The following is a 72,089-nucleotide window of genomic DNA, read 5'->3' as shown; positions in this document are numbered from 1 at the left end:
GGGCTTTATAAGTGACGACTAGTGCCTTGAAGCGTATCTGAAGACCAATAGGCAGCCAGTGCAGCTCGCGGAGGATAGGTGTTACGTGGGTGAACCGAGGTGCACCCACGATCGCTTGCACGGCTGCATTCTGGACAAGCTGAAGTCTCCGAATGCTCTTCAAGGGCTGCCCCATGTAGAGCACATTGCAGTAGTCCAGTCTAGAGGTCACAAGGGCACAAGTGATGGATACGAGGGCCTCCCCGTTCAGGTAGGGACACAACTGGTGAACCAGGCAAACCTGGGCAAATGCCCCCCTGGTCACAGCCGACAAGTGGTGTTCGAAAGTCAGCTATGGGTCCAGGAGGACTCCCAAATTGCGGACCCTGTCTGAGAGGCGTACTGTTTGATCCCCCAGCCTGAGAAATGGAAAACTTGGCCAATTAGTAGGAGGGAAACACACTAGCCACTCGGTCTTATCCGGGTTGAGTACAACCTTGTTAACCCCCATCCAGACCCTAACAGCCTTGAGGCACTGGCACATCACATCAACCGCTTCACTGAGTTGGCACGGGGCGGACAGATACAACTGTCCAACTGAAAAATTTCAAATAAGATCGGTATGTTAACAACTTCTCTGATTTTGTTGTTTTTGGGATGGACTTGAAATATTAGCCACAGTGTCATTACAAACAAACAAGAGACCATCCAAACAGAAACTCAATATTTTTACTGTTGCCTTTTACATATGTGTTGTATTTGTGCTGATAAATAAATAAAGGGAGACTAGTATAGATCTATTTCAAGCTATTTAGCTCTCTCTAGCCATACCCTTATTGGGATTCGAACCTGGTCTCTTGTGATGAGCCGATGGACAGAGAATGGAAGTAATGACCTTCCTCTCATATTTGGGCATACCGGGGGTTGTAACTCTAAATAGATACCTTTCACCCTGGCTTAGCTGATAAGGAGTCGAACTCTGTGGCTTAGTGGTTAACACATCTGCCTAAGATGCAATACAGCACAGGTTCAAATCCCAATAAGGGTATAGCTAGCTCATAAGAGCTAAATAGCTTGAAATAGATCTATACCAGTCTCCCTTTATTTATTTATCAGCACAAATATAACACAAATATAACAAAGGCAACAGTAAAAATATTGGGTTTCTGTTGTGATGGACTCTTGTGACGAGCCGATTGACAGATAATGGAAGCTGTTAGCTTCCTCCCATAATTGGGGCATACCAGGGGTTGTGACACTAAATATATACTTTCCTCCCTGGCTTCAGCTTATAAGGAGGAGGACCTGTGGCTTAATGGCTAAGACCTCTGCCTAAGATATATTATAGGTTCGAATCCCAGTAAGGGTATGGCTAGCTGATGAGAGCTAAATAGCTTGAAATAGATCTATACCAGTCTCCCTTTATTTATTTATCAGCACAAATATAACACACACACACACACACACACACACACACACATTTTTAGCCCCTGAAACATCCTATTTTTTTGCAAAAATGGACACGCAGAGGGTTTGGGAGGCCTGCAAAATGCTCCTGGGGGCTGGATAGGGCAAAAACAAGCTAAAATCAGTCCACTTTTTGCTCATTTTTATCCTCCTCAGCCTCCAGGAGCAGTCTACAAGACTCCCAAAGCCTATGCATAGCCTGTTCTTTCTTTTTTTTTTTTTTTGGAAAAATGGAGCATGCAGAGGGTTTGGGAGGCCTGCAGAGTGCTCCTGGGGGCCGGGGATGGCAATTTTTTAAATTTACTGGAGTATAAGACCCATCAGAATATAAGACCCACCAAGGTTTTAAAGAGGCTTTTAAAAAAAAAGTAGGTAGGTAGATAGAGGGAGAGGGAGAGGGAGAGGGAGAGAGAGAGAGAGAGAGAGAGAGAGAGAGAGAGAGAGAGAGAGAGAGATACAGTAGTAGGTAGGGAGAGAGAGAGAGAGACAGTAGTTAGGTAGGTAAGTAGATAAAGGGATAGAGAGAGAGATAGAAAGAGATAGAGAGAGGGAAATACAGTAGATAGGTAGGGAGAGAGAGAGAGAAGGTAGATAGGTAGATAAATGGATAGAGAGAGAGAAATAGAAATAGAGATAAAGAAATACAGTAGGTAGGTAGGAAGAGAGAGAGTGTATGTGTAGGTAGGTAGGTTGCTAGAGGGATAGAAAGAGAGAAATAGAGAGAGAGATAAATATAGTAGATAGGTAGGGAGAGAGTAGGTAACTAGGTAGCTAAAGGGGTAGAGTCAGAGAAATAGAAATAGAGTTAGAGAAATATAGTAGGTAGGTAGTGAGAGAGAGAGAGAGAAAGAGTGTAGGTAGGTAGAGAGAGGGATAGAGAGAGAATTGAGAGAGAGAAATACAGTAGATAGGTAGGGAGAAAGAGAGAGTAGATAGGTAAGTAGATAAAGGGATAGAGAGAGAGAGAAATAGAGAGAGATAGAGAGATAGAGAAATAAGTAGGGAGGGAGGGAGAGAGAGAGAGAGTGAGTGTGTAGGTAGGTAGGTAGGTAGGTAGGTAGGTAGGTAGGTAGGTAAATAGGTAGGTAGGTAGAGGGATAGAAAGAGAGAAATATATATATAGAGAAATACAGTAGATAGGTAGGTGTTTCTGCTGGCACAGCACTTGATCAATGTAATTCTCATCAATCAGTTAAAGAGGTTTGCAAACCTCCCCAAAACGGCACGTTTTTCACGTACACTGGCATGGTTTTTTTTTTCAAAAAAGAGGCAGGAATAGCCTTGGGGAGGCTTGCTTGCAGAGTGCTCCTGGGAGGTGTGGAGGGGCCACAAATGAGCAAAAAAGGCACATTTTTTTGTGAAAACGGGCCTGTTTTTTGTCAAAAAAATGCATGCATAGCCTTATGGAGTCTTATAGAGTGCTGCTGGGGACTGGAGGACAAAAAACGGCCTGTTTTTTGCTCATTTCTGCCCTCCCCAGCCCCCAGGACCTCTCTGAAAGCCTCCATAAGGGTATGTAAGGCTATTTTGATGAAGGGGCGGGGCTTCAGGAGGCAAAAATGCTGTATCAGGTGTATAAGACGCATTGAGATTTTCAGCTCTTTTTAAAGAAAAAAAAGGTGCATCTTATAGTCTGAAAAATACTACATAGGGAAATGTTCAAAGGTATTTTCACTCTCTGCCTTGTATATTTTGTAACAAATCATCATTGGCAATAGCAATAGCACTTAGACTTATATACTGCTTTACAGTGCTTTAAAGCCCTCTCTAAGCATGTCAGCATAGTGCCCCCAACAACAGTCTGGGTCCTCATATTACCTCCTTCGGAAGGATAGAAATCTGAGTCAACCTTAGGGTAAAGTTAACTGTGAAAATAGTGAATTAACTTTCTCATGAGTCCATTTTGAGATAAAGGTTTTTATTTTTAGACACTCTTGTCTGCTTTCAATGTTCTAGTGATCTATAAGCAAACTATAACAAAGATAGGTGCATCATGAGAACAATTGGCTAATTGCCTGATGAATAACTTTTAGGAATCAGTTTAGCCATTGTTGCTACTCTACCTTTACTCACTAAAACATGGCTGGATATTTTTTTTTTCCAATTTCAGATATGGTAGCTTGCTTCCAATGTCCAGAAGATCAATATGCAAACCAAGAAAGAAATGGATGTCTCTTGAACATTTCTGTCTTATGAAGAACATTTAGGGTATAGTTTAACTTGTCTTGTTGTTGTGTTCTCCTTCATTACAACATGGGTGCTGGGAACTTTTATTAAGCACAAAGACAGCCCTATTGTGAAAGCCAACAACCGGGATCTCACCTATACTCTCATCTCTCTTCTGTTCTGCTTCCTCTAAGCTTTCCTCTTTCTTGGATAACCTGGGAGAGTCACCTGTCTCCTCAGACAGTCTGCATTTGGTCTAATTTTCTCATTGCCATCTCTTGTATGTTGGCCAAAACAATTATTGTTTCTCTTGCCTTCAAGGCCACCAAAACAGGATCTCGAATGAGGACATGGGTGGGAAAAGACTGGGTGTTTCTATTGCCCTTTCCTGCTCTCTATTCCAAGCAAGCATCTGGATTGCGTGGTTGTCAACTTGTCCCACATTCACAGAATTAGACATGCACTCAATCACTGAAGAAATGGTTCTACAATGCAATGAAGGGTCAGTTTTTATGTTTTATTGTGTCCTGAGCTATAGGGCCATCCTTTCGTTTGCTAGTTTCATTGTGGCTTTCCAGGCTCATAAACTGCCTGACAGATTTAATGAAGCCGAGTTCATCATCTTCAGCATGTTGACTTTCTGCAGTATGTGGGTTTCCTTTGTCCCAACCTATCTGAGCACCAGAGGAAAGTCCATGGTGGCTGTGGAGATCTTCTCTATCTTGTGCTCAAGTGCTGCGCTCCTAGGATGCATCTTTTCCCCCAAGTGTTACTGTTAGGCCTGCAATTATATTCCTGTTAGGATCTTTGGCCTGCCACACTTTCTCTTATTTCATTATGCTGTTTCATTTGTATAGTTGATGGGAGGGGGAATAGAAAGGAGTAGGATTGTGGAATGTGTTGTTGTCATTCTTTTCTAGAAGACCAAGGTCATCTTTTGCACCTGACTGGAAGCAGCTGGATGTAGATGCCAGCGTGGAAGAAGAAGATTGGACGATGTGATGGATTGTGGGTATGGGGACAAGTTCATGAACTTTTAACTGGGTGGGATTCTGATGTAATTTCCAGAATTGGGATTACACAGATGTGCTAAAATGTCTGATTTATTAAATTGGAACTTTAAGGATCGTTTTGCCTTGGACTCTGATTGAATTCTATATGATACTTGGAACGCTGACATTATCCCAATTCTCTCTACAAAATAAATTTCCAGCACCCCACCACCACGGGCGGAAGTGGCTGGTGAGGCTTGCTGTTTCCCAACACTGACTGACTCGGTCAGCATAAAATATCAGCGAACAACTATGAGAAAGCCTTTTGAGATAAGAAGCTGAGATGAGACGTTTCTCTTCAAATCTTCAAAAGTGAAGGAATTTCTCTTTTAAAATTTATTTCCGCTGGCAAGAAACCTAGCCTGTGGGGGATAGAAAGGAGAGGAATGGAAAAGCTTATTCTCCACGAGACTAGGGGATGGCCAGAAGATCTGATGAATGGAGATCCCAGCCGCCCTGACACAGTCATATTTGATGGACTTCCCAGACCATTTTGGACAACTAAACGTGAGTGCATGCTCCCCCTCCTTCCCCCCAGCCAAGGCTTGGAAAAAACCCTGGAGTGGAGATTTTGACTCCTTCTAAACGGGGATAAATGAAATGAGCCAATACCCTGCAACTGAGTTGAAGACAGAATCTCTATCAAAATGGGAAATTCAACCCAGCCAGCAAGAAGGGATTTGGCCAGCATCTTTCATTTGCCAGCCACCAGAAATTGGGCTGCAGCTGATGAATGAAGCACCACTAAATTGGGCTTTCTTCCCAGAGTATGGATGGATAAGATACCACTAGGCACCTCCTGGGCCATCAACATGGGAAAGTCCTCCAAGCCAGGTTTATGGCACATAAACCTCCCTAACCAGCAATCTGTGGTTGAACTGCAACCTGTGAATCAGGCAACCTTGGGATGGGTCTTAATCCCAGGTCATGGATGGAAGGGATTCAAATTGGTACCTGCCCTTCCTCAGCAGATGGCACCATGGCAGATAACTGGACAGTGGCCAACCGAGGAATTGGCCTCCCCACCAGTTCCAGTCTCCCCTGCAGTGCCCCAACAGTTTCTTACCCAACCTTCCTACAGAGAAAGGTTCTCAACAATGGAAGAAGGGATTACTAAGGGGCTAGCTACAGAATGGATGGTGTAAAAATGTGATGAGGCGGTTCCTAAGTTTAGAGATGTAACTAGGTCCCTTTCCTCAGGGGGAGGGCAATAAAATGCCACCTTTGCTGTCAACTTGGCCACAAAGTGTCAGAGTGTTTGGCTCCAGCCCCATTGCCACAAACGTGTGCACCAACCGCCACGGCGGTAAAGAGAAGGCCCCAGATGCCACCAGAAAAGAGTAATCTGGGCCAACAACCTCTAGAAGAGGATCCCAATTTAAGGTGATGAAGAGTCCTACCAAGGGGGAGGCCTCGGAAGAGGAAAAAAGTCAGCAACCTCTGGAAGAGGATCCCAATTTAAGGTGATGAATAGTCCTATTAAGGGGGAGGCCTCGGAGGAGGAAAATGCTGAAGATGGCCCAATGGTGAATGCACCCATCTGCCCCTTCGCCTTCCAAGCCAACCTCCAAGTGCCTAAGATGGGGTTGGAGGAGGAAGTTGAAGCAGTTGTGAGCACAGGTGCGCTCAATGCTTAATCAGCATGTCAATTGTCAAACAACTAGGCATAATAACAAGACCTCTAGCCTGTCCCATTTGGGTTGAGCAGGTAGATGGAACGCTAATTGGAGGAGCCCAAGCCATGCTAGTAACTGAACTGGTGAAGTTACAAGTGGCCACCACTGCAAGCTTCTCAGATTCATTGTGGCTCCAAAGATGCCAGAAAAAATAATCTTGGGGCTTGCATGGCTTGACAAGTGGAAGCCTATGATAAAGTGGGAAGACGGTGGTAGGAAATTGATGATTGTGGTTGAGCCGCTACCACCGGTGGAGGAAAAGGACCAGCTAGGGATGGTTGAATCCAAGAGCCCAGAATCTGCAGCAGAGACAAAAAACGCAGCTGTCCAACAAGTACCCAAAAACTTGTTGGGGGATGTTTTTTTGAGAAAACCGCAGCATGATAGTAATGGAAGCCAGGATAAGCTGATGACAGCTATGAAATTGACGCTCCCAACAGACCAGTGGCTCAACAACAACCAGGAAATCCTAATGATGGAAAATGGATTAGCCTGGAAGGGGTCCAAACTGTACATCCCTGCAGGTTTGAGGCTGGAAGTTCTACAGCAAAGCCATGTAGAGGCGGAACTAGGAGGCCACTTTGGATTCCTAAAAATGCTCCACCTCGCCAGGCGTCAATTTTGGTGACCAAAGATGGAATCAGAGGTGGAAGATTACATAAAAAGCTGTGCTACTTGCGCAACGATGAAACCACTGCTAGAGAAGTCTCCTGGACTGCTACAATGAGTGGCCTGCCCTAACCGACCATGGGAAGAGGTTGCAAGGGCCTTCATCATGGAACTCCCAGACAGCAGTGGGAATAGAGTAATCTGGACAGTTATTGACTTGGTTTCCAAGCAGGCGCATTTCATTGCTTGCTCAGGGTTGCCGTCCGCAAAGAAATTAGCAAAAATGTTTATGGAACACATTTATCGCCTGCACGGATTGCCCAAGAGGATCATTTCAGACCGCGGAGTCCAGTTTACAGCCAAGTTCTGGAGAAAGACCCTGAGATCCATTGGGTCCACACAAGAAACTGAGCTCAGAGGTTGATCCCAGCACGAACTGCGCAGCAGAGAGAGCCAATGCAGTAGTGGATCAATACATCTGGTGTTTTGTGGACTATCAGCAAGACAACTGGTCACACTTGCTATCCTTCGCCAAAGTGGCGTACAACAATGCTGTTCACAGCAGCACTGGATTTGCTCCTTCCAGATTACTAGTGGCATGGAATTTGTTCCCATGCCTGAGCTGCCTAGAGAACCTCCCTCCTCCTTGTCTTTGAATGAATGGATGGACATGCTAAAGAAAGGATGGGAGAATACAAAGAAGGCTCTAGCACATGTGGCAGAAGCCTATCAGAAGCAAGCTGATAAACACAGTTCGTTCCAAAACCTCTTCCTGGGGGTGGGGGACAAAGTTTTTGTGTCTATCAAATACTTAAGATTAGGAATTTCTAGGTCCATTCCAAATAGTGAAGATAGTTAGCCCAGTTACAGTTCAACTCAGTCTACCCAGAAGTCTAGGGAAATTTGACCAAAATTTCATTGTAGCTTGTTGAAAGCAGTAATTGGGTCCAGGATAAGAGCATCCACCCAAGCTTTCTCTCCTCCTATAGTGATAGAAGGGGTAAAACCATCTATAGTGATAGAAGGGGAAACACAATCTGAGGTGGAAAAGATTGTAGACTCTAGGCTGAATAGGGGTCGCTTACAGTATTTAGTGCAATGGAAGGGTTACCCTTTGTCTGAAGCCACTTGGCTGGAACTTAAAAGTGGAGAAGTTAGTAGAACAATTCCACGAGAAGTTTCCCAATAAGCCAAAGGGTCCCCTATGGGGGGAAATAGGTGGTTAATTTTTTTTATGTTAACTTTATGTTATTCCCTTTTCAGGAAACGCTTTTCTTCTGAGGAGAGGCTGCTTGTCAGGCTTGCAATTATATTCCTTTTAGAATTTTGGCCTGCCACAGTTTTTCTTATTTCATTATGCTGTTTCATTAGTATAGTTGATGGGAGAGGGGAATAGACAGACGTAGGATTGTGGAATGTGTTGTTGTCATTCTTTTCTAGAAGACCAAGGTCATCTTTTGTCTCTGCACTTTTACACATGACTGGAAGCAGCTGGGTGGAGATGACAGCGTGGAAGAGGAAGATTGGACCATGTGATGGATTTGTGGGTGTGGGGACAAGATCATGAACTTTTAACTGGGTGGAATCCCAGGAAGCTCTTTAGAATTGGTATTCACAGATGTGCTAATATGTCTGATTTATTAAATTGAAACTTTAAAGATGATTTTGCCTTGGACTCTGATTTAATTCTACATGATACTTGGAATGCTGATACTGTGTTTGATAAGGGTATTTATCAATCACTAATTGGTAGTTTATCATATCTGAGTAATTGGTCAAGGCCCGACATAGCATATGGTTTAAATCAATTAGCCATGTTTAATGCTGAACCTTCTGAAAGGAACTGGCAAGCTGCTAAGAGGATATTAAGATATCTTAAGCAAACGATGCATTATGAATTGTATTTAGAACCTAAGGATGATGTGAGCTTAATAGCATATGCTGATGCAACTTTTGCTACAGATGTGTCTACACAGAAATCAACATCAGGGTTTTTTGTATTCCTGGGAAAGGCACTAATTGGATGGTGGTCTATTAGACAAAAACATCTATTGACTATGGAGGCTGAGTTCTCATATCTGTCATTATTATGTACAGATTTGATTTGTTATAAACAACTGCTACTGGATATGGGAATTGACATACAAAAGCCTATTGTTGTTTATGAAGACAATCAAGCAGCAATTCAGATGGCATCCAATCTTGCTGTAAAAACTAGGTCAAAACACACTGATATAACATATCTGAATGTAAAGCAAAGTGTCAATAGTAAACTAGTTTCACTGGAGTATTGTATGTCTGAAGATAACATCGCAGATCATTTTACTAAGGCCCAAGGTAATATAAAGCATAAACGTTGTTGCGAGGAATACGAATTAAGATTGTAAAATTTATATATTGTCCTACCCAAAGACGAGAATGTTAGGAATATAATCTAACGGCTGGGTTGGCAATATAAAAATCATGTAACGATGCTATACCTGTTTCTTTAAATCATACTGTAAAATGTGATTGGTTACTGTTTTCCTCAATTGGCCATAAGAGGGAGCCAAAATGACTGTTAGCTCTCTGTTTGTTATATGTTGGGCTGATCTGATCTGAGTGCTGTGAGCTATTGTAAGTTTTGCAACTCCTAGCAAACTTTGAATTCTGAACTGATTATATGATACTGGACTATGTTATTTGGATTATCCCTTAACTGAAAGGCATTGATGACTGACTGTCTTATCCGTATATGACTTGACTGTTTGATGGACTCTGATACCTCTATTTCCATGAAAGTAAAAGACTATTTAAACTGCAGTGTCTCTGTTTGCTGGTTTGTGTGTTCTCCAATACAACTCTAACAACGCTTCTCTGAATGTTCTCGCTCTCCCAACATGGAGCATACCTAACAGACCCCTTCTTCTTTGTGGCAGTTCCATTATACCAGAACACTGCTATCATGTCACAAGTAGTCCTTTTTTCATTAGATTAGATATAACTCATATCTGTAACCGTTCTTTATATGTTTTAGCCTCCAGTCTCCTAATCATCTTTCTTGCTCTTCCCCGCACTCTTTCTAGAGTAAATGTAAAACCTTACTTTTTTCACCATTGAATTTCATTTTGTTAGACAGTGCCCACTGTTCAAGTCTGTCAAGATCCTTCTCTATCTTCAGCCTATCTTCTGTGCTATATGTAATGTTTGAACAAGACTTGCACAAATATAGTGAAATTGATTTTTTGCATAGCAATCATTTTGGCATGAAATAATAGGACACATGACAATGTTCACCCATTGTTTTCGAAGAGGACTTTGACATCTAGCGGTTAGTGGGATGTCCACATTATATCCACAAGTGGCTGATAATGCCTATATGGGTATAGAATTTTCTGCCACATGTTGAGCAGACATGTGTGGGCATTTGCAGCATTTGCAGCTCTGGCTTCATGGAGAGCACACTTCCCTTGTGTGTTGTGTGTTGGACACATACAGGTATTAGCAATGCAGTACCAGAGTTCCATTCCATTTAGGTTTACAAGATCCAGCTATTTGCAGATGCTCCAATGTATGAGGAGGTCTTGCTAAATATTTGCCACTTTTAGTCTATGGAAGCTGTTTTTCTGCTTTTTCCTATTTTTGAATACTGCATGCAAATAGTCTGACTTTTGACCACAACTGAACAAAACATTTTTGCTGTTAAGTGAAATAGTGTCAAGTGCAGGGGAAATCAGGAGATTCAGGCAGTTCAACCAAATTTAAAGATTGATTTCAAGCTTAAGCTCTCTACAAGAATCTCTGCAAAATGAGCAAAAGATAAGAGAGGGATTCAAAGTGGACTGGACTTAGATTTCTTGTTGGGTGCACAGGAACTCATGTCTTAAGACATATTTGACTTCTCCATTGGGCTCAACCTGGTCATCTCCAACAGACCATTGTTAAGTGTGTTTTGCTCCATTTATAACCTTTCTTGCCACAATTGTTAAGTGAATCACTGTGGTTGTTAAGTTAGTAACACTGTTGTTAAGTGAATCTGGCTTCCCCATTGTCTTTACTTTTCAGAAGGTTGCAAAAGATGATCACATGACCCTTGGCCACTGTTAACTAGGGTGTCAAACTCGCTGCCCATGGGCCAGATGCGTCATGTGCTGTCCATACCCCCTTAGCAAAGGGGGGAAAAGTTGTAATACATCATGTGACGACAACATCTAATCACAAGTTTGCCACCCCTACTGATTTATGATCACAACCATCATAAATATGAGTCACTTGCCAAACATCTGAATTGGGATCATATGACTGTTATACTTGAATGGTCAGTAAACAAAGCGTTGTTAAGTGAAGGACTACCTGTTCAAATTTCCTATATTTTCTGGTCGCATTTTAATAAGAGGACAGAGCCATAATTATATATGGCTATTATACCATTTCTACAACAATAAATCTAAGCTTCAGACTTTTGCACAGTGCTGTATGTGCCCTTCCTCAAGAAATCATTGCTCAGTCTAGTTGTTTTTGATAATTATAGAAGAGTCCCCAACTTTCTTTTTCTGGGGAAAGTTATGGATCAGCAGTTATGAAAGGCCGTGGAACACATAGATTATCAGAATTAGTTTCAATTCTGGGGTCAAGCAAGGATATTAAACAAAGACCAAATTGATGGCCTGTGCTAAAGCCAGATTAAAGAGCATGCAAACCAGGGGTGAAATCCAGCAGGTCCTGACAGGTTCTGGAGAAGCGGTAGCAGAAATTTTGAGTAGTTCAGAGAACCGGCAAATGCCACATCTGGCTGGCCCCAGAGTGGGGAAGGAATGGGGATTTTGCAGTATCCTTCCCCTGGAATGGGGAGGAAATTGAGATTTTGCAATATCCTTCCCCTGCCCTACCCACCAAGTCTTGTCCACCAAGCCATGCCCACAGAACTGGTAGTTAAAAAAATGAATTTCATCACTAATGCAGACCTCCTGAATCTAAGCGATCTCTCAACTGTCTTTTGGACCACCTTCAGGAGTTAGGTATGGGTGAACTATTTGGCTGTACTTGTCACCATTCTTCAGGGGCAAGTTTCGGAAAACCTTTCTCCTTAGGAACAGGTTTCCATTAGATCCATGGTTCCATCATATTCAGGATGAACTCTGCTGGCCCTTAGGAAAGCCACTAACCTCTGGCTATTTCAGGAAACCTGTGGGGGCTGATAAAATAATGGAAAGTGCATTGAAAGTGTGCATGTCTTTCCTCACAATGTTGCTGAATACGATGCCGCCACAACTGTCTGTTTTATGGATGTTGTTGTTTTTTAAATTGTATTGGAGTAGCTGTCACTTAGAACCAACTGGCATTGAAACATAATTATTTTAAATAAATAAACATAGGATTGTTAATTGAGTATCACATTTTAATCAGGCAAAATAAATTGTTTACTCAGTCGGATGTATGTATGTATGTATGTATGTATGCATGCATGCATGCATGCATGCCTGTATGCCTGTATGCATGTATGCCTGTATGCATGTATGCCTGTATGCATGTATGCATGTATGCATGTATGCATGCATGCCTGTATGCCTGTATGCGTGTATGCCTGTATGCATGTATGCCTGTATGCCTGTATGCATGTATGCATGTATGCATGTATGCATGTATGCATGTATGCATGTATGCATGTATGCATGTATGAATGAATGAGTCATTTAGCCAATCATCAACCACAACAGGAAAAAATGGACACTGGAAACAGATATTGAAGCTACAATCTTATCAAAAGTTTCCTGGACTACATTGGTTTCCTAAAATTTGATCTGTGTGACTATTTAAATCCTCCTAGATAATAGCAATAGCACTTAGACTTATATGCTGCTTTACAGTGCTTCACAGCCCTCTCTAAGTGGTTTTACAGAGACAGCATATTTGTCTCCCAACAGTCTGGGTCCTCATTTTATCCACTTCGGAAGGATGGAAGGCTGAGTCAACCTTGAGCCTGGTGAGATTTGAACTGCCAAATTGCAGGCAGCTGGCAGTCAGCAGAAGTAGCCTGCAAATACTGCACTCTAACCACTGTGCCACCGTGGCAGAGGACCAGTAGGACCAATCACATACATCTGCCTCCTTTCTTCCCTGTTCTCCATGTATTTAGCTGGTAAGTCTACAAAATCTAGATAACCACAGTCACTTGACTCAGAATAAAGCTGTTCATATGATCTGGGACTTTAAGTCCAGACTTGCATAGGAAATTGTACCAATGTACAATTACATCCTCCCACAATTGCATATTTTCTCTCTAAACACTCTAAGACTAGGAACAGAAAGAGGGGAACCTAGTTCAGCCATCCCAGTTCATATTAATTTAAAATGTTAATATATACAGCTAACTGCTGGAAGTGGCATTTAGGCTAGATAAATTATCATCAATAGCTCTTTGAAGCTAAAGGAAAAGCTGATAGTGGTTTATTCCATTCATTGTTTAGAATTTATATGGTTTTTAAATTTGGTAGCTGAATGCCATAAATATCAAAAGTCTTTAGTGCTTTATTCGGAGCAGTTCCCTATTATTAAATTCCGGTTTTACTATAATAATATAAATTTTTGGAAGAAAAATGCAACTCAGTAAGCCTGCACTGGCAGCCAGTATGGAGAAGATCTCTACAGCCACCATATATTTTCCCTTAGTACTTAAATAAGCTGGGAAAAACGACAACCAAACAGCAAAGAATATTAGCATGCTGAAGGTGATAAACTTAGCTTCATTAAAAGTATCAGGCAGTGTCCTGGCTAGAAAAGCTACTATGAAGCTCACGACAGCCAAGAAACTCATAAAGCCGAGGACACAGTAAAACATGACATTTGAGCCTTCGTTACATTCTAATAGAATTTCTTCAGGCAAAGAATGCATGTCAAGATTTGGGAACGGAGGAGCGACAGCCCACCATGTTATGCAAATAATTATTTGAAGAAAAGAGCAGGAAAAAACAATGGAGTTGGCCAAGGGTTTCCCCACCCACTTCCTCATTTTGGAACTTGGCTTGGTGGCTTTAAAAGCGAGAACCACAATTACCGTTTTAGCCAATATGCATGACATAGCTATTGTAAAGATGATGCCAAAAGCACTTTGTCGAATAAGACACAACACCTTCTCAGGCTGGCCAATGAACAGTAAAGCACAAAGGAAGGAGAACAGGAGAGAAACAAGGAGAGTGTAAGTGAGATTCCTGTTGTTGGCTTTGACAATGGGAGTATCTTGGTACTTTATGAAAATTCCAAGCACCAATGCTGTGATTAAAAACAACAAGAGTGCAAGACTGGTCAAAGTAATCCCTAAAGATTCTATGTGTGACAAATAGATAATCTCCTTCGGAAGACATCCATCCTGTCCACGATTTGGAAATTGTCCTTCTGGGCAATGAATGCAGTCATCCATATCTGAAAGAGAATTCATGTCTAGCATCAATATGTAATATTGCCAAAGTCCTAAAAAAGTCAATTAAGATGCATCTAAAACAGACATCTTTAATATTTTCCATCACTGAATTATGTTGTTGGCTGGGAAGTATTTCTTTACAAATTGGAATGTTCATTAACCCCATTGTATGTCACTACCATATATCTGAAAGGCCAGAGGAGGGAGAAATTGCGATTTTTAAAAGGACATTCTTGGTATTTGGTGCTGTCTGTTTTATATGTAATGTATTTTACCCATATGTGTAACCTGGTTTCTTATAGTTTTAACAATGTAACCAAAACAATGTATATCAGAGATTATGCATTACTATATTTTCCTCTGCAGATGCTACCATCATGATTTAACTGAACAACCGTTAAAATACAAGGTCGGCTTTGCACCTTACATACTGTGTGTGTATGTGAGAGAGGGGAGGGGAGAGAGAAGGAGGGAGAGGGAGAATACTTGTGGTCAATAATCAGAAAACAAAACTTAGTTTTCAAGATAGTGTTGACTTTTGGTGGAGTAGTAAAGACTGGTTTACCATTGCTTTCTTCCCAAGACGAGAGAGTCAACGTCACTTAGCTGATTTCATATCATAAGGTGGGACTAGAACTCATGCCTCCTAGATTCTAGCCTGGTACTATATCAAATTGATTCTCATATTTTAGGTTCTCATATATATTCACATACATACATACATACATACATACATACATACATACATACATACATACTTACTTACTTACTTACTTACTTACTTACTTACTTACTTACTTATATGAATAAATTGTTTCTCATATATATTCTCATGTGCCTACTTCTTAAAAAAGCTTCCTACTGCCATAACAGAACATCTAAGCATAATCTTTGAAAAATATTTCAGGACAAGCTCCTATGGTCACTAGCCACAGTCATCTCTATCTTCAAAAAGGGAGGCCCCAGCCCAGCTGATAATTACAGACCAATCTCTTTATGTTGCATCACCTACGGAGTCATGGAATCAATCATAAACCAATATGTTGCCCTCCATTTAGAAATGAATAATCAATTCTCTAACAAACTATTTGGATTCAGGAAAAATTATCCTGTAATCTATAACTCTTGCACTGCAAAAACCTGTGGACTACACAACTCTATCAAGGCAAAGAAATAGATGCAATTTACACAGACTACTGTAAATCTTTTGATTCACTAGTACTCAATAAACTACTTCTAAAACTAAAATCTGATGGCATCTCTGAATAGCTGCATTCCTGTCAAACAGGCAGCAATTAGTCAAAATAGGGAGCACCCTATCAAATCCTGCACCAGTTAATAATTGTTTTCCCCAAGGCAGTGTTTTAGGACCAACAGGCTTTATACTTTTATATGAATGACCTTTGTGATCATATTACAAGCAATTGTATTCTCTGCACTGACAATGTTAAATTATTTAATACCACCTACAATGCTGCTACCCTTCAAAAAGACCTTGACTATGTGTCAGAATGGTCAAACAATTGGCAACTTCAGATCAACCAACAAATGCTCTGTCTTACACATTGTCAATAAAATAGTCAGAACACAAAATACAAGCTGTGTGGACATGACCTTGTAGACGACCCTCACTCTGTCAAGGACCTTGGAATATGTATATCTAATCATCTAAGTGCCAGAGCCCACTGTAATAACATTGCCAAAAAGGCATTAAGAGTTGTTAACCTAATCTTGCATAGTTTCTTCTCTTGTAATATTGTACTACAAACCAGAGCATACAAAACATTTGCTAGACCAATTCTCAAATACAGGTCATCTGTTTGGAACCTTCACTGCATATCGGATATTAATTCAATCGAGCGAGTCCAGAGATATTTCACAAGAAAAATCCTCTGCTCCTCCACTTGCAACAGAACACCTTATGCCACCAGAGTTGGAATTTTGGGCTTAGACAAGTTAGAACTATGCCGCCTTCGGTCTGACCTAAGTGTAGCACATAAAATTATCCACTAAGATGTCCTACCTGTCAATGACAACTTCAGCTTCCCCCACAACAATACAACAGCACGTAATAGATACAAATTTAAGGTAAACCACTTCAAACTCAATTGCAGAAAATACGACTTAAGTAACAGAGTGGTCAATGCCTTGAATGCACCATTTTCCCCAAACCCCCAAATCTTTAACCTTGGACTGTCTACTGTCAACCTCGCCCCATTCCTAAGAGGTCTCTAAGGGGTGTGCATAAGCACACCAATGTGCCTACCATCTCTGTCCTAATGTTTCTTTTTATTCGTATCCATTCATGTATCCAAAATCATGTTTATACTTATATATGTTATCTAATACATGCTTTAAAAAATGCATTTGTATCTGTACCTATCTCAGTCTTACACAACAAATATTTCTGACTCATCAATACATTAGGTGTCTCACCCTCCTGATTTGAAATCTTCCCTTTTGGACAAGGAAAGCAATCATAGCAGCAAAATGGCAGCCCTTCCTTTTTTCTCTTACTAAATCCTTTAAAGCAGTTGTCATTGCATATTGAAACAGGCCACGTCTAAAGATAAAAAAATAATAATAGAAAGGCATCATTTAAACAATGATAGATGTATCTAAATTCATGCTTCAGGGAAAAATGACTGGTTAAATAGAAGGTGTTACAAGATGCAAAAGAAAGACGAGGGATGGACTTACCTGAATTGGAATGTGCATGTGGCAGCTTCCTGTTTGGTCTGGATCAGACCAGTATGGGTGTACAGGTGGCTGCTAGCAGTAGCAGCCACTGTATCGTACCACCTGCCTGCCCTCGTTCCTTACCTGTATTTAAGCCAACCGTGCCATTTGCACATGCACATACAGCATATAGCGCCTGCGTGACACTCCGCTGAGAAGCTAGAGCATCACAGAGTGGTGGTTATGCATGCACATGCAGCGCACATGCTTGTGATGGACGCCAAGCCCCATTGCAGCATACTGATTGCGATGGGATCTGGAACCCACCACTGGTCTGGTGAAAGGAAGAATGTTACTGAGAAATTTCTAGTTAGAAGGGCATAATTTAAGATTTCAGTGGCACAGGTAATCTATGGTATGATAAAGCTAAGGTTAATGTAAATATTGAAAATAGGTTTGTTAGATTTACTGAGGATACAAGAAGGAATATAAATCTAGGCTGTTCTTTAAAATAACTTTGTAGCTCTCAGGATAGGAAGCATTAGAGAGAAGCAGTGGTGGGTTGCAGGTGTACCAGAGCCTGCCTGGAGCACCCGGTACCATTCCAGTACAGTGCTCTGGAGGGACCAGCCACCGTAACGAACTCCTTATCTGTCCTTTAAGCCTTTGCCACTTCCGTGCATGCACATGGCACGTAGAGCGCCTGCACAATGCTCCCCCGAGAAGCTGGAGCATCGCGGAGGCTTATGGAGGCATTGCTGGCAGGTATGATGCATGCACACACCATGCACGTGTGCACATGCACCGTGCGTGTCCATATTGGCGATGCTGGCCTCGTTCCAACCATGCCAATTTGAATGGGATCCAGAACCACCACTGGATAGAAGAGAAGTGCATACTAAGTGGTTGACTTACTTTGATACATTAGAATTTTGTCAAAGGAAATGTAGAGTAACAACAGAAGAAAAAGTGATGGTGGAAGGATATTCATATCAATGATTTTGATACGTATACTTAGTAGAAAGACTTAAAGTAGAGAAGAGAACTTTTGGGTCTGAACAATATAAGTTTTGAGACATAGTGCCTCAATGGTTAAGATGCTGATTAGAAAGGTTGGCAGTTTGGCAGTTTGAATCCCTAGTGCTGTGTAACAGAGTGAGCTCCCATTACTTGTCCCAGCTTCTGCCAACCTAGCAGTTCGAAAGCACATAAAAAATTCAAATAGAAAAATATGGAACAACTTGGTGGGAAGGTAACAGTATTCTGTGCGCCTTTGGCATTTAGTCATGCCAGCCACATGACCATGGAGACATCTTCGGACAGCGCTGGCTCTTCGGGTTTGAAACAGAGATGAGCACTGCCTCCTAGAGTCAGGAATGACTAGAGGCAAATCTGAGAGGGGAACCTTTATATTAGCCCATACCTGATTGAACCTGCTAGGCCATACAATCTTGTTCTCATCAATGATGAATGAAGCATTTGATGACACATGCGGATCTATCTTTCCAACTTTGACTCTAAGAAAAGATTGGTTTGGAAATGTCCTCCAATTGATAACATCAAAGGCAGCCATTCTTTCACCATTTTGGTCAAAATAAATCTTTTCTCCAGCACTGTTATTAAATGAAACTTTTCTTAGAAAGTGATGTAACTAAGATATAAATGGAGAAAATTCATAAGGATGACTATATAATAAGTGAGAGGCATGTGCTACTTTTAAGAAGGAAGGAAGGAAGGAAGGAAGGGAGGGAGGGAGGGAGGGAGGGTGGGAGACACATGTGCAGGAGTTACAAGGTACAAACAGGAATGATCAATTATTCTATTAACAATGTATATGGAAATTTAATAGTATAACAGCCTTACTCAATCTTTCATTACTGTCTTTGCTATTCCTTTTGTTAATCTGTGCAAAGCATTAAAGAGTCCCTGTCCCTAATCAAGGAGAGGAGCAACTTAGAATTAAGGAGAAATTTCCAGACAATTAGAACAATTAATCAATGGAACAACTTGCCTCCAGAAGTTGTGAATGCTCCAGCACTGGTCATTTTTAAGAAGATGTTGGATATCCATTTGTCTGGTGTAGGGTTTCCTGCCTAAGCAGGGGGTTGGACTAGAAGAACTTCAACGTCCCTTCCAACTCTGTTATTCTATTCTATTCTATTCTATTCTATTCTGTTCTGTTCTGTTCTGTTCTGTTCTGTTCTGTTCTGACAGATTTTCCAGTTCATGAGCTTTCAGGATGAGGTTTTTAGGAATTAACATAGGGATGAATTGGCCTTGTCATAGTATAGTGTACAACAGTTGATATGGCATTGCTGAACCAAACATTTCCATGACTGTAAAGTTATCCAAGTTGGCACAGATACCAAATCCATGCAATTAGATACAACTTGTAACTCAGTGCCTGGAGGCTGTTAGGGTCTGGATGGGTGTGAACAAGCTTGCACTCAATCCCGACAAGACCCAGTGGCTTGTGTTTTTTCCCTCCCAAAATTTGCCTTGTATTCCATCTCTCAGGCTTGGGGAGGGTGAAATTATACGCCCCTCAGACAGGGTTCGCAATTTGGAAGTCCTCCTGGACCCACAGCTGACTTTAGAACACCATTTGTCGGCTGTGACCAGGGGGACATTTGCCCAGGTTCGCCTGGTGCACCAATTGCGTCCCTACCTGAACCGGGAGGCCCTCAGAACAGTCACTCATGCCCTTGTGACCTCAAGACTCGACTACTGTAATGCGCTCTACATAGGGCAGCCCTTGAAGAGCATTCGGAGACTTCAACTTGTCCAGATGCAGCAGCGCGAGCGATTGTGGGTTCACCCCGGTACACCCATGTTACACCTATCCTCCGCGAGCTGCACTGGCTGCCTATTAGACTCCGGACGCGTTTCAAGGTGCTAGTCGTTACTTTTAAAGCCCTACATGGTATCGGACCTGGGTACTTGAGAGACCGCCTCCTGCCAATTACCTCCCTTCGACCAATTAGATCCCACAGATTAGGCCTCCTCCGGATACCATCAGCCAGCCAATGTCGACTGGCAACCCCCCGGGTAGGGCCTTTTCTGTGGCTGCACCGGCCCTTTGGGACGATCTCCCCATGGAGATTCAGACCCTCACCACCCTTCAGGCTTTCCGCAAAGGCGTTAAGACCTGGCTGTTCTGGCAGGCCTGGGGCTGATGAGTTCCCAGCCCCACTCGAATTGCTGATTGCTGTATGGTTTTAACTTGTCTTTGTATCTTGTCTTCTTTTGTTTGTTTTTGTATCCCCCCATCCCATATGTCTGTTCGCCGCCCTGAGTCCCACTGGGAATAGGGCGGCATACAAGTCTATTAAATGGAAATGGAAATGGAACTTCTCTGAATCCCCCCAAAAATCTCAAGTGTCCTCATTCCCACGCTAGGAAGATCTGGGAGACAAGCCTTGCTGAGTTCCTATTTCAAAAGGAGTTTTATTTACTGGGATTATGTAGCAAACCCTTCTCAGTTGCATCACCTATCCCATGGAACAACTTCCCTTCATATATAAAAGACTTCTCCCCAAACTCTTTACAAATTTTCCATAAAGAAATAAATATTAGCTTGGAGAAATTAGTTATTTTGGGTCCACATTTCCTTACATATATAAGAATTTTCAAGGTATATAAGAAGTATTTGAAATCTTGCTTATTCAATAAAGCATACCATTTGGTGGAAGACTGATAAACAGATGCCGAGAATGGTGATAGAACTGTTTCAGTATAAATTGTTTAGTAAAACTATATGGTAAAAAGGTAAAGACAAAGGTTCTGTAGGCTAGTTGTTCCCGACTCTAGGGGGCAGTGCTCATCTCCGTTTCAAAGCTGGAGAGCCAGCACTGTCCAAAGACGTCTCTGTAGTCATGTGGCCGGCATTACTAAATGCCGAAGACACACGGAACACTATTACTTTCCCACCAAAGGTGGTTCCTATTTTTCTACTTGCATTTTTTACATGCTTTCGAACTGCTAGGTTGGCAGAAGTTGGGACAAGTAACAGGAGCTCACTCCGTTATGCGGCGCTAGGTATTTGAACCACCGAACTGTCGACCTTTCTGATTGACAAACTCAACATCTTAGCAACTGAGCCACCACATCCCTAAGCTATGGTAGATAGGTTTAAATTTGTATACTTATAAAATATTATTTTAGTTTTCTTTGTGAATATATTGTGGTACAAATTAATGTTACTTTCATTTCATGTCTCATTTCTTGTAATTTTCATTTCTGTTCATATCTTATTTGGTAATATTTAATTGTAATTGGATGTCGGAGACAAAATATCAAAAATTAAAAGTTCCTTCCTGATTGTTTAGGATCTACTCTGCTGGTTAGAATCTATCCCTGTGATGACAATGTATATTTCTTTTTACTATTTTCTTATTTTTAATCTGGTTATATGCTGTGAACAGCTCATATTATTTTTATTAATAATAGGAAATGGCTAATATTTCTTCATGCAGGCAAAAATAGAAGATTCTGTCTTTGATTTGTTTAAGATTGCAAATCAGCTCTAACCTCAATTCAATAACATAAACATAACATCCAAATTTAGGTCATTTGTCTTGATCCTAACAGTTCATGAAGGAAACCAAGCCACCATGATATCCCTTAGAGCTGTAATTATTTAATGTTTGTTAAATGATTGAAGTAGACATCATAATAAACATTCTAATAATCAGTTAATGTAAGAAGAACATGAAAGCTGGAATGAATGGTTCTTTGTACTCAGTCATATCTAATCCGTTTGACATAAGAAATGAAAGCTTTAGGTGAAATAGAAAGGAAGCAAGCCTTTCATCCAATCTTATTTCCTAAGTAGTTTCAAACTTGTTACATGTAGATATTTTCCCTTCCGTTTTACCTGCCATGAATGTTGATTGAGAAGCTTCTGCTGTTTTGACAACCTGTGTCGTTTGGAATTCATCAAATGTCTTAAGTGCAGGGCGTGTGCCACAGTATGGACGGCATTGTAGATACTATAGCTGTGAGCAGTCATCGTCGTCTCAAAAACAGACTCAGAGAGAGTATCCAGTTTCTCCTCTCCAGTGCAGGTCTTCTCAGGTCTGTCACTTGAATCTGGGTTAGAGAAGGAGCATCCAAATACACTTTCCCAAAACAGCTGGAGAAAGCCGTCTTCTTTTTCCGAGCTAGGTTTTCTGGTCTGAAGAAATGTTTGGAAGCCTGATATCTCCTCAGAGTGAATTGCCAAAGCAAGAGCACCATGAAAGAAGTCTATGTCTGTATTCCTCTGAAAAGGGAGGGATGTGAAGTCCATCTGGGCTGTCATGATCCAAACTTTACTCTCAGCCTTAGTTGATCCGTCGTATTTTGAAAGTGCAATGAACACTCTGATCATAAGAATTGTCTGTAATTCTCCATGCGTGAATAAGACATTGTAACTGCTTCGCTCAGTTATCTTATAGGTTTCAACCCCCTTTTCCACAAGGTTAAAGGTGTCACTCGAAAAACTATGCTTGGGTAGGTTTTGAATGAAATCAAAGCAAATGCCACTCTGGGAAAAAAAGGGAAGAACTTTCTGCACAAACCTTTCCCCGTTCTCATCTTTGACATAAAGCACCCCTATCCACGTCCACCTGAAATGTAAAAGTAAGTGAAGAATTCCATTGTATTGATGGATCCAGTTGGGAAACATCTGTTGAGCAAAAACTTCTTCCTCTTTGTTATCCATCGCTGGAGAAGAACCATATATGAGCTAAAGGATATTTAAAAAGGAGATCAGGTTTGCAAAATGCATTAATATGTATGTGTGTGCATGTGTGTTTTCACATGTGTGTATATAGACACACAAATACAAATTAACACAAATCCAAGATGCATAGAGAAATAAAACAGAAAATAGAAAAATGAAATATACTAACATGTAAATAAAGAGCAAATTTACCACATATGTACTATAAACTATTATAATATTATCGCTTATTGAAACTGAGTAAACCCATAAAATCCATCCTAATTTGATTTTTAAAAAATGTGATGCCTGTCTCTGATGTCTTGGTATTTTAATTTTAACTGTGATTTTTTTTTCTAAAGTGGCCATTAAAGAGGCCGTGTTAATCCACATTTTAACTGTTAAATTTTCTTCAGTTTTCCAGTGTTGGGCAACTATAATATATTCATTTTTTATGCTTGAAATATGCTCCCCTAAATCAATGCAGTAAGCCTAATTTTGGGAGCACTCCATTTTTATTTAGTGATGGTACATATTTCACCAGGGACATGGTGTCTTAGTTGCTAAGATGTTGAGTTTGTCGATCAGATAGTTTGGCAGTTCAGCAGTTCAAATCCCTAGCACTGCATAACAGAGTGAGCTCCTGTTACTTGTCCCAGTTTATGCCAACCTAACAGTTCAAAAGCATGTAAAAATGCAAATAAAAAATATGAATCACCTTTGGTGGGAAGATAACAGTGTTATCTAAATGCCTTTGGCATTTAGTCTAGCTGGCTACATGACCACTGAGATGTCTTCAGACAGAGCTGGCTCTTCGGCTTTGAAGCCGTCCCCTAGGTTTGGGAACGATTAGCACATATGTGCAAGGAGAACCTTTACCTTTACATAGTTCACCAAAAATCTTATACAGAGAAGGGGATGGCTTTATTGCAAGAGCACAATAAAAAAACCCACACACCTTGTATTAATAATCTCTAAAGCATCTGGATGAATAAATTGGAATTATATGTGCTAATCTGACAGGAGACAAGGGTCAATGATGTATAAACTTCGAGTAGAGTTCTAGTATAGAAGACCAAGAATTTAAGAGCCTGATTACAATACTGAGAAAAGAGGACTGAAGTAAAGTTTTTAAAATGTGATTGTCAGAAATTTACACTCTGAGAGAGGAGAAATTATTAATTATAAGGAAGAATATTTGGGAAAAGTCAAGTGCAGTTCCATCTCTCTCTCCCTTTTCCTCTCCCCCTCCCTCCATCCTTCCTTCCTCCCTCTCTCTCACATGCACCCCATCTCTCACCTACCTACCTACCTACCTACCCACCTATTTATCTATTTATCTATCCTCTATTTATCTATCATCTATTTATCCATCATTTATCTAAAATCACCTGTATTTCAGGTAGAAATACTTGCAAAACACTGCTTTACTAGATCAAGGTAGAACTGTGCCTTCTAGACCAGTGGTTCCCAATCTTTTTTTGGCCCACAATGAAACTATTACTGTAATCAGTAATATGTATAAATAGCAATGCATAATCAACAAGAAAGAAAAAAGGAGAAACATAATCCTGAACACAGAAGAGTGAATAGAATAGAATAGAATAGAATAGAATAGAATAGAATAGAATAACAGTGTTGGAAAGGATATTGGAGGTCTTCTAGTCCAACGCCCTGCCTTGGCAGGAAACCCTACACCACTTCAGACAAATGGATATCCAACATCTTCTTAAAAACTTCCAGTGTTGGAACATTCACAACTTCTCAAGGCAAGTTGTTCCACTGATTGTTCTAAATTGTTCTAACTATCAGAAAATTTGTCCTTAGTTCTAAGTTGCCTCTCCCCTTGATTAGTTTTCACCCATGGCTTCTTGTCCTACTTTCAGGTGCTTTGGAGAATAACTTGACTATTCTTTATTGTCCCAGTGTGATTGGACACAGAAGGAATTTGTCTTTGGTGCATATGTTCTCAGTGCACATAAGGAGAATAAAATATATTCATCAAGAATAAAAAGAAACAACACTTAGTGATAGTCAAGGTTACTAATAAGCTGTCAAATTGTACCAGGAAACAAATAAAAACAATATAAATTGAAAGATACAAGCAACATGGTTACAGTCATAAGTCATAAAATTTAGTAGTGAAATACTATTAAGGAGGAAACAAAGGTGGACACCAAGAAAGCCCTGGAGAACCTAGAAAGCACTTACCTGTGGAACCTTGTAGAGACCAAGGATGATGGCCATATAGAGGCAGACATTTGAATCAGGTCCTCCAATTACTGCAGCTGCATTGCTTCTAGTATCACACTTGTAGTTTGGAATGAACCTCTTCCAGGTAGATAGAAGTTCCATTGAGGCAAGGTAAGTTGAGCTTGCACTCACATGACTGTTATAGATCTGGAACCCCAGAGTGATATTTGGCAAGATGTGAGGGTTTTCATTGATTTCTTTTACCGCAAATACCAGCGCCAAAATATGTTGGTAATTCTGAGCCAAAATCCTACAAAAGGGGATGTATTATTGGGGAGAAACTCTGTGATGAAAACAAAGGCATCATCTAAAATGATGGGCTTTTTTTGTTTGTTTCAAACAGAACCTATTTCGATAGCCAATGCATCATTTTAAATAAAAAGAAATATATAGTTAGGTTCAAATGGCAAGGGCAAGAATCAAGGACAGATTAAAAAACCCTTCAAGATGGAGAGAAATGAGGAGACTTGGCATTCCCTGTTTTGAAGACAAATTTTTCAACTTACTCTTTGGTTTGGACGGAATAATTGTTGCTGGGAAATGAAATAATTTTTGAACTAGGTAAAGGTAAATGTAAAGGTTCCCCTCACAAATATCTGCTAGTTGTTCTCGACTTTAGGGGGCAGTGCTCATCTTCATTTTAAAGCCGAAGAGCTAGCACTCTCCGAAGATATCTCCATGGTCATGTGGTCAGCATGACTAAATGCCAAAGGTGCACAGAATACTATTACCTTCCCACCAAAGGTGGTCCCTCTTTTTCTACTTGCATTTTTTTTGTGATTTCGAACTGCTAGGTTGGCAAAAGCTGGGACAAATAATGGGAGCTCACTCTGTTACACAGTGCTAGGGATTCAAACTGCTGGATCTTTCTGATCGACAAACTCAGTGCCTTAGCCATTGAGACACCACATTCCTCTAATTTTAGAACTAGCACAATGCATAGTTTGGATGAGATACTTATCTTTTTTCTCCTTTAATATGTTTTTTTTAAAATTTTGAATACTAATAATACAAACATAATACATATAAATCTAAATACAAGAAAGGAAAGAAAAAATATAAATATTACAGTGCACCCCTCCCCCTGGAGACCATTTTTATTACTTACATTTCTTCTTCTATACCAACTAAAATATATATAATATATTCCAATTGTGCCCTTATCCCTTCCAAAACAACTTATATTCTTGAGTAGCTTTATTCCCTATGCCTTCCACCAAGACTGTTTTTACAAAATCCCCCCACATTTCATTATAATTGTTTACTGTAATCATCCCTTTTTAAGAGCATAGATAGGTGGCATATTTTTTGTGGTTCAATAAAGTTAAAGTTTATGTAGAGTTAAAGATCACTATATTAGAAGTGCCATATTAACAATATGGAATAGATCTTTGTCTAGAATGTATAAAGGTACTCCAAATTTGTGTTGTTTGAAATATGGACCATTTTATCTTCTTTGGTAGACTTTAGAAAAGTCAGAAAGCTTTGGGTTAAAATGCATAAAACATAAAGAATTTTAAACACATATACATAGTTGAAGCCTGGACTTGTTTTGACAGAACTACACAATAAGAGAAGGACCATGGAAGATCATCTCTGCTCCAAGACACAGAAATGAGAAGTCCCTGAAATATCTACAGCAGAGGGATAATTGGTGAAGATGACAGAATGAGCAGAGATGGCAAAATTAATTGATTTGCTTACAGAAAGATCAATGACTACATTTATTAGTGGATGTTTTTCCTAAAAAGGAAAAAAATAAACTTTCTATGATTAGAAATAGTACATTAAGGACAGAAGGAAATTATGATGTAACCTTAAAAAAGAGGGTAAAATATAAATGTAGTTCTAACTGTTGTTAAAATATATATATATATATATATATATATATATATATATATATATATATATATATATATATATATATATATATATATATATATATATATATATATATATATATATATATATATATATATATATATATATATATATATATATATATATATATATATATATATATATATATATATATATATATATGTAGTCTGTAATATAGCCCAGGTTCAAATCCCAGTAAGGGTATGGCTAGCTGATGAGAGCTAAATAGCTTGAAATAGATCTATACTAGTCTCCCTTTATTTATTTATCAGCACAAATACAACAAAATGTAACAAAAAAGCAACAGTAAAAATATTGGGCTTTCTGTCTGGATGGTCTCTTGTGATGAGCCGATGGACAGAGAATGGAAGCAGTTAGCTTCCTCCCATAATTGGGGCATACCGGGGGTTGTAAAAATTCCATCATCTGTCAATCAGCTCGTCACAAGAGTCCATCACAACAGAAACCCAATATTTTTACTGTTGCCTTTGTTATATTTGTGTTTTATTTGTGCTGATAAATAAATAAAGGGAGACTAGTATAGATCTATTTCAAGCTATTTAGCTCTCATCAGCTAGCCATACCCTTACTGGGATATTTATTTATTTATCAGCACAAATAAAACACACACACACACACACACACACACACATATGTAAAGCCACTTCTTTATTATTTTCTCTTTCTTTCCAAATCCTTTTTGTGTGTTTCTTTTCACTTTCTCATTAATTTTCTCTAGTTTTCTTTTGTCAATTCAAAATTTGCATTGTTATTATTCTGTTGAAAATGTCTATTAAAGACATGGCATTTTTTAAAAGAGTGTATTACATGGCATCTGTTTCATGATAGGCTGCATTTCTCTTTTCATATAAATCCAGCAACAACTCTGTTTTGTCATACATTTTCCTGTATGTGTATTTTTTGAATCTCTCCTCTATCTAATATAAAGGTGCCCTTGTCTCAACCTATGAGCCACCTGTGGTCTGACCTAAGCGTAGTACACAATATTATCCGCTACAATATCCTACCTGTCAGTGACTACTTCAGCTTCAATCACAATAATATGCGAGCAAACAATAGATACAAACTCAAGGTAAACTGCTCCAAACTCGACTACAGAAAATACGACTTCAGCAACAGAGTGCTCAATGCCTGGAATGCACTACCTGATTCTGTTGTTACATCCCCAAACCCCCATAATTCTAACCTTAGACTGTCTACTGTTGACCTCACCCCATTCCTAAGAGGTCTGTAAGGGACATGCCTCAGTGCACCAGTGTGGCTACTGTCCCTGTCCTACTGTCTCCATTTATTCTTACTCATTTACTGTGTTCACATTTATGTTTATACTTATACCTGTTATCCTTGGCATGTTTGACAAACTAACTAACTAAATAAATACATATATTTTACTCAATTACTTTTTCTAACAATATTATAGCAGTCAAATTGTAATGCTTATTCTAGGATTTCTCTCTCTCTCAAATTCTCCTTCCAATCAACTTAGGTAGTTAGTTAGATTGACTACCTTAGATTTTCTATCCATGTTCAACCCCACCTTACCTATTCTGAGACTAGCCAAAGTTGATTAAGTGTGTCCCTTGAAACTACATTAATTCAAATAATGGAAATAATACAATTGGTATGCCAAGAGGCACAAGGCAATATCCATGGCTGTTGGGTTCCTTGGATATGAGAAATCTTTTCTCTGTACAAGACGTGGCTGAAATGTTTGAACTTGTTCCAGAAGACAAGATTTAAAAAACCATAAAGTTTAAATTATGATAAAGCAGGTTTTGGTTGGACGCCAGAAATAATTACCTAATGATAAGAACTATTTGATTATCAAAAAGACTGCATCAGGGAATATTTTCATAGGGAAAAAAATCTTTCCAGATTGACCATAAAGCAAACAGAAAAATGTTTAGCAAGTGGCAAGATAAAATAGCTTTATTGTTCTGGCATAATACTTATTTTAACATGTTTTAGTTTTGTTTCTATCTGGTTTCTTTTACTGATGTATTGCATTTTATATGTTTTTCATGCTTTTATGCTTTCAACTGTATGCCATCCAGAGTCACTCTGAGAGTAAGAGAGTAACTAACTTTGACAAAAATAAATATTAAAAGTGATATAGATCAGATTAAGCATGATTAACCTAATCTAGGGTTGAAAAGATGCCATACTATAAACTATGCATGATTACTTCTTCGGAACCAAATTCTTTTAATACAATACCTCTTATGTTCTTTTTTGAGAAATTCCTTACATGATATCATCCAAGAGATCCAGCGAAGGGGCTGTTTTAAAGGTTATTGGACATAAAAAGACATAGCTCTGAGACATAATACCAGCAATGTTGAGTTCCCCTGAATGGTAATATTTATGAAGAATAGGAAGAAGAATTTGTATTCCTAGCAACATTAGTACTGATATAAATGCAACTATCATGCTGCATTAAATCTACTTTCTTGAAAGTCTTTTAGCCAGCTTTGTTGGGTTAGTCAAAGAGATTTCAGTATCATAAAAGCTGGATAATTATTCTCTTACTAAAAAGATTGATGCAAAAGTTCAGGAACATGTTTATCTTGATTGCTGTCCCACCTCTAAGTGGCAGAGGCTGGATTATTACAACAATTTAGTCTTAATAGTTTTACTGCAGTCCAAGGACTCTCTTTAGTGGAAGAATGAAAAGATCATAATAATCTTGATAATTGCAGGATAGATTGAATTGACAATTATTTAGAACTCCCAGTGTTTTGTTGACTCTAGATGAAATTAGTTGAACTTGCCTCCTGTTTGAATCCAGGGGGGCAAAGGCCTAATGCATTCAATACGATGGCAGTTAATTGCAATGAATCCAGTACATTATAACATAGACCACATTGGATTCATACTTAATGTTCAATAATAGAATCCCGCAAAGAGCTGGAAGGGATCTTGGAGGTCTTCTAGTCCATCCCCCTGCTCAAGCAGGAGATCCTGTATCATTTCAGACAAGTGACTGTCAAATCTTGCCTTAAAAACCTCCAGTGATGAAGCATCCAAAACATTTGAATTCAAATTGTTCCATTGGTTAATTGTCCTCACTGTTATGAAGTTTCTCCTTAATTCCAGGTTGCTTCTCTTCTGGATTAGTTTCCACCCATTGTTTTTGTCCTGCCCTCTGTTGCTTTGGAAAATAAACTAACCCCCTCATCTTTGTGGCAACCTCTCAAATAATTGAATATTGCTATCATGTCGCCATTATTCCTTTTTTTTTTCTCTAGACTAGCTAAACCCAATCCTCCAACTGGTCTTCATATGCTTTAGCCTCCAAGCCTTTACAGCTTTATATTATATATTGATGAGATTAGATTTTTACAAGATTAGATTATCACATTAGATATGTCATGTCATGTCTTGTATTATTATTATTATATCTTTATAATATCTTTATTGCCTTATTGCTTTTCATTTGTTTTGAAAGAATATGCCCAAACAACTTATTGAAACTTATTCTGGGAAGCGGCTGGCTGGCAAAGAAGCCTCCCAGATGCTGCCTCTGAGAGCCGCTTTGCAAATCATGCACTAAGAACATGTCGGTGACGGCAGCAGCTTTTTCACCAAACGGAGAACTAGCTACCGTCTCTTTGAGAGTCGGTATGCAAAGCATCGGGGCTAGTGAGTGGCGACAGGGGGACCTGTTTGGGAGTGTAGCCAGCCAGCTATGGCTACTAGTTCACTGAACTGGGCAAAATTTCCACCACTGGTTCAGCCAAACCGGTGCAAACCGGCTGAATACCACTTCTGCTCTAAGGTCCCTTCCACCTGTGTTCTGATTGATTGATTGGTTATACTGCCATATTGGCATGATAAATGTAAATTGTTGTAGTATATAATTTTTTTAAACACTACACATAATGATAAATTAAAAAATATGTTGGGAAATAGCTTATCCAGTATCCCAGATAACGGGCTCAGCATTTCCATACCACCCTTATTTTTACAGTTAAATTTTGCAAGTGATTTGTGAAGCAGGGCCTGAGAGACAGAAGATAATAGTGAACTATGACTTTTTCTGTGTGAGAGAAAGAGATTCCTCAGCTTCCAAGGGCTTTAACTTTTCCATGCCAGAACACTCTGCAGTTCCAGCAGTTCCTCGGCAGTTCCAAAGCAAACAGTAATTGGGGATACTTTGTGGCACACTAAGCTGATGAAATTTTAGGGCTGAATGATGGAGTTCAGTGTCATACATACATAGAAAAATATTTCACAAGGAAGTAGATGAGGTTCTGGATATAAATAATAAGCCCTCCTCTTTTTGTACCACTCATTAAGCCCCACTCCATTAATTCTACCACAATTAGTAAATATTCAAAAATTTACTGCTGCCTTTCTACCTATTTATATACTTGCATTTGCATACTGGGTTCAAGACCCAAGTCCTGGGTGACACAGTGGAGCTCCTATTACTTGCTGGTGGCAGGAACTGGAGCAAGTAATAGGAGCTCCACTGTGTCACCCAGGACTTGGGTCTCGAACCCAGCTGTCAGCTTTTCAGCTAACAAGCTCAGTATCTTTAACTACTGAGCCATTGTGTACTACTTTGGTAGGAAGATAGCAACATTCTGTGCACATCAGCTTATAGTCATGCTGACCTCATGATCACAGAATTGTCTTTGGACAATGTTGACTCTCTTCACTAAAAAGTGAACTTGAGCACTGTGCACTAGAATTGGACATGACTGGACAGGGAAAACCTTCACATTTATCTTTCTATATAATGCCTTCAAGCGGTGGCAGTACATATTCCTCTCGTATGAACAACTTTTCAAAATCTCAATGCAGTGTAGTGTTGTGGACAAGGCCCAGTGGTGGGTTTCAAAAGTTTTTGGAACGTACTCTGTGGGTGTGGCCTCTTTTGTGGGAGTGGCTTGCCGGCCATGTGACCATTATTTTTTAAAAAAAACTTTCATGAGGATGTTGTCTTTGCATATAATCCAGCTTTTATTTTACTTGCAAGTACATATAGGTTCCTTCTGATAAAGACCCTTTTAATATTCTGAATTTGCAAAAGATGCCGATCTCTTGCAGGAGCACGAGTCATGCAAGAGCTAAACAATCTTAGCATTAGACCTGGTTTTCATGTGTCCCACTAAACCACAATAGGGTTGATTGGATTTCGGTTGAGTAATATAAACCCCAATTTGGGGTACCCCAAACACGATTTGCAATCTGTGGATTGACCCCAGGATCCCAAGTAGCCCCCAAAGTTTCTTTTGTAATTATTTACCTATTTTATTAGCTGGCCAACTCCAATGGACTTTCCTGTCCAGTATCCCTCCCCCCCTCACTTCTTTCGCCCACTACAGGCCCCGATCAAGGCAAGGAGCGAACTGGCGAACCCACCCAGATATAGAATGTGGGAACATGGTGGAGCCTTAACGGGAAACTCCCTGTTTTGCAAAACCCTCGTTCCATGACATTTTCCGCCAAACCCAGTGGGAAAAATCCTCCCAAGCCGCTTCCCCTTCTGCGTTAGCCCCATGGAAATCAGTCAACGCCACAGCCTCAAAAAGAGAAGAGGGGGCGGATTTATCGCCAAAAAGGAGCCTGGCAAAAGCCTAACGGGTTGGAAATGTTCATTCAAATCTCTGTTCATTCAAACCATTTGCTATCATCTTCTCTAGGGCAGTCTCTTGTGTATTGGCCAAAACTGTCATTGTAGTGTTAGCTTTCATGGCCACCAAACCTGGATCAAGGATTAAAAAAAAATGGGTGGGGAAAGGTGTGGCAAACTCCATTGTTCTTTCTGGTTCCTTGACCCAAGCCATGATTTACACTGTTTGGCTAACAACCTCTCCATTTCTCCATTTTGACATGTATTCCTTGTCTGAGGAAATCATCTTAGAATGCAATGAAGATTCCACTATAATGTTTTACTGTGTCCTGGGATTCATGGGGTTGTTAGCCACAATAAATTTGATGGTGGCTTTTCTTTCTAGGAAATTACCTAACAGTTTCAATGAAGCCAAACTGATTACTTTCAGTGTCTATGTGGTGGGGTTTTTATTTTGGCAGTGTTTGGTTGTCCTTTGTCCCAAGTTACCTGAAAATACTCAGTGGCTGTCAAAATCTTCTCCATCTTGGCCTCTAGTTTTGGATTACTGGGCTTGATCTTTTCCACCAAATGCTATATTTTTGTGGTGAGGCCAGAATTGAATGCTAAGAAACAACTCTTAAAGGGAAAACATTAAAAAGTCAAGGTTAATAATTCTCCTGAAAAAGATGTAGCAATAGCACTTTGACTTATATATGGCTTCACAGTGCTTTACAGCCCTTTCTGAGTGATTTATAAAGTCAACATCTTGCCCCAAACAATATGGCCCTCATTTTATTGACCTCAGAAGGTTGAAAGGCTGAGTCAACCTTGAGCCCAGTGAGATTTGATCTACCAAGTTGCAGGCAGCTGGCAGTCAACAGAAATAGCCTGCAGTACTGCATTCTAACCACTGTGCTACCACAGCTCTTATATGTGATTATATACAGTATGTGGCGAAATCCCATTCCAAGAAAGACATAATGAAATTATTTTTTTCATAAAGCTGTTAATTCCAAAGGTGCTTTTTGAAGAGTCAATTGGACTTTCTGGTTTTACTTTGAAGATATTTCATTCCTAATCCAAGAAGCATCCTTTGGGGCAACCATGACCTGGATAACTGAGAATCTCCATAGACATAAAGCTGTTAATAAACACCTCAAGTCATAAAACTGACCTCAAAGAACAGATTAAAGTTTTTTTTTTTCCTTCCGCTCTGTTCCATTTCATCTTTTAAATTAAATTCCAACAAAAAAGATTTGAGGATTCTTCTTTATCAGCAATAGACTGACTTCCTTCCTCGGTATTTGAGCCTTCTGAAGCTGAACGTCTGAAGCTGAATGTTTCCTTGCTGTCAGGTCCACAATTACTGGCTTGCATTTTGCTGGGGTCCTACGATAAAAGCAGGAGGGGGGCAGGGGTTTATTGGGTGCTATTGCTATGACTTCAAATGTTGGAAACAGGGAGGGAGGAGTGACAATGGAAGACTATTAAATTGGCTTGTACCAGGATCTTCAAGGCCATTTGCCCTGAGAATGGAATGTTACCAGCTTGACACCTCAGAGATTCTCAAAACATCTTACCAACATTGGCTGGTTGGAGGATTGGCCATGGGGGTAGGGAGTGGGAGATTGAAATAATAGCTGTTTGATGTTTAGATGTTTATTATACTTGCATGCCGCCCTATTCCCGAGGAACTCAGGGCGGCTAACAAACAAGTGAGGAAGGGGGAAATACAAAAAACAAACAAGACAGAAACAAGATACACAAAACAGATTAAAAACAACACAACAGTCACAGCAATTCAAGTGGGGCTGGGAACTCATCAGCCCCAGGCCTGCCGGAATAGCCAGGTCTTGATGGCTTTGCGGAAAGCCAAAAAGGTGGTGAGGGTCCGAATCTCCACGGGAAGATCGTTGCAGAGGGCCGGAGCAGCTACAGGGAAGGCCCTCCCCCGAGGGATAGCTTCATATTTTGTACGGGAACACCAGATTCCACCTGCATTATTGCAACTAGTTTTTTTTTCAGTTAAAAACTCCTTTGCTTCAATTAAATTTAGTCTTATTTTCCTGATCGAGTAGACTGGGGCAGGTCTAATATTTGCCTGGATTCCAGCTAATATAGTTCCCAAATAGTAATAGTTGTCTCAAAGTCCTCTACTGAGGAAAACTCACATTAGAGCCTCAAGTACATTGCTAGGTCTTACAGAAGTTGAATCTAATTTGGGCCCAGTACTCTTCAACATCTTATCTTCCTTGCCTTTCAATTGATGGAAAATCCATCAAATGCTAATCTCCAAGAATTGATGTACAAACTGAAAAGGGAAAATGATTCCTCCCTCCCTGCTTTCGTTAATCCAGAAACATGATTTCTATTTCTCTGTTCCCCCATGAAGCAATGCTTGTGAACAAATTATTTAAACTTCCCACACTTTTACTGTTACTTTCTGAACTCCATTCCTAAATCATATCATTCTTCATAATGGCAATTAAGCAGCACATAACTTCATGCCTATAACTTTCTTGGAATTCAGTTCTTTACTTTCTGAACAAGTGCTTTTCCCACTGAAGCAAAGAATACTCAGCAAACACCTTGTCTTTCTCAAATTAAATGTGCTACTTTCTGAACCTCCTGATTTTCTTCCACTAAGACAAATGTACTACTGCCTGTATTATTTGCTTTTTTCTTATTGAATTCAACAACATACAAAATTTTCAGACATTTTCTTTTACTGTTTCTTATTTGATTGCTTCTTATTATAGCTCTAAAAATTATTTGCCATTAGTTGGAAACTATTTATTATTTGATTAGCTTTAGATTTTTAGACTCCACTACTTAATAAATTGTTGGATTTCTTTTTGGGTGTATTAGGAATGCATACATCTGTTTAATCCCAACAGCAATAGTTTCATAGCAGATTCTAGTATTTTTAACATAATTTTAACAGCTCAATTCAGCATCTGTGCAGTATTAGTTGAACAGCTTGCATTTCACAGTTGTAACTTTTGAGAAAGTTTAGTAAAATTGGGAAAAATATGATTCTTGGTGCATTTTACTTATTTCCTTCATTTTGTTTCCTATAGGATAATTTCCTATGTATGAGTTAATTTGTGTCCATATAGAGAAAAAGCCATAAGGCAGTGATAGAAAACCTTTTTTGGCTTGTGTGCCTCCAACTCCCACCTCCCGCAACTGCCGCAAAAGGATGCCATGGTCGATGGTATTGAAGGCCACTGAGAGGTCAAGGAGCACTTGGATGGAGGTATGACCCCCATCCCTGGCTCTCCAGAGATCATCGATCAGCGCGACCAAAGCAGTGTCCGTGCTGTAGCCAGGCCTGAATCCAGACTGAAAGGAATCCAGATAATCGGTTTCTTCCACGGACCGCCAGAGCTGAAGGGCCACCACTTTCTCAACAACCTTCCCAACAAAGGGGAGGTTGGAAACTGGACGATAGTTGCTCAAGATGGCTGGATGATAGCAATATTTAATGCTGTCTTGATGGATTCTATTGCACCGAAATCATGGGCCGAGGCTTATATAACCATTTTGCCTAAAGTTGGAGCTGACCGTACCCAAATTAAAAACTATAGGCCCATTTCACTTTTGAATGTGGATTATAAAATCTTTGCAGCTATATTGGCAGATAGACTCAAATTTTTCCTTAACAAATTTATACACCCTAATCAGAACGGCTTCCTGCTGTCAAGGCATTTGAAAGACAATGTCAGAATTATTTTGGATGCCTTAGAATATTATGAAGCTCGGCCAGATAAACAAGTGGACTTTATGTTTCTTGACGCACAAAAGGCTTTTGATCGGATTAATTGGAATTTTATGTTGTCACAACTAGAAAACATGAAGTTTGGAGAAAGCTTCTTAAATGCAATTCGGGCAATTTATGTACGACAAACCACGACAATATTGGTAAACGGAGAAGAGGCGGGTGACATTGTGATTGGTAAAGGTACAAGACAAGGATGCCCGCTATCCCCCCTACTGTTTATCCTCACATTAGAACCCCTTCTTAGAATAGTGAGAAGCGATACACAAATTAAAGGGTTACGAGTTAAAGCTCAGGAATTCAAGGTCCAGGCTTTCGCCGATGACCTTGTTTTTATCCTGGAGGACCCTATGGCGTCTGGGATACAACTTTTATGTAAAATAGAGGAGTACGGTAGGATAGCGGGGCTACGTATAAACAAAGAGAAGACAAAACTGTTAATTAAGAATATGACTCTGAACCAGAAAAGGGAAGTACAAAGCCTGTTAGGGATCAACATGGCCCACAAAGTACAATATTTGGGAATTTGGCTGACGGAGAGATGTTCCTCTATCAAGGTAGATAACTATATGAAATTGCTACAACAGGTATCCAAAGATATGACTAATTGGAGTAGCAAACAATTGTCTCTGATGGGCAGGATTGCGACAGTCAAGACATATGTATTACCAAAATTTTTGTTTTTGTTTCAAACGGCACCAACTAAATTGGACAAAATTTTTTTTAAATCCTTGGAGACAATAGTGACACAGTTTATATGGCAAGGCAAGAAAGCACGAATCAAAGCCCAAACTTTGCAAAAACGCAGAGAACTGGGAGGCTTCGGAGTACCCAACTGGGAAGCATACTATAACGCAGCAATCATGACATGGGTGAAAGATTGGGTGATGTTGAATAGAAGGCGCCTATTGGCTATAGAGGGACATGACCTCCCCCAGGGATGGCATGCCTCCCTCTGGCAAGAAAGAGACACCCCCCATAGGTACTTCATGGGACATTATATTCGGAAGATTTTGATGGGGGTCTGGGAAAAAATGAGGAAAAAATATTATCTTAGGGTTCCGTGTTGGTTGGCAACATTAGAGGCCTTAACGCATCCGAGTTTATTTAATTGGACAAGAAACATAACATATAAAGATATCATGACAGAAGAGGGCAACATAAAAACAAAGATGGAATTAGAGCAACAGGGCAGGAATTTGGAATGGTGGGAATATTTACAGGTTAGAAACAGGTTTAAAAGTGATAAGGCACGTTTCGGGATCTACCCAAACCCTCAGGGGCTAGATAAGATCTTGTTTGGTGGAGACAAGAAAATGTTATCGAAGATCTACCAATTTTTGACCTGCCAAGATACTAATGAAGAGATGGACAAAAGCCTTCTAATAGTATGGGAGAGAAACCTAGGTTATGAAATTGAAATGGGCAAATGGTGGGATCTATGGAGTAAGACCATTAAACTTACAACATCTACTGCATTCAAAGAAAACATATACAAGATGGTTTATAGGTGGAACTTCCCCCCAACGAGGTTAGCCAAGATGTTTCCTGGGTTATCTCCATTGTGTTGGAAATGTGGAAGAAAGGATGGCACATTCTACCATATTTGGTGGTCCTGTACTGAGGCCACGAAATATTGGAAAAGGATTAAAAAATGGTTAAAAGAGGTTACCGGGGCAAACACTGAATGGAGACCTGAGAACCTGTTACTAAGCATCAAACCAGATAACATAAGCAGTTCAATATGGCATTTGAGCCTGCATATAATTGTGGCCGCAAGAATAACCTATGCACAATTTTGGAAATCCACCACTATACCGTCGGAAGATGCTATAATTAAAAAGATCTACGAATGTGCAGAAATGGACAGAATGATGGGTTGGCTGAGGGACAAAGGAGAAACAGAACATTATCTTAGCTGGAACCTATGGTATATGTGGGCGACTAGGAGAACAGCAGGGACTTAAAATGGGGAAAGTTAACATAGGTACCGTAATAGATCCCTGAATCTTGCAATGAGAAGATGTGGCGTAGAGACCTAATAATGAGGAAAGAAAGAAAAAATTGGGCTGTGAATGACTGTCACCGTGGGGGGGAGGGGGGGTTGTATGTTTAAAATGGCATTTGTATCTGTATGTTTTACTTTATATTGCTATGTATGATTTGTCTTGCTTATGTCGTTGTATTTATGTCGCTGTATTTTTCTTCCTGTTTTTTAAAGGTAATAATGTTTAATAAAAATTATATTTTTTTTAAGATGGCTGGATCCAAAGACAACTTCTTGAGAAGAGGTCTCACCACTGCAGCCTTTAATAGGGGCGGGAAAGATCCCTCCCGGAGAGAGGTGCTAACTATCACCTGGATCCAGCCATGTGTCACCTCCCTGCTGTTCGCAACCAGCCAGGAGGGGCACGGGTCCAGTATACAAGTGGAGGCACTCACCGCTCCCATGGCCTTGTCCACTTCCTCAGGCATGACAAGTTGGAACCCAGTCCATAAATTCCGCTCAAGACCTCAGCTGGCTCTGAGTAATTGGAGTCCAGGTCTGTCCGAATCCGAGCGACTTTATCCACTAGAAACTGAACAAACTCCTCAGCTCTACCTTGTAAAGGGTCATCCGCGTCCCTCCCTTTCAAGAGAGAGTGGGTTATTCTAAACAAGGCGGCTGGGCGCGATTCAGTGGATGCAATAAGAGCGGCAAAATGTGCACATTTCGACACCCGTATTGCCACGAGAGGGGTCTTCAGGAGGGGTCTCACCACCTCATCCTTTAGGAGGTGTGGGAAGAATCCCTCCCAGAGAGAGATGTTAACAATCGTCTGGAGCCAGGCACCTGTCACCTCCCTGCTGGTTGAGAGCAGCCAGGAGGGTCACGGGTCCAGTATACAGGTGGAGGCACTCACCGCTCCCATGGCCTTGTCCACTTCCTCAGGAGCGACAAGTTGAAACTCGCTCTATAAAATCCGCTCAAGACCTTTCCCCGGTACCTCGGCTGGTACCGTGCAATTGGAGTCCAGGTCCATCTGAATACGAGTGACTTTATCCGACAGAAACTGGACAAATTCCTCAGCTCTACCCTGTAAAGCGTCGTCTGCATCCCTCCCTTTCAAGTGGGAGTGGGCTATTCTAAACAAGGCGGCTGGGCGCGATTATGCTGATGCAATAAGAGCGGAAAAATGCGCACATTTTGCTGCCCGTATCACCACGAGATAGGTCCTGATATAGGCTCTCATCAGTGCTCGGTCTGACTCAGACTTACTGGTCCTCCAGCAGCGCTTCATCTCCTGGGGTTCCTCGGTGAATCAAGGAGCTCTCCTGGATCCGCTACCTCAGAGAGGCCGTAAAGGCACAATCCAGTTTAGAGCGCCCGCCACCGCTGAGTTCCAAGCAGCAACCAAGGTCTCCACCGGACTGTGGACGAGAGCATCAGGTATTACACCAAGCGCCGTCTGAAAACCCATAGGGTCCATCAGGCACCTGGAGTGGAACCACCTAATCGGTTCTTCCTCCCTACAGTGGGGGATTAGTCTCTGAAAGTCAAGCCTCAGTAGGAAGTGATCAGACCATGACAGCGGCAAGATCTCAGTGCCCCTCAAATCTAGATCACGTCTCCACTGCTCCGAGAGGAATACGAGGTCAAGTGTGTGACCCGCTGAATGAGTTGGACCCCAAATTACTTGGGTCAAGTCCATGGCTGTCATGGAAGCCATGAACTCCTGCACTCCATCAGAGTACCCGCCGAGCGAAGGCAAATTGAAATCCCCCAGCACCATAAGCCTGGGGAACTCAACTGCCAGCTCAACCACTCGAGGAGCGAGGGGAGGGCTGTTGTAATGCTGTTGGGAGGCAGGTACGTTAACAACAAGCCCAACAAGCCCATGGGTAACCATGGAGATGGCCTTGACAGAGAGATGGCTGGAATGTGCTTTTTGTTTTGACCGAAGTGCTCCCTCACTGCAGCTGCAAAGTTCATTTTCCAATTCCCCTTGCCTATGGCAACTTGAGGACAGGCCATGGATGCTTTGTGAGTTGAGGGGGCAAATGATTTAAGTTATTAAACTAGTTCTTAAACTCAAAGGGGAAATCAACTATAATGTTCTCTTTTTTTTTCCATTTACTTCCGTGGAAATTAAGTTCAAAAACAAGAGCTGGAATTAACACAGTGTTTTCACCTACATTTCTGCATACAATACTCTCTCATCTGTAATTACCAAAATAAGCATTATTATCTCCGCTTCTTGTCTGGGTGATATTCATGGCAGTAGTAACACAAATTTGTACTGAGACTAAGATGTGCTGTTAATATCCATGTAACATTCAGACAAGGCTCCTTCGTGGCTGATGTAACAAGAGCACTTGCAATACCAGTTCTGCTGAATGAATCACCATTCAAACCAAGACTCACATCTTCTTGAATTTTGTTTTATGTTTCAGTGAAAGATATTGGAAAGCAGATGGTAATGCAGAATGCTAATGTTAATGAAGCTATTATTGGTGATGTTGCCTTCTGTGGTATGCCTGTGTCCTGTGGGCCAAAGGGCTACTCAGATACTGCTGCCAGTCCTTCATAGATATTATCATGCTGGAGACCTCAATATTGCGGGCATTACTTCTCAGAATTATGTGCTTTCACATTCCATAACATTTCACAAAGCTCCCTCACCTGAACTCTTTGATGATATCATGTAAGGAGTTATTAGTTTACTTACTTAAATAAAACAATACAAATTACAAGCACCTGAGAGTAGGACAAGAAACAATGGGTGGAAATTAATCAAGGAGAGAAACAACTTACAATTAAGGAGAAATTCCCTGAGAATTAGAACAACTAATCAGTCGAACAACTTGCCTATAGAAGTTGTGAATGCTCCAACACTGGAAGTTTTTAAGAAGATGTTGGATATCCATTTGTCTGAAGTGTTGTAGGGTTTCCTGCCTAAGCAGCGGGTTGGATTAGAAGACCTCCAAGGTCCCTTCCAACTCTATTATTCTATTCTATTCTCTCTCTTCAAATGGTTATTTTAATGTTGTTGTTATTTTGGTGGATTTATACATTGAAATATCTTGTACAAACTCATTCCTGTCTTCTTATGCATGGTGCAGGATTTGTTTAAAGCTTTAAGGAACATATCAAGATGAGTACTATATGATTTATTTTCTTTCTTAAGAAATATTTTATTGCTAAATCCTTTTTCCATATTCTTTTTGTTTCCCCAAATTATGTTTTCTGTACAGTGAAATTGTTGCATATTCCATAACTTCCTGATAACTTCCTGTTAACTTCCTGTTAACTTCCTGTAAACTCATGAACTGAATACTGTTCTAAAAATCTTAATATTGGAGGTGGTCTTTGTAATGTAATTTCATAATAATATATGGGAGCCTATAATATTCTCTTAGTGTGTTTTAACATGCTTAGAATGGATGGAAAGTAATTGGCTTATACGGTTTATATATTTCTTTATAGGGTATTGACTCAGCATTACCAACATATTCTGGCACTGGTATTTGCTGTAAAAGAAATCAATGAAAACCCACAGATTTTGCCAAACATCACTCTGGGCTTCCAGATCTATAACAGCCATTTCAGTGCAAGCTGGACTTATCTTGCCTCAATGGATCTTCTCTCCACCCAGAAGAGGTTCATTCCAAACTACAAGTGTGATACTAGAAGCAATGCAGTTGCAGTCATTGGGGGACCTAATTCAAATGTCTATCTTCATATGGCCACCATTCTAGGTATCTACAAGGTTCCACAGGTAATGATTTGTTGATCAGTTTTCATTGGCAACAGATTTTCAAATTCTAACATAACCATGTTGGTTTGAATAGTCATCGCTTTTTTAAAAATCACTTTTCTGTGATAAAAGTGTGCACCTCTGTCCTTTTTGGATGTGAAAACACCTACACTTCTTGAAGTAATATATAAAAGATATGAACATTATGGAAATTTAAATGAAGAAATATTTTAGGTAAAATATTAGATAAAACATTGTGGGTTAGAAAATGTTGCAGATGTTAATTTTTTGGTCTTATCAAAATCAATGTTATTGTTTATCATTTTGCTGCTACTTGGTTGATTTTATTTGGCTACTAATTTAATGGTACTTTTATAATTAACTTTATTTTATATGAAGTACTTTTATCTTTTGTTATCCTGTAGGAGATAGAAATAGCACTTAGACTTATCTTATCACTTCATAATGCTTTTACAGCCCTCTCTAAGCAGTTTAGAGGATCAGCCTATTGCCCCCAACAAACTGGGTCCTCATTTTACCGACCTTGGAAGGATGGAAGGCTGAGTCAACCTTGAGCCTGCTGAGATTTCAACTGCTGAACTGCAGCTAGCAGTCAGCTGAAGTAGCCTACACTACTGTACTCTAACCACTGTGCCGCCTTGGCTCTTGTGAACCTTCAAATAAAATACCAGGAATAAATGATTTAATAATTAAGATGGGAGTTGGCAATGTTTTAGTCTTAGTATAACAGGAAACTGGGATTTATGTGGACTTGTTCAGTTATTAGCTATCCCAAATCAAATAAGGGAATGATAACAGTTCAGATAGATTACAGAGTGTAGTTTTGATCCATTGTGTATTATTTAAGAGAAGGAATTACATATGAATTGCAGGCTGAGGAATTCTAATCTATAAAAAGATATTATAGTTTAAAAAAATGGAGGAAAGGACAACATTTGATCTCCTTCAGTGGTGGGATTTATTTTTTTTTTACTACCAGTTCTGTGCACGTAGCTTTGTGGGTGTGGCAGGGGAAGGATACAGCAAAATCCCTATTCCCTCCCCACTCTCAAAATGTCCACTACCAGTCCTGCAGAACCTGTCAGAACTGTCTGAATTCCACTTCTGATCTCTTTCCATGTAGATATATTCACTATTACTATTAGTCTTCTCATCGTTCCTATCAACCATCTCCTCCCACTTATGACTGCAGGACTGTAACTTTCTTGTTTGTATCCTTATAATTTATATTGATATTGATTGTTTCCTGACTGCTTATTTGTACCCTATCTTGACGAATCTATCTTGTCTTTTTATGTACACTGAGCACATATGCACCAAAGACAATGCCTTGTGTGTCCAATCACACTTGGCCAATAAAGAATTCTATTCTATTCTATTCTATTCTATTCTATTCTATTCTATTCTATTCTATTCTATTCTATTCTATTCTACTCTACTCTACTCTACTCTACTCTACTCTACTCTACTCTACTCTACTCTACTCTACTCTACTCTACTCTACTCAGCATTTAACCAACATACCACTTCCAGAAGCACTGTTTTGGAAATGTGTTCTTTCTTATCAATTCCTTAGCTATCCTATGGTTCTGCGCCAGTGCTGGATTACAAAAATCAAGATGCTTTTGTCAACCAGATGTTCCCCCAGGGCATGCATCAGTACAATGGGATTCTTCACTTACTTCTTCATTTTAGATGGACATGGATCGGAGTGCTGTATCTCAGTGATGACAATGGGGAGAGATTTGTGCAGAATGTACTTCCATCATTTTCCCAGAATGGCATCTGCTTTGATTTTATTCAGAGGCTACCCAAACAAGGGTTTTCTAATGCTATTGAAACCCTTGTGGAAGATGGGATTAAAACATACAAGATCATCAGCAGAAACACTTCCAATGTCTTGGTCATACATGGAGAACTACAAACCATGTCAGTTCTTATCCTACTGCTAGGAATGCCAGAATATCTTGGCATGGACAAATCAGAAGGAAAAGTCTGGATTATGACAGCTCAGATGGATTTTGTGTCTTATTCTTTTAAAAAACCACAGGACATAGACTTCATCCATGGGGCAATATCCTTTGCAGTTCACTCAAAGAATGTGTTAGGATTCCAGACCTTTCTTCAGACCAGAAATCCCACCTCAGAAAAAGAAGATGATTTCCTCCAGATCTTTTGGGAACATGCATTTGACTGTTCTTTACCCAAACCCAACATAGACAACCCATCTGGGACACTTTGCACTGGGAAGGAGAACCTAGAAAGTCTCCCTGGGACTCTTTTTGAAATGAAGATGACTGCCCACAGCTACAACATCTACAACGCAGTCCATGCTGTAGCACATGCTGTGCACTTCATGTATTTATCACAGTCCAAGCAGAGACAAATAGGAAAAAATGAGCAGCAGAAGAACCTTTTCAGTCAAATCTCCTGGCAGGTAAAAACAGAATGGGAGGATGGTGCTATGACACAAAACAATCTGTTGTGGCCAACCAGCGGAGCTGGCAATAGAGTCGGACAGTGAGAAGGTTGGGGAGAAGTATGGGCCAGTCCTGGAGGCTGGGGAAGGCTCAGACGAGGGCTCTGCATTGGAGGCAGAGATGGGGCTGATGCCATCTGGCAGTGATTAGGTGCTTACAGAGCTAGACAGGAGTGAGGCAGAGGAACAGCTGGAGCCTGTTCCCAGTGTGCGCATGCACAGAGCAATGAGAAGAAAAGAACAACTCAGAAATCAGGGTAGACTTGGGAGTAAAATCACAGGTAAAAGGTGATTGGTCCCTTTCATAGGAAATAAAAGAGGAGAGAAGGGGGAGTGGGCTTTTGCAGGAAACAATTTGTTCATTTGGTCATTAGATTAATTTCAGGAGTGTGAAGATCTGTCCATGAATTTCAGAGACTCTGTGCCTGATCTTTCCTTGCACAGCACTTCATTTGGAAAATATTTACATGGCAGCTTTCCAGGATAGACAAGGACTGTAGTCATAAATATTCCTTTGAAAGATTGTTTGCCGGGCCTAGTTGAATGCAAATGAAAGGAATTCACATTTTTTTTAAATAAAAGGGGTTTTGTCGGGACCAGGACTCTGCCTCATGCTTTTTGAGGAAGCCTAGGTCAGAACACAATCTACCAAAACTATAAATAAAAAGTGTAAGTTTTGAACCTAAAAAGTCAGTCTCTCCTGACTTCATATAAGAAGAAAGAGTGAGCACATTTCTGAATTTTGATTGAAGTGAGTCAGATTGTGTAGCTTGCTGTCTTACAGGGATTTCATCATGATTTGCCCATGTTGTTGGGATATTGAGCTGGGATGGTGCAGTGGTGAGAGTGCAGTACTGCAGGTTTCTTCTGCTGACTGCTGGCTTCCTGCAATTTGGCAGTTCAAATCTCACCAGGCTCAAGGTTGACTCATCCTTCCACCCTTCCGCGGTGGGTAAAATGAGGACCCATATTGTTGGGGGCAATATGCTGACTTTGTAAAACCATTTAGAGAGGACTGTGAAGCACTGTAAAATGGTACATAAATCTAAGTGTCATTGCTATATAAAATAGCCTGAATCAGAATTGAATCCTAGTCATTTGTTTTATTAATCTGAGTTTATTAAAGTCAGACTTACAGCTAAGCACAGAATTTGTCACTTTGTGTTGTGATTTTAAAAGGAAAAATACATTCTACAGCTTAGTATAACATCACAAATTCATTCTAAGAATAATAAATGTCATTACATCTGTATAAGATTGAAGAGATAATAATTATAAAAGAGGAGGTTATCACATTCAAATGCCCTCTTTTCAGATAGGAAAACAGTTGAGACACTCTATAAGTAACTTAGTTGTCAACGTCTCCTAATCCACTTGCATGTTCACATTATAATCAGTAGAAGACTTAACTGCATGTCAACTCAGCTTATGAAGGACTCTCAGTGCATTAGAGGCAAAAACAATTTTGTTTAGAGTAGATTCATATTATGATCAGTGGCTAAGATGCTGAGCTTGTCGATCAGAAAGTTTGGCAGTTTGGCAGTTTGAATATGTAGTATCGCATAATGGAGTGAGCTCCTGTTACTTGTCCCAGCTTCTGCCAACCTAGCAGTTCAAAACCATGTAAAAATGCAAGTAGAAAAATAAGAACCACCTTTGGTGAGAAGGTAGTAGCATTCCATGTGCCTGCACTGTTTAGTCATGCTGGCCACATGACCACAGAGACATCTTCAGACAGTGCTGGCTCTTCACCTTTGAAATGGAGATGAGCACTGCCCCCTAGAGTCAGGAATGACTAGCACATATGTGCTAGGGGAACCTTTACCTTCACCTATCTAATGTAACTTTTTGTGACAAGAAATTGTTATTATTATGGTTTGTGATCCAGCTGTTTACACTGGATTTGGGATTTTAGTCCACCTATTGAGTCCCTTGCAAGAACCTGGGATGGGCACATGTGAATGTTTAATGGTGTTAAACATATCATCGTAGGATGTAAACTTCTAGGAGGAGGAAGAGGAGGACTTTCCTGCCTTTTTCCACCTCCCTCCCTTTTCTTTACTTTTATTCTATTATTTGACTTCTGTTTTAAATTCTCTCATCTCATGAAAAACAATTACAGAATTTTCACCCCTTCCATACAGCTTTATAATTTAACTGCCTATTAAAACAAAACAACACAACAAAAGTAAATAAACTGGAACTGGGGCAGGTGATAGTGACAAGAATCACACTGATCTGAAAATAGATATCTTGAACACCAATGCTCCCTTTCTCCATGACTTTTAACAAAAATGAATGTCATGTGTAATTATTTCTGGTTTGAATATAATTTCAAAGTAACCTATTGTCCAAGCTCTGAAAGCAGAACTTTTTAGAAGTTTTTGAAATATGGGCAGTGTGACTATGAGATCTCTGTCCAGCCTCAATTGATTTTTTTTAAAAAAAATATGAATATGGTAACAATTAAAATACTCTGATCAAGACTTGTGTTTCTTTCAAAGTTGAAATCCAACCTAGTTAAGAGCATTCTTGTAAATAATCATAATGCACCACTTGAACACCATAGGCATTTACAAAATTGCCATCAGGCAATTGTAGAAGGTGGCTTTACTTGGAACAGCTTCCATCCTGAGATGATATCTGTAGCACCATCAAACATCCAGATTTGCCTATTCCAGGTCCTTGGTAAGGACTCACTAGATAGACAAAAATGCTGAACCCAGTCTGAACCTCAGGCTGACTGTGTGATGATCAACAACAACAACAATGACAATAATAATACATTTTGTCAGTTGAATATAATTCCCACATGATTTCCTTTTTAATCTTGAATGTTTATTGATTGTTGTTTCTATTTCCCCTAATATAAATATTATTTTATCCAATATGCTAATATGCCTCCTTATTTTTAATTTTATAGAATGTTAATGTTGTATATGCAAATATGTTTGTCTGTCTGTCTGTCCATCCATCCATCCTCTTTTTTGCATTTTTCTTTCACTTTCAGCTTCATCCCTTTTTGAGAAAAATCTCATTCAACAATAGTGCTGGTGCCATTATCTCTTTTAATCAAAATGGTGAACAAATAGTGGGATTTGATATTATAAACTGGGTAACCTTCCCAAACCAGTCTTTTCATAGAGTCAGAATTGGAATGATAGACCCATATGCTTCTTCAAAAAATGCATTTCTCATTGACGACAGTCATATTGTGTGGCCTCTCAGGTTTACCCAGGTAAGCATGCATCTATTTAAAGTTTTCAGACATTACTGAAAAGTTAGAAAATTTATTTATTTCTGAACTGCTGATCTCCCTCAAGACTCCCTACTGGACCCTGGGTTCTGTACACATGTTAAAATATCAAAATAGTGTACATATAGATGTAGATGTAGACGTAGGCAGAGACAGAGATAGATAATATAGATATAGATAGATATATGGAAACAAGAATAATTAAACATATTAAGGTAAATGTTCCCCTCACACATAGTCATTCCCGACTCTAGGGGGCAGCGCTCCTCTCTGTTTCAAAGCCGAAGAGCCAACGCTGTCTGAAGATGTCTCTGTGGTCATGTGGCCAGCATGACTAAATGCTGACGGTACAGAACACTATTACTTTCCCACCAAAGGTGGTTCCTATTTTTTTTTTTACTTGCATTTTTACATGTGTTCAAACTGCTAGGTTGGCAGAAGCTGGGACAAGTAACGGGAGCTCACTCCATTAAAATTAGTTAAAAGGGGAAGGGAAAGCTCTCAGGGGACTAATCAGCCTCAGGGCTCCGTTCTCCTCTGTGCTCCCTGCGTAAAGCTGCAGACTTTTTAAACTCATTTTTGGAAGGCTAGGAGAATGGGGACCTGCCTCACTTTGTGGGGTGGGGAAAGGTATTTCACAGGGCAGGGCAATAGCAAAGTTCCCTTTCTAGATTCAGCCAGTCAGAGTTTTTTGACTGATAGGGTGGAACAGGCTGATGTAATGGAATGAAGATAGTCCTCTGGGTAGCCTGGTCCCATACAATGCAGCTCATAGAGCAAAAGTGTTACATATACCATTCTTTGGGTTCCTAAAATTGTTCATAGGACCACATTTTATACCAGTTGAAGCTTCTGGATACTTTTCAAGTGTAGCCCCAACTACAGCCCAATGCAATGTGTGTGTGAGAGAGAGAGAAAGAGAGAGAGAGAGACCGCCTGAGAGACCGCCTCCTGCCAATTACCTCCCAAAGACCGATTTGATCGCACAGACTAGGTCTTCTCCAGATCCCATCTGCCAGCCAATGTCGGCTGGCGACCCCTCGGGGGAGACCCTTCTCTGTTGCAGCTCCGGCCCTCTAGAATGAGCTCCCCGTGGAGATCCGGACCCTTACGACCCTCCAGGCCTTCCGTAAAGCCACTAAGTCCTGGCTGCTCCGGCAGGCCGGGGGCTGTTAAAGTATCCAGCCCCACGGTAACTATGAATGTTGTGTGTGTTTTAAACTGTTGTTTGTCTTATTTATTCCCCTCCCCTTTGGAGTGGGCGGCATACAAGACTAATAAACTATAACTATAACTGTGTGTGTGTGTGAGAGAGAGAGGGGGGGAGGGAGGGAGAGAGAGAGAGAGAGATCAAGTGGAGAGACTCCTTATTGCCTATAAACATAATTTATTGGTGCTTGCCCTGATGTTAGGTAGAGCAAGACTTTGATTTAGATGGAAACACATCTCCCTAAATTTATTTCTTCCAATACTCTCTGTTCATGAACACAGATCAGTATGTTGAAAAAATTAGACTCTAGCCTCTTGAATGACTTCACACAGAATGGTAAACTCAGTCGTGCCATTATCATCATAATAAAACTGGGAGCATAGTACTGCATTTATAAGTATCAATGTTTTTCTGGATAGGTTTCCAAGATCTGTCTTTGCAAATATACAAAACATTTGTCAAACTCACCACAGAACAAGTATATTATAATCATATTGACAGAAGATGAAATATAGCCAAATGCATTTGATTTGCTTGGAGTTTTATTTAGTGACAAGGGTATAACAAGAATTGACATCAAAGGAGAAAACAATGGAAATGTCCTTTATGCATTGTGATATCCCAAAAAAGTTTAGCCAAACTATAGTTAAAACTGCATCCAAAGCTGCAATAAAATCTTCTGTGCTACATTTTACTCTTTCTTTCATGTCTAGGGATATCCCCTTTCACTGTGTAATGACAATTGCCAAGAGGGTTATAGTAAAAGAAAGAAGGAAGGAAAGCCATTTTGCTGTTATGATTGTTTTCCGTGTCCAGAAGGAAAGATATCAAATCACAAGGGTAAGATATATTCTCTATAGCATCTAGCTGATACATAGGAGGAAGTATGACTCTGTAGTATGAATGTTTTGTGTTTGACTTGGAAAGGTTGGTTCAGAATGCAGAGAAATACGAACAGAAGACCTAACTGTAATCACGCAAGGGCGCGCGTGCGCGCGTGCACACACACACATACACTGGAATGCCTCGAGCAATTTCAATCAAACTTAGTACACATGACTTACTCTCTGGAAGCAAATACTGTGGGGGGTAAGACACCCCTAACACCCATCAGGGTGTGTGTTCTGTTAAGATACAGCCTGTTGTGCCTTAAAATGGCTTCTACTGTACTGCCATAAAATGGTTTCTACTTCACAGTGCAGTGGAGTTACTATGGCAATGGCTTCACAATACTCCACAAGGGGGCGCCCTCTGATATGGAGGAAATCCAACATTAGAAATTACGTTTGGTCCGGACATTTTCCCCCTATAAATAAATACAGGGGCAATGCCGGGTTATTCACTAGTGGATTATATAGTATGAATGTCCTTGGGGAAAGAAAGGAAGTGCTTAGGAAACAAGAGAAGATAAGGGAGGCATGACCCCACAGTTGCTTAATAGTCATAGAAAGAAGCTGCTCTAATGGATAAAGTAGTAGCAGGGGTGAGAAATTGGTTCATTCACACTTGAAAGATTCTGTTAAATGCAACCTTACAAAAAAGTTGAACTAGTTAATTTGGTCATGTTTGCCTGGGATGGCTGTCATAACACCAATTGTTGGAAGCAAACTTTTTCCAGAATTATATAGTTATCGCTCTGCCATATTGTTCTGGAAAAAGATGGGGCTGCTTTAATGAATCCACAGGTTATTTGCATTCTGTCAAGGTGCAAAGCAGTTCCTCTGAATCAAATTCCTCCGAGCCTGAACCATAAACTGTAATGCATCAAATTGTCAGAAGATTTTGCATTTCAAGTCCAAAACATTTCCCTCTTGTACTGGTTGTAAGTAACACATTACGACTTGTAGCAATTCTGAAGGGTTATTCAGAGAAGCTGAGTTTGCTTTCTCATAGCAAGAAAAAAACCAAAACTTCTAGGACCCTGATGGTGAACCAATGGCACTCTGTGGGCATGCCCAGCTATTGCCCTAGCCCAGGTTCACTACAATATGCACTTCCTGCTAGCCAGCTGGTCTTTGGTTCTCTGCCACACAAGCATGGAGGAGGGGCACATGCAAGGGATGTGAACATGGATGCATGGGGGTGGGCAGGGCACATGTGCAGGGAGTGCATTTTGTGGATTTGCATGCATGTCTGTGCACCCCACTTGTGCCTTATTTTGGCCTTGAAGGCCTCCTGCACCAACCTGGAAGCCAAAACGAGGTGTTGGGGGGGGGATGCTCGAGGCCTCTTGCACCTCAGTTTTGTAGGTTCTTTTGAGTTTCTCTGACAATCCTGATCCACCTTTACATGATATGTTTCTTTTTCAGATGCAGATACATGTTACCCATGTCTGACAAATCAGTATCCAAATCCTCAGCGACGTTTATGCGTTCCAAAAACTTTCAGTTTCTTATCTCTTAAAGAACATTTAGGGGTATCTTTGGCTGTTCTGGCTCTTTTCTATTCTTTCCTGACTATCCTGGTGCTTTGGCTTTTTATTAAGCATCGAGACCTCGCAATAGTAAAGGCCAACAACCGGAGCCTCACCTACCTTCTCCTGCTCGCTCTCCTGCTCTCCTTCATCTGTGCTTTATTGTTCATTGGGCCACCAGAGAAGATTACATGTCTCCTTCGCCAAACTGCTTTTGGCGTCATCTTTTCACTAGCGGTTTCTTGTATATTGGCCAAAACCATAATTGTGATTCTGGCCTTCGTGGCCACCAAACCTGGATCCAAGATAAAGAAATGGTTGGGGAAAAAGCTGGCTTATTCCATTATCCTTTCCTGTCTGTTTATTCAAATTATGATTTGTACTATATGGTTGGCAACAGCTCCTCCGTACCCAGATGCTGATGTGTATTCATTGAATACAGAGGTTATATTGGAATGTAATGAAGGCTCCTCTACCATGTTCTACTGTGTTCTGGGTTTTATGGGATTTCTGGCCATTGTCAGTTTTACTGTGGCTTTTTTAGCCAGAAAACTCCCGGACAATTTTAATGAAGCTAAATTTATTACTTTTAGCATGCTGGTCTTTTGTAGTGTCTGGCTCTCCTTCATTCCATCTTACCTGAGCACCAAAGGAAAATACATGGTAGCTGTGGAGATTTTTTCCATCTTGACCTCCAGTTTTGGGTTACTGGGATGCATTTTTTTCCCAAAATGTTTTATCATTTTGGTGAAACCTGATTTAAAAATTGGAACATCTTTAACAAGAAGAAATCAATGAGAGGGAAAATTTCAAATCCCTCAATTTGGGGATGGGTGAGGGAAACTTCAGGGTACACTCTACGTATGATGCTGTTCAATAAATGTGGAAATCTTATCTTTTGTGTTGAGTTATTTTAAGTGGGAACCAGAGATGGTATTCAGCAGGTTCTGGCCAGTTCTGGAGAACCAGTAGTGGAAATTTTGAGTAGTTTGGAGAACTGGTAAATACAATCTCTGACTGGCCCTCCCCCATCTATTCTCTGCCTCCTGAGTTCCAGCTGATTGGAAGGAAATGGGGATTTTGGAATATCCTTCCTCTGGGGTGGGGTGGGAATGGAGATTTTACAGTTTCCTTCCCCTGTCACGCCCATCAAGCCACACTCATCAAGTCATGCCATGCTCACCAAGCAACACCCACAGAACTTTTAGTAAAAAAAATTGAATCCCACTACTCATGGGAACAGATAAGGTTTGTTGATAATAGTCTCTTTTCCATCTCTTTTAACATTTTCCAAACCTTTAAGCACGTGTATTAAAAATAGAATTACATGGACTGGATGAATGGAAGAAATATGAACAGGTCTACCCTATATGTTTAAATAATATTGTGATTGATATTAGAATTGTATATTGAAACACTGAACAAAACGTTAATATATACAGATGTGAAAAGTTAAATAAGAGAAATATGAATAATAAAGCAGGTGACAGATTGAAGACAGAAACATCTTTGACTACAATGGTGACATGAATAAAAGTTAGAATAGAAATATAAATAAGAGGGGACACACACACACACAAACACACACCAAATTGAAAGATGGTAGTATTAGATATGTTTAAACAATAAGAAATGAAAATAAAATGTAATAACTATGTGTAATAATATTATGTTTATGTGTACTAAAATGTATGATACCCAGGTGTCAAACTGTTCACGCATTGGTATGTATAAGCAATATAAAATAAAAAGTTGACCCCACCCCCACCTCCACCCCAGACCATGCTTAGGATGATTATCTGAAGCATGGGATGCATGTATGATGTTCTCCAGTACAATTGATAACACTTCATAGTCAAGGGAAGACCTAAAATGAAGGCTGAGGAACCAAAATAGATTTTGGGAAGATGGAGCCCTTTTCAATCCTGTTTTATGCAACCTACTAGGCAGTGGTGGGTTTCAAAAAAATTTGGAACCTCTTCTGTAGGTGTGGCCTGCTTTCCGGGTCCACTGGTGGAACCTCTTCTAACCAGTTCGGTAGATTTGACGAACCGGTTCTATCGAATAGGTGCGAACTGGTAGGAACCCACCTCTGCTACTAGGAAAGTAATAATGTAACTACAACAACAAGAGAAGATAGACACAAGTAATGTTTCACATCCTTCCATACACTAAATTGTTCTTCTGAAAACTCCACCCAGTCTACTCATGCAACAACAGGACTCTGGGATCTTCCACAATTCTGTTCATATTTCATATAATCAACTCGAGATGAGATGGGTAGAAGACAAATCTAATAAATAAACAAAATAAACATGTTTTCCTTTGGGTTGGCCAATACAGCATGTTTTCACACAAGGGATATTTGAGTAGGATATATTTCAATGCTGGCACTGCACCACAAGTATCATGATAGCATAGAGCCGTAATGGCAAACCAATGGCACACATGCCAGAGTTGGCACGCAGCACCCTCTCTGTGGGCATGAGAGCCATCACCCCAGTTCAACACTGCTGTGCATGTGTGTGCATTCCACTGGCCAGCTGATCTTCAGGTCTCTGCCCTGCATGCATGGGAATGGGGCACATGTGGGGGGAACCTGCATAAGTGCAGGGGCCAGGGTGCATGCGGGGAGCGGCACGCTCATGTGGGGGGCCAGGGCGCATGTGGGAGGATACACACGGGGTAGGTGCATATGGGGAGTGTACGCACATGCACAGGGGGTAGGGCACATAAGAAGGGGCCACACATGCATTGCATTTTGGAGGTTTGGGCATGCACCTGTACATTGGGCATTCAATCCAGAAAAGGTTATCCATCACTGCCATAGAAGATACTAATCTTGCTAGTTCAAGAGAATTCAAGGATATAATTATGCCTTTAAAAAGAAGTGAACAGTGACGTGCGGTGAAGTTCACCACCGGTGAGGCAAGCGGGCAGGACCTCTATATTCTCCTCCCCCCACCCCTCCAATCTAGGCAGGATCCAAGCCGCTCCGGAAAAATAAAACCTCCCTGCCTCTTGCCTTTGAAGGTGAGGAGGAGGAGGAGGGCACCCACTTGGGGAGGGGAGGTAGGACAAGCTGAAGGGTTCATCTCCCCACTGCATAAGGATCGGAGGGCTCATCTCGGAGCCCGCCTCTCCAAGAGCGCGCTCGCTCACTATAACTGAGTGAGGGGGGCGGCAGGGGCTTTAAGGCAAGCATCTGAACGCAAGAAATGAATAATCTCCCCGAGCAGCCTCACACACCAGAAGCACCAAGGAGGGGCAGCAGTGGCTGGCGTTGGCAGAGCCCCCTGCCTCTGCCCACCCTCACGCGCCAGGAGTTTCCTTGTGGCATTTTGCCTCCCACCCACCCACCGGAATAGTGCGCACGCATGCGCCATCCACCCCCCCCTCACCCCAGCTGCACCTGAGGAGAGGGGGGGAAAGCCAAGGAGAGCCCCCCTTCCCACGCAAAGCCCCCTTAAAGCAGAGAACAAGCCCTCTCTATGGCGGACAGGCACGCTGGCACTTTAAAGTGCATGCCAGCACTTTAGCTTGCCCCTCAGCCGCCATTCAGCGAAACATGTTTCACTGAATGGCGGCCGAGTTCTAAACTGCCGGCATGCCTTTAAATGCCTGCTTGCCTTCTGCGCGGGCAGGCACAGAAGGCAAGCTGGCACTTCAAAGTCATGCCGGCACTTTAGCTTGCCCCTTGGCCACCATTCAGCAAAACATGTTTCGCTGAACGGCGGCCAAGCTCTAAACTGCCAGCTTCCCTTCGTGCCGGCCGGCCTTTAAAGTGCATGCCGCCCGGCCACAAACCAGGACATGTTTTGCTCTATGGCACACCGAGGCAGCATGGCTTTAAAAAATAAAAAATAAAAAAATAAAATGAAAAATAAAAAATAAAAAAAATGAAAAAATGAAAAATGAAAAAAAATGAAAAATGAAAAATGAATAAAAATGAATAAAAATGAATAAAAATGAAAAATGAAAAATGAAAAATGAAAAATGAAAAATGAAAAATGAAAAATGAAAAATGAAAAATGAAAAATGAAAAATGAAAAATGAAAAATGAAAAATGAAAAATGAAAAATGAAAAATGAAAAATGAAAATAGATGTTCCAGCCCACGCGCCAGCAGAGGTGGGTAAAAAAAAAACACACACACACACGCACGCACATACACATAATAAAAACAAATTACAATTACTTACATTACAAATAAATTGAATTCCTCCGCCCTGCCCCCTCGCTCCCACATACCTTCCAGCTGCCTCGAAAATGCTAGATTTGGTCTAGCCAGGGCCAGGCAGGCTAGGCTAGTTGCTGCTAGAGTCACCACGTGGATGACTCTGCTTAAACGTTTTAAAATAGGCTCTAAACAAAGCCTGCAGGAGGAGGCGGGAGAATCACGTGCCTCATTTGCATATGTAATTTTTCGCATTTTAACCCTTGGTTGACACTTAAAAGGTGAAAAATTCCTTATGCAAAGGAGGCCCATAGTTCTCTAGCCTCCTCCTACTAACTGCACTAAGGAGACTCAGAGTCACTGTGACTTAGAGTCTGGGAGCAACTACCTTGGCCTTTTTAATTATTTTAAAAATAGTTTCCTTTCCCTCAGGAGACTGGTGAGGCCCCGCCTCCCAAAGTTGACTGTTTCAGATAGAATACTTCCATAATTAATGAAAGTGGAACCCCAGTTTCTAATTGGTAGTCAACAATTAAAAAAAGAATCCTATGACACTGTCTTTTATCATTTCAAGGGAGGATTGGAACAATGTTTCCACTTGGCATGAACCACGTTTATCTCTTTGCCGATAAAGCATCTGTAGCAAAAATGAAGCTGTATGCCAAGAGGTAAACTCAACTTCTCTGGATATAACTGTGACTTCTGTTTTTATTTTTGTTTTGTTTTCTGAGATGTTCAGAATGTATTTGGAGTGTTTTCTTGGGGGAAAATGTATACCACTCTGGAAATATAAAAGTAAAGGTTCCCTTCGCACATATATGCTAGTCCTTCCTGGCTCTAGGGGGCAGTGCTCATCTCCATTTTAAAGGCAAAGAGCCAGCACTGTCCGAAGATGTCCCCATGGTCATGTGGCCAGCATGACTAAACATCAAAGACACACAGAATGCTGTTGCCTTCCCACCAAAGGTGGTTCCTATTTTCTCTACTTGCATGTTTACATGCTTTTGAACTGCTAGGTTGGCAGAAGCTGGGAGAAGTAATGGGAGCTTGCTCTGTTATCTGGAACTAGGGATTTGAACCACCGAACTGCTGACTTGTCTGATTGACAAGCTCAGTGTCTTAGCCACTGAGCCACCATGTCCCTAGAGACATACCAATGGGTTAATATAGTATAGGGTTCAGTTCAGCATAAATGGCACAATTTTTGATCAAGTTACTTTCACGTGCCCCTTTGTCAACTCTTCATAGGATGATTCCTTGATTAATTTTGTTGTTTTCCTCCCATAGCAAATACGATCAAACAAGAATTAAGATCTTACCAGTCTGTTTTGATTTTCATTAAGTAAGAAAACCAAGCAAGTGATCATTTCCTATCATTTTCAAGCTCACTGTTATTTGTCCCCAGAGAATATTTGTGGCTGCAGTTGCAAAGTTCACTTAAACAAATAAAATGAATCAACTTATATATAACTAGGATGAATTAAAAGTCAAGTTATGTAACATGTTAAAATTAATTTTTATTTCACTTGATAGGAAACACTGATGACAACTTATGCATGGACTTAAACACCCACAAAATAATTGACTGACAGGCTGTGGGCCCAAGAATGCAAAGCAACAGCAGCTTTGAGTAAATAATTATTATCAAAATAACCATAATTAAATTGTCAGCTTTCTGTCTATCAGCGGTAACAAAACTACATAACACGTTTAATGGATTTTGTGTCCCCAAAATTGATCTACGTGCCCATGGCTTTGTTTTTCAGGACAGCTTTCTGCACTTGTAGTTAGTGAAATCAAGATGTGACTCTAAGATCTTATCCAGTATCTTTTTTTTAAACCAATGAACAAGATGGCGGGGATAATAATGTTGGCATTAGCTTTGTTACCTCACATGGCTAGCAAATGCCCTGTTGTTAAACATGCCACTCGGGTGCTTCTTCCAATTCTTCACAAATATTACCATTTTGGAGAATTTAACATTGCAAGCATAACTTCTCAGAGTAATGTGCTTTCACGTGCCTTATCCTATGAAAAAATACCATCTCCAGAGTACTTTGATGATATTCCGTAAGAACCTGGGATATAATTGAATCACAATGTGTATCTCTCCTGACCACCTATCTGAGCAAGTTGCTTTATAGATTAACTTTTATTTTGATTCATATTATTTGTAATATGACTTCATTCTAGTTTTAGCAGATAATTAATAATTGCATGTTCCTTTATTAATAGAAGCCATAAATTCTGTTCTTCCTAATATGTGTGTCCTTCTCTGTGGTTTCTGGGCAGATCAGACAGCTGTATTTTGTAACAACTTAAAAACTGTTGTTTGCTAACAAGATTTCAGTTCCCCAACAAAAGCAGCAAAAGTTGTATGATTATATTTATTCAGGGTGAATTATTTTTTTAAGATACACTCTTTTCAACATATAACAAAAATATGAATTATTCCCACATACTGAATCAAACTTTCTGAGTCCCTGAAAAAAAGAATAGAATAGAATAGAATAGAATAGAATAGAATAGAATAGAATAGAATAACAGAAGAGAAGAGAATTCTTTAGTGGCCAAGTGTGATTTCACACACAAATAATTTGTCTTTGGTACATATGTGCCCTCATTAATCTGATGGCCATGAAGATACTACAGTATGCTAAGCTTTATTCCTGTTGTTACCCTAGTATATTGTTCTCCTCTTTAAAATGGAATAGATCATATGAATCTAACTATAACTGTGCTCTGGATCTCAGGTTAAGATATTCTACAAGTGAATCAACTAGAAGACTGGGTTTTAGCATCATAAATCATGCACAACTCCCTAGTCATCCCTGTGAATGAATGGAGTATCATGAATAATCTTAACACAAATGTATGAATGCTTTGCCTTTACTGAATGCAGCCAGATACAGATTTCCCAAAACATTACAAAATTATTGTGTGCATGCTGACTAGAAGTTTCAAATATTAAATCCACATACACATTTCAAGAAATGATACCTTATGTATTTTCTCTTCCAAGTTACACTTCCATTGTAAAAGATACATAATCTATCTCTGATACAACATTATTTGTTTGATATATATTTTAATACATGTATTGCTATAGTGAGCAAGTATAACATTTGGAAGCATATGGTTATGTCTTATGTACTTTTTGTAGGGTATTGATTCAACATTACCAGCATATTCTGGCATTAGTATTTGCTGTAAAAGAAATCAATGAAAATCCACATATTTTGTCAAACATCACTCTAGGCTTCCAGATCTATAACAGCCATTTCAGTGCAAGCTGGACTTATCTTGCTTCAATGGAGCTTCTCTCCACCCAGAAGAGGTTCATTCCAAACTACAAGTGTGATATTAGAAGCAATGCAGTTGCAGTCATTGGGGGACCTAATTCAAATGTCTGCCTCCATATGGCCACCATCCTTGGTCTCTACAAGATCCCGCAGGTAAGGAACCTCTATACCTCCAATGTTTCCCTTATTGTCATGATTAAAATAAGAGGAAAACTCTGTGACTTTTTTTGTAGAGTTGAGACTACAGGATGACTTTTATTCTTCATATCTGAGCATCAGAATTCCTCAAATTATAGAGATTACAATATTTTTCCTGTGATCAACATTTGCATCATGTCCATCATTTTTTTTGCAGAAGCTATATCCAAAATATTCCGAAATTGAGAATAATAGATTTTTATCCCTGACTTTTCATAATTTGATTTAGAAGACACTTAGTCTCTAGCAGCTAATATGGGATAATAGTGTGTTTAGATTTTATATTGTCATGCATCTTTTTAAGGATTATCTTTCACAACTTGAAGACAAGTTTGGTTTGGTTTCTAACAGAACAGAAAAGAATGACAAAGTTGCCAGGGGCCTTGGTGGTCTCCTAAACCACCTCCTATTCATGTAGGAAACCCTATACCATTTCAGACAAATGGTTGTCTAATCTCTTCTTGGAAACTTTTAGTAACAGATCACCCACAACTGATTAATTTCTTCTTATTTCTAGATTGCTTTTCTCCAGTATCAGTTTCTACCCATTGCTTCTTGTAATGCCTTTGGATGCTTTGGAAAATCGGTTGACCCATATTCTTTGTGGCAGCCCCTTTAATATTGAAACACTGCTGTCATATGACCCCAAGTCCTTCTTTTCATTAAACTAGACATACCCAATTCCTGCAACCTTTCTTCATACATTTTAACTTAAAGGCCTTTATCACCATTGTTGCTCGTCGCTGCACTGTTTCTATAGTCTCAACATCTTTTTTAATATTGTGGCAATCAAATATATTCCCCCACAGATATTATGACATATTTTTTTTAAAAAAATATTTTTTATTTTTTTATTTTTAAAAAGGTTGCATATGGATCTACTCCAGTACTGCATTACAGAAGCCAACCTGGCTTTGTCCAACAGATGTTCCCAAAAAGCACTCATCAATATAATGGGATTCTTCACTTACTTCTGCATTTCAGGTGGACATGGATTGGGGTGCTTTATCTTGATGATGACAATGGGGAAAGATTTGTGCAGAATGTCCTTCCCTTTTTCTCCAAGAGGGGCATTTGTTTTGATTTCATACAAAGACTTCCCAGACAGGGATTTACTGGGGAAATCCAGAAACTTATAGAAGAAGGTCTTAAAACTTACAAGACCATCATGAGAAATACTTCCAATGTTTTGCTCATACATGGGGAAATACAGACAATGCCAGTTTTAAGACTCCTGATAGCAGGTTTTGAATATTTGGATATATCTGCAAAGCCGGGTGACAAAGTCTGGATTATGATGGCCCAAATGGATTTCACTTCCTTTGGTTTCCAAGGCAGCTGGAGCATAGACTTCTTACAGGGTGCCATATCCTTGGCAGTCCACTCAAAGAAAGTGTTGGGATTTCAAGAGTTTCTTCAGACCAGAAACCCGATCTCAGAAAAAGAAGATGGTTTTATCCAGAGCTTCTGGGAAAGTGTGTTTGAATGTTTTTTCTCAAGTCCCAGTTCAGAAAACCTGTCTGAGAAAACCTGCACTGGGTTTGAAAAACTGGGGTCTCTTCCTGGTTCTCTCTTTGAAGTGAAGATGACTGCTCACAGCTACAGCATGTACAATGCAGTCTACACTATAGCACATGTGATGAACCACATACATTCCTTGAAATTCAATCAAAAAATAAAGATGAAGGGGCAGAGAATGAAACTTCTCAATCAATACTCTTGGCAGGTACAGTATATACCCTGGTATGCATATACAGTACAGCATGATAGTAATGATAGAAGGGACACAGTGGCTCAGCATCTTGCATTCAGAAGTTGTGGCTGTACCATCACTTGACTTGTTTAAGAAGAGATTGGACAGTTGTTAGTCTGAAATGGTAAAGGGCCTCCTGCTTGAGTACGGGGTTGAACTATAAGATCTCCAAGTTCCCTTTGAGCCCTGTTGTTCGGTTCTTTCTATTCTATAAGTAGCTTATCATAGCTTTATATGCAAAAGTACACATTGTAGGAGTAACAGATAATTTAGAACAGTGCTCCCCAACCATTTGTGTGTCAGGAACCAGTTCTGTGGAGCAACATTTTTCCACAGACCGGATGGATGGGTGGTTTAGTGATCTGCCTGCACACCATGAATACATAACTTTGTTCATTTGCATGGCAAAGTTTCTGTCACACCATAGGCTGGTAGTGGTTCCTCAGCCCAGAAATTGGGGACCCCTGACTTAGAAGGAAAATGATATTTCTATGAAATATTTCCACATTACCTCTGCTTACCTTTATATGATGAACATCCCCATACCTTGAACATCAAAGGAAGTACTGTTAGGCTTCCTTTCCCTACAGAAAGGGGATGTAGTGGTCAGTGTGATTTCTTCCACTAATCTGTGAAAATTCCCCTTACAGTGAGTGGGGCTTTGTCTTAATAGATTGCCATAAATACAATGTAATATTTAAATGGGGAATTTTATTTGAATGTCATCCTTACATTTCAAAATGATGACAGAGAGAACAGCATTTTAGAAATTAATAACAGATCACAAAGTTTAATATAATTGCAAGGCTCTCAATGAGGATTAGCTGGATTATAATTTATGTCCTATCTGACAGCATCTAGAACAATATAATTTCCTCTGCTGGCTTTGGATGGTCAACTCCATTCTGTCCCAAACTTTGTATCAATTTGAGAATCCATATTTCTGATATTAAGCCACTCACTCAAGAAAACAAGATGGAGATCTGTCCTGGTTTAATCACAAAGATCACTTTGCTCTCAAGAATTGCTCTGTTCCTACAATAAATTAAATGTTGGGTTTATAAATAAACATTTGTTTCAGGTCTACACATTTCCACACTGTTGCAATTCATTTCTCTATGTATTTTTCCCATTGAAAGACAATGTTACTTTTGTCAGTTCTGTACCTCTAGTCTAGTATTTTTCAACCACACCAACTTCAAGTCACAGAATTCTCCAGTTAGTTGGAGTCCACACATTTAAGTTGCCGAGGTTGAAAAACATTGCTCTAATATAGTAGAATATTGTTGAAGATGACCAGGCTGAAACCAAGGCATAGGTCAAGCACATCATCAGTTTGGAATCACTTCATGTTCATAAGAGATATAGGTCCAGTCCTCCTTGAATACTGTTGACTCTAATCTACCACCATTTTACCTTGACCTTAGTAGCTCAGATTCTTGTAAAAAGATAACATGGAATAAACTTGTATATATTTGAACAACCTTGGTTCCTAATTTCTTGTACCTGACAGATAAATTAGCAAGTCTATGTTGCTTTTTCAAAAATAAAATACTAAAATATTATCTCTTTGTTGTTTTAAAATGTTTCCCTTGATTTGATCTTAGCTTCATCACCTTCTATGAAAAGTATCATTTAACAACAGTGCTGGAGAGAAAATTTCCTTTGACCAAAATGGAGAAAGAATAGCTGGATTTGATATTATCAACTGGATAACATTCCCAAATCAGTCTTTCTTGAAAGCAAAAGTTGGAAAGATTGACCCATATGCTTCTTCAAAGAGTATATTCTCCATTAATGACAATAGCATTGTATGGCCTAACAAGTTCAATCAGGTAAGGAAGTTACCATTTCCTGAAGTATTTTCAGATGTAATGGTATGTGGGAATGACCTTGGCAGACAATGTGAAGAACCATAGCCAAAGGAATAGTCAGATAAGTGGCAGCTTATCAGTCCACAGAATGGGATATGACAAAAATCTCAGAAGGGACTCTCCTTTGTTTTGGGGAGAATAAAGGGAGAAATGTACTTTCAGACTTGCAAGATTTAGTTAATATAACTTTACAATAAAGTAGACTTGGTGTGAGATTTCCAAAAGATGCCCTAATTAATTTATGAGCTTCGAAACAAAGTTCAAAAGAAATTCAGTCATTTATTAGGAGCAACATTTTGGCATTGCCTGCTGTGGAGCCAGATCTGATTTCCCTTTAATGGTGGTTGAACTTCACCCCCGTGTCTCCTCTCCCCTCAGTCTGTGTCATAAATCACATCCACCAACAAAGTGGTGCAGCAGGTTGTAAAATTCCATGCTTCACATGCCTGCTGTAGAAATCTGAGATTTGAACCTAGTTGAAGGTATGCATGGAATTCTCCCCCCCTCTCCAATGTCAACTTGATAATAGGAATGAAAATGCTTTACAAGTTGACATTAGGCTCCCCTCACTTCCTGAAAGTGACCTGTGTGAAACAAAAACAATTTGAGTACAGGTATATAATTTAGGAATGCATCCCCCCCCCCAGGGTTGCTTGGATTTTCCACGTGGAAGTTTGATATAAGGTGATCACCCTGGATATTTCCATGTTTTACCAAAGATGCCTCTTACAAGGGGTAGCCCTTCCACATGATTAAGTATTGGAGATGTCTCCTGTGCCACCTCGAATCAAGGACTTGTTGTACCTCATAATGGGTTTGCCCCCCTATGACCACATGGCTGAGGGCTCCTGGGTTAGTGGTCTCAGAGTGGATCCAAACATTGGTTTTAAGAGGCTACTATGGAACATTGGGTGTATCTTCTCTAGCAGTCGGGGCAGTTTTAATTGCACTGTGACTGGATTGATGATCTTTACTATGGGGAATGGTCCCATAAACGTTTGCCCCAGTTTCTTGCTAGGGAGTTTTAAACTCAGATATTTTGTGGAGAGGCAAACCTTCTTTCTCACCCGGAATGGTTATTTCACAGCTTGTTGTTTATCTGCCTGTTTCTTATAGGTTTGTGCCACTTTAGCCATCACTTTTTTGACATTTTCCCAGGTCGCTTTTAGCACTGACATCCAATCAGTCAAGCTGACTGAGGAGGGGGGATCCCTTGGATACTCAGGCATTGGGACGAAGTCCATGCCGCTCACTATCTAGAACAGCAGGGGCCCCGTGCTACTGTGAGCAGCATTATTGTACACTACCTCAGCAAAAGATAGGAGGTCTGCCCAATTGGACTGCTAATAGTTCAAGTAGCACCTCAGGTACTGCTCTACCATAGTGTTCAGTATCTCTACCTCCCCACTGGTGCTTGGATAAACGTCCGAGCTAAGACCCTGGGATGACCCAATGGATGGCAGGAACTCCCTCCAGAATTCAGCCAAGAACTGGACCCCTCTGTTTGTAGAAATCTGAGATCCGATCTTAGTTAAAGGTATGCATGGAATTCCCTCCCACCTTCTCCTCCAAGGTCAACTTGATAATTGGCATAAAATGCTTTACAAATTGACAATTGATTTATCTGGGCTTGCTTCCTGTCTGGACTACCATGCAAGATTAACACAGATGTAAAAAGCCAGATCTAATGTTTGGCAAAGGAAATCATTGGTGTTGGCCCTAAATATCAGATTGCAGAGGAGCAATGGTAGTCTTCCAAAAAATTTTGCCTCGTCACCTTAATGGTCTGAAAATAAATAATATATTGCACCATGTGCCCTAATGTGATATCCTATGTGATAGGATAGAGACTGCTGTCTCTATGCATGAAAGGGGATAAGGAATTTTCTTAACTTTCAATTTGGGGAGAACAAAAGTATTTAATTTAAATTTTTCTCAGGTTTCTTAAGTAAGATTTATCCAGATCAAGGTTTAAGGTAATCTTGAAAGAAATATCAATTTATAGAGAAGTTAAGCAATTGCCCAATTCACTAGAATTATCCCTTATGGAGGGCATGAGAGATAGAATAGAATAGAATAGAATAGAATAGAATAACAGAGTTGGAAGGGACCTTGGAGGTCTTCTGGAACAACAAACTGCTTAGGCAGGAAACACTACACCACTTCAGAAAAATGAATATCCAACATCTTCTTTAAAATATCCAGTGTTTGAGGCAAGTTGTTCTATTTATTAATTGTTCTAACTGTCAGGAAATTTCTCCTTAGTTCTAAGTTGCTTCTCTCCTTGATTAGTTTCCACCCATTGCTTCTTGTCTTACCCTCAGGTGCTATGGAGAATAGCTTGATTTTCTCTTTTTCATGGCAGCCCCTGAGATATTAGAATGCTGCTATCATGACACCCCTAGCCTTTCTTTTCATTAAACTAGACATACCCAGTTCCTGCAACTGTTCTTCATATATTTTAGCCTCCAGTCCCCTAATCATCTTTGTTGCTCTTCTCTGCACTCTTTCTAGAGTCTCAACATCTTTTTTTACATTGTGGCAACCAAAACTGGATGCAGTCTTCCAACTGTGTCCTTATCAAGGCATTATAAATTGTTATTAACACTTCATGTGACCTTAATTTATCTTTAGTTGACTAAAACAATAATCATACAATGCTGAAAATATACACCAGTTTTGCAGTAAAGCAGCATTGCTATTTATCTGTTAACATTTAATTCAGTTTTGATTTTTATTAAGAGAAAAGAGTGAAGGCTTTTGAACATCACTGGGAAATAATGGAATTGTTGTGTTTGAAACAATTTATCAATCATCTTTCCTTTTTTTTAACATTGGGTGCATTATGGTTTCTACATTTTAAATTATATTATTTCACTGACTGTTCCATGCATGTGTATTTCTTTCTTTGGTTAATTAGTTCACCCCAATAAAATGTATGCCAACTAGTGAAGAAAAAAGCCACACTCAAGATCCATAACAAGTACAGACTTCAAGATAATTAAAGAGCAGATATGTCAATTACACGTAAATTGCCTATATAGGCAACACAAGAAAAAACTGTTAAAAGTACAAAAGATTATAGAGACTTGTGCTTTTAGGATAATCATAGAACTATTAAAATAGAGGGACATTTTTACATAGGCATCTCAATTACCATATTTTTCAGAGTATAAGATGCACCAGAGTATAAGACACACCATGGTTTTGAGGAGGCAAATTTTTTTTAAAAAGTTTTTACGCTCTACAGAATCCCCAAAATGGCCCTTTTTTTTCAAAAACGGGCCTGTTTTTCATTTAAAAAAAAATGGCATGCATAACCTTTAGGAGGCTTATAGAGTGCTCCTGGGAGTTAGGGGGCCAAAAATAGCCTCTTTTGCTCATTTTTGCCCTCCCCAGCCCCCAGGAGCATTCTGGAAGCTTCCTAAAGGCTATGCACAGCCATTTCTGCAAAGGGGGTGGGGTTTCAGAAGGCCAAAAATGCTGTATTTGATGTATAAGATGCACGCAGATTTTCACCATTTTTTGTGGGTAAAGATGCGTCTTCTACTCCTAAAAATATGGTAAATGTTATTATTTCAGTAACTCTAAAAGCACAATATACAAAGAGCATACCTTAACATCTTTGCCAAGCAGATCAAATTGTTCTTAATCAATTTTGCTTCAAACTCCCTAGACATATTTATTGATATGATAACTTTATATTCTTTCTTTTACATTAAGACTCAACCTATTTCAGTTTGCAACGACAACTGCCATCAAGGATTCTATAAGAGGAAGAAGGAGGGGAAGCCCTTTTGCTGTTATGATTGCCTTCCATGTCCAGAAGGGAAGATTTCAACTCACAAGGGTGAGCGTGGGGGGGGGGGGTTAGAATTTTCAGATATTTTGATATTTGCCATGGGCAGTTCTTTTGCATTTACAATCAACTTCTATTAATGATCCCAAAAATCCCTTAGAGGGTGGAGTCTGGGAAACTTAATGGAGCTGAGTGTTTACTGGCCAGATGCCCTTCCTGTTGCCAATGCAGAGTTTTTTTTTTTCCAGCAGATATAGTCTTTTTGTGCCCAGAGAGAGAGAAATATCTGCCTCTACCTAGGATCGAACTCACAGCCTCTTAATTGTGAAGCGAGACCTCCACCTCTAGGCCACCGCAACACTCTCCCTTTGTATTTACAATGATGTATGAAATATATTATGATCATATTTAACAGATCATTTTGTATCTTCTAGTATAAGTTTAAGATTATTTCCAGTTTCTGGAAGAGCAAAAACAGAAACAGAAGGAAAACAAAACATTAAATATTTATTCCTTAAATGTTATGTTTGGAATATTTATCTATTTTCTGAAAGCCTAATTCTGCAAGACTACTTTTTCCACCTAGAAAAAAAGCCCTATATCAGGGCTCCAAGTAATACTCTCATAGCAAACAGAACAAGCAGGTCCCTCAAGGAACAGGTTTATTGGACATATCATATTGGCATAGACTGGTGAAAACTGACTGTAAAGGTTCCCGCACTTTTCACCTAATTAAAAGTAAAGTTTTTTCCCCTTTCCATAATGGTCCAATTAAGGCATTGTCCAATTACTTCCCTTTTCTTCTTTTCAACCCAATGTCCTTGGTTCTCAGGGGAAATTATTTTGTTTTGTCTACAAATCTCAGCTCTCTCTATTCCCCCCACCCTATCCCTCAGCACCATTGTGACAATACTGAAACCTCCAAGGTAGCCTCAGTCAGGCAAGCTTCAGAGTCGACATGATGTTTGAAATGAACTATATTATTCATATATATTTTCTCTTCCAGACATGGATGACTGTGTTCAGTGCCCAGAAGGACAATTTCCAAACGATGCTAAAGATGGATGTCTTCTGAAAAAAATCACTTATCTGTCTTATAGAGAACCTTTGGGGTTTGGTTTGACCATTCTTGCACTCTGTCTTTTTTTAATTACAACATTGATGCTTGTGATATTCATTAAACATCAAGGCACTCCCATTGTCAAAGCCAATAATAGGAATCTCACTTATGCTCTCCTTATTTCCCTCATGTTCTCATTCCTTTGTGCTTTACTGTTCATTGGCCAGCCCAGAAAGTTGACATGTCTTTTTCGACAAAGTGCCTTTGGCATCATCTTTACATTTGCCGTATCTTGTGTCTTGGCCAAAACCATCATCGTAGTTTTAGCTTTTAAGGCCACTAAGCCTGATTCCCAAATGAGGAAGTATATGGGAAAACCCTTGGCTACTTCCATTGTAATGTTATGCTCATTTGTCCAACTCATTATTTGTACCATGTGGCTGATCATCACTCCCCCATTCCCAGATTTGGATATGCATTCTTTAGCTGAAGAAATTCTACTAGAATGTAATGAAGGCTCAATGGTCATGTTTTACTGTGTCCTTGGCTTTATGAGTTTCTTGGCACTGCTTAGCTTCACTGTGGCTTTCTTTGCCAGAAATTTGCCAGATACATTTAATGAGGCCAAGTTTATCACCTTCAGTATGCTGATGTTTTGCTCTGTTTGGCTAACTTTTGTTCCCACATACTTGAGTGCAAAAGGAAAATACATATTGGCTGTGGAAATCTTCTCCATTTTAGCTTCCAGTGCTGGGTTACTAATTTGTATGTTTCTTCCCAAAAGCTATATTATATTGATAAAACCAGAATTGAATAGTAGAGATCAGCTGATAAGAATAAAGAACTAAAGGATATACAGTATGTCTTTTAACGTGGGCCTTAAAGGTATGAACAACTTTACAAGATTCCTTCTATATAAAGTGGCACTAAAACTGATAATATAGCAGTGTTCTAATATTTGAAGGGTTCCTATAAAAATAAGAGTGTCAAATGGAATGGTTTGCCTTCAGAAATTGTGGGTGCTCTATCACTGGAGGCTTTCAAAAAAAAACACTGGACAACCATTTAGCTGAAATGGTATAAGATCTCTTATTCAAGTAGGGAATTGGACTGGAGGACCTCCAAGGTTCTTCTAACTCTATTATTCTATGTTCTATTGAATCTAGTTCTAAGGCAGGACACATATTACTATATTTTCACACCACTATATCTATTGCACACTGATTTTCTGGGTCATCTGCTAAATTCCTCAGCAGTAACTCGTCTGTTGGTACCTATACCCATCACATAAGCAAACTGTTTTGTTTTTTTAATTTTATTTTATTTTGTAAAATGTATTTGCTGCCTATCTCACTGTGGGGCTACTCTAGATATAATTTTTCTCATTTGTTCATTTTTTTCTAGATACTTGACAAAAATATGCATCTTTGCATCCTTCTGTATAAACACCATTACTGTGATATGTATGAGGCAGGACAACTGAATTCAGGATTTGACAATCATCGTTACTTTAAGTAGAGTGTCAGGCTTGCAGCCATCTTTTCTTTTGGATTTTTGGACTGCCACACTTTCTATTATTCTGCTATGCATTTTCTATTGTGGGAAAATGGGAGGGGGGATTGTAAGTAGTCACATATTATGTAGTCACAATAAAATTATTTCTAGAAAGCCAAGGTCATCCTTTGTCACTGCACCTATGCATCTGTCCAGATGGGTAGAACTGCCAGAATGACAGTGGGAGATTGGACCATGTGATGGACTTGTGGGTGTGGGGGCAAGATTTTGACCTTTCAACTGGGTGGGGAAAACTAGGAAGCTTTTAGATTTGGGTTTTCCTAGATTTGTCAACATGCCTCTCTTAATAAATTGGAACTCTGAGCAATACTTTGCCTTGGACTCTGATTTACTTTTGGATGCTATTTGACATTGAGATTCTTCATCAATTAAATCCTTTATAATGTGTTTTCACCAAAATAAGACAGGGTCTTATTTACTTTTGACACCTGAAATGATCATTTGGCCTTATTTTAGGAACGGTCTTATTATTTATGAGGTGCAGGAGGCAGTGAACGTGTTCACCTCATGGCTGCTGCTGTATTGCAATATTTTCAGAGAGGACTCATTTTGGGGGAGGGGTTTGTTTAGCATGTGCTCAAAAGTCCGATTGGGATTATTATCCAGGGAGGTCTTATTTTCAGGGGAAAAGAGTAGGTTACTATATGGGTGATATACTGTATGTAATATTCTGAGTTGGAAATTTGTATTATTAAATTTGTATCTCAGTATCTGCCTCACCCCAATTGGAATATCTGAAATCCTGTCCCACTCACACCAGTAAAAGAGACCTGCTACAGATCCCATCTGCTAAGAAATTCTGGTGGACACAATAAAAAAAGACTTTTCTTCTGTGGACCTATCCCTGTGATCATTATACCATGGAAGGTGAGTACTTCTCCCATCATTGTGACCTTCTGGAAGGGTATTAAAACTTGGATTTAATGGTTGGCCTGGAGCCCTAAAGGAAATGCTCACTGATTGATGGGATAAGAAGACTTCATTCTTGTGTTGTATGTCTCTCAGTCTTAATTTTTTGTCTTATTCTAAAGTTTTACTTTGAAGTGTTTTAATTTTGAAATGTTTTTCTATTTGTCTTTTTATAATCTTTAAGCCACCCTGAGTTGCTTTATAAGGGAATCAGGTGGCAAAGAACTTTAATGAATAAATAAATAGAATAGATAAGATTTAAGTCTCTGATTTCTTCTCTTCTCATCTGAAATGTTTGGAAAAGTAAACTATTGAAACATCCCCCTGTAACTAGTCCAGATGGAATAATTACACAAATTCCTATCTATAGTTGTTGCTCACATTATCTCAGTAAAATATAACACAACAGCTCCTAATTTAATTGATTAGTCAGAACCGGTTAAAATGAGCTGGCACAGAAGCAATATTCAGGGATATAATTGTTCCTTCAGAAAGGAGAAGTGGGGGATTCTGCCGGTTCGCCCTAGTTGAGTAGAAGTGGTAGCAAATATTTTGGACAGTTCGGCAAAACAGCTGAATAGCCTTGCCTCACTATGCCTGAACCCTCTCCTCCCAGCCACTCCTCACCGGGCATGGTACTTTCTCACAAGCATGACAAAGGAAGGCAGGGAGGGGTGATTTAATAATTACACAAATTCCTATCTATAATTGTTTCTCACATTATCTTAGTAAAGTGTATTACAGCTCGTCTGCCTGGAATCCACACTGTATATTGGATATTAATACAATTGAGAGAATCCAGAGTATTTCACAAGAAGAGTACTCTACTGCTCTACTCACAACAGAATACCCTATCCAACCAGGCTTGAAATTTTGTGCTTGGACAACTTGGAACTACTGTCTGACCTAAACATAGTACACAATTTTTTTGGCTACAGTGCCCTACCTGTAAATGACTACTTCAGCTTCAACCGCAATAACACACAAGCACACAATAGTTACAAACTCAAGGTAAATCGTTCCAAACTCAATTGCAGAAAATACGACTTCAGTAACAGAGTGGTCAATGCCTGGAATGTACTACCTGACTCTGTTGTTACATTCCCAAACCCCCATAATTTTAACCTTTGACTGTCTACTGTTGACCTCACCCCATTCCTAAGAGATCTGTAAGACGTGTGCATAAGTGCACTAGGCGGCCTACCCTCCCTGTCTTACTGTCTCCATTTCTAACTCCCTGCTTGAGCAGGAGACCCTGCATCATTTCAGACAAATAGTTGTCCTGTCTGTCTATTGATGGAGCATCAACAACTACTGAAGGCAAGCTCTTCCAGTGGTTGATTGCTCTCAACCTTAAGAAATTTCTCCTTAGTCCTAGGTTGCTTCTTTGTTTGGTTAGTTTTCATCCATTGTTTCTTGTCGTGCCTTTTGGTGCTTTGGAAAATAGATTGACCCCCATCATTTTTGTAGGAGCCCCTCAAATATTGGAACTGTGCTGCTTTATTGTGCTATTTCATTCTGAGTTGTGAGTGGTATTTTACTGTGAGTTGGGGAGATATTTGGCAAAATTGATTAAACGGGGAAAAAGGGCATGGTTGAATTTGCTTTTTAAATCCTGTTAGCACTTCTCTGGGTAAAAGGTAAAAGATCATTAAAAAGATCACCAGTATTGTAGAACTGGGGTAATTTTTACACTGTCACTTTGAAACAATCTCAAAATATCCAATGGAAAGAGCACATAAAAGAAACATGGATGACATTCCTAACTTTCTGTATGCACTTATCCCTCTGGAAAGATAGCAATGGTTTAGCTTAGGTTACGATTCAGTTCAGCATAAATGGTACAATTTTTGATCAAGTTATTTCCATGTTCCCCTTTGTCAAGTCTTCATAGGATGATTCCTAAATTGATTTTAATTGCTGTTTTCCTCCCATGGCAAATATAATCAAACAAGAATTCAGATCTTATCAGTCTGTTTTTATTTTCATTAAGTGATAATTTTCTACTATTCTGAAGCTCACTGTTATTTGTCCCCAGATAACATTTGTGGAGACACTGATCACAACTTATCCATCGATTCAAACACCCACAAAAAAAG

The 72,089-nt window shown here is 39.8% G+C and overlaps 4 protein-coding genes across 4 annotated transcripts; 2 read left to right on the top strand and 2 right to left on the bottom strand.

Annotated features, from left to right (window-relative positions):
• Positions 1-13,448: 13,448 nt before the first annotated feature.
• Positions 13,449-16,890, bottom strand: LOC148046484 (vomeronasal type-2 receptor 26-like). Its single transcript, XM_087714772.1, has 2 exons — positions 16,782-16,890; positions 13,449-14,347 (listed from the first exon to the last, which is right to left on the bottom strand). The coding sequence occupies exon 2, from the start codon at positions 14,343-14,345 to the stop codon at positions 13,449-13,451; it is 897 nt and encodes a 298-aa protein (XP_087570898.1). The 5' UTR covers positions 14,346-14,347; positions 16,782-16,890.
• A 1,997-nt stretch (positions 16,891-18,887) lies between these two features.
• LOC148046483 (vomeronasal type-2 receptor 26-like) lies at positions 18,888-25,083 on the bottom strand. The gene is made up of 3 exons (XM_087714771.1): positions 24,940-25,083; positions 21,901-22,752; positions 18,888-18,956 (listed from the first exon to the last, which is right to left on the bottom strand). Exons 1-3 carry the CDS (start codon positions 25,081-25,083, stop codon positions 18,888-18,890), a joined length of 1,065 nt encoding a protein of 354 aa, XP_087570897.1.
• A 5,357-nt stretch (positions 25,084-30,440) lies between these two features.
• On the top strand, positions 30,441-52,234 carry LOC148046482 (vomeronasal type-2 receptor 26-like). Its single transcript, XM_087714770.1, has 8 exons — positions 30,441-30,525; positions 40,662-40,739; positions 40,882-40,912; positions 41,695-41,986; positions 43,563-44,423; positions 47,476-47,703; positions 49,645-49,771; positions 51,241-52,234. The coding sequence occupies exons 1-8, from the start codon at positions 30,441-30,443 to the stop codon at positions 52,140-52,142; spliced, it is 2,604 nt and encodes an 867-aa protein (XP_087570896.1). The 3' UTR covers positions 52,143-52,234.
• A 6,450-nt stretch (positions 52,235-58,684) lies between these two features.
• Positions 58,685-68,354, top strand: LOC148046481 (vomeronasal type-2 receptor 26-like). Its single transcript, XM_087712045.1, has 5 exons — positions 58,685-58,975; positions 59,886-60,746; positions 62,381-62,608; positions 66,371-66,497; positions 67,453-68,354. The coding sequence occupies exon 5, from the start codon at positions 67,455-67,457 to the stop codon at positions 68,352-68,354; it is 900 nt and encodes a 299-aa protein (XP_087568171.1). The 5' UTR covers positions 58,685-58,975; positions 59,886-60,746; positions 62,381-62,608; positions 66,371-66,497; positions 67,453-67,454.
• Positions 68,355-72,089: the final 3,735 nt, after the last annotated feature.

The sequence above is a fragment of the Thamnophis sirtalis genome, unplaced genomic scaffold, assembly GCF_051295495.1.
Source record: "Thamnophis sirtalis isolate CommonGarterSnake01/CBP01778 unplaced genomic scaffold, rThaSir2_p1.2 scaffold_4, whole genome shotgun sequence".
Classification (NCBI taxonomy): domain Eukaryota; kingdom Metazoa; phylum Chordata; class Lepidosauria; order Squamata; family Natricidae; genus Thamnophis; species Thamnophis sirtalis.
Note: the sequence above shows the minus strand (reverse complement) of the source record. Positions and strands in the feature narration are given on the sequence as shown.

Coding starts and splice junctions, on each gene's coding strand:
- LOC148046484 (XM_087714772.1), bottom strand. CDS start 14,345: ATGGATGACTGCATTCATTGCCCAGAAGGACAATTTCCAAATCGTGGA.
- LOC148046483 (XM_087714771.1), bottom strand. CDS start 25,083: ATGGAACTTCTATCTACCTGGAAGAGGTTCATTCCAAACTACAAGTGT. Junction 22,753..24,939: donor GTCTCTACAAGGTTCCACAG/GTAAGTGCTTTC, acceptor AATATCCTTTAG/CTCATATATGGTTCTTCTCC. Junction 18,957..21,900: donor TCAATCAACATTCATGGCAG/GTAAAACGGAAG, acceptor CTCCTTGATTAG/GGACAGGGACTCTTTAATGC.
- LOC148046482 (XM_087714770.1), top strand. CDS start 30,441: ATGTCGGTGACGGCAGCAGCTTTTTCACCAAACGGAGAACTAGCTACC. Junction 41,987..43,562: donor GTATCTACAAGGTTCCACAG/GTAATGATTTGT, acceptor TCAATTCCTTAG/CTATCCTATGGTTCTGCGCC. Junction 47,704..49,644: donor GGCCTCTCAGGTTTACCCAG/GTAAGCATGCAT, acceptor TTTCATGTCTAG/GGATATCCCCTTTCACTGTG.
- LOC148046481 (XM_087712045.1), top strand. CDS start 67,455: ATGGATGACTGTGTTCAGTGCCCAGAAGGACAATTTCCAAACGATGCT.